Source organism: Salminus brasiliensis, chromosome 5, assembly GCF_030463535.1.
Source record: "Salminus brasiliensis chromosome 5, fSalBra1.hap2, whole genome shotgun sequence".
Taxonomy (NCBI): Eukaryota; Metazoa; Chordata; class Actinopteri; order Characiformes; family Bryconidae; genus Salminus; species Salminus brasiliensis.
The window spans coordinates 26348760-26420848 of record NC_132882.1 but is presented as its reverse complement, the minus strand read 5'-3'; the positions used below and the strand labels follow the sequence as shown (position 1 = coordinate 26420848).

Genomic DNA, 72089 nt, shown 5'->3' with positions numbered 1-72089 from the left:
TACTGTCTGAACCATTAAAATAGGTATGACCATTAGTACATACCTTTAATTGCCAAAATATAATCAACAACCATTAATAAATCGGTCGATAAATTGTTGGTCAGCATCATGAAGAATTATGTAAGAGAAACTGTGTCAATATTCTGAGGATAAATTCTAATAATAATACCATTAAACATTTTTGAGAATTTGAAAAATTACATTATAACCAATAAATACTGTATATCTCAGAACAATATAGACAACACTGTTGAAAATGAATTATGATGTTATTACAATTTCACAGATTATTCCTGAAGAAGGGGACATTCACAGTTTTCTCTCCAAAAACCAATAACCACAATCAAATAAATTCAACTTTAATTGGCTAATTTATTTGTTTTTGGTATCAGCCACTAAGTTACAAGCCAAACTTAGTTCTGATTAGTCCAGACAAAAGTCTGTTCTAGAAACAGCTGCTGGTTGGTAGAACAATACACATCTTCATGCCTCTTTCTCTAGAGGGATGGCCCTTTGACAGGCAGGCATCTGTTTTTCCCCAGACTGTGCAATAACAGCTTCGTTTGTTTACTTGTTTACAGTGAAATGCTGATCTAAAGGAGATATCTAACACAACAATGTGTGCATAAAAATGTTGCTTAATACCTTTTCTGTACACAGAAAACAGAACCGATGGATAGAAACTGTAATGTGTTACAAATCAAGTATGGATTTACACGCACATAAACACTCACACATACACACAATAAGCCTGTTTTGCTCACGGTTTCATTTTCATCCATTTTTCCTGCCAGATTTGCTGATTTAGTGACGATTGTGAACTGTGCACTTCTCAAATAGGGCCACAGATTCTCAATTGGAATGAGACTGAGACTTTGATATTGGTCTTTTTTTGGCCACTCACATTTTTGATGTTCAACCACTCGTGTGTTGCTAAGACCTTGTGCTTGGGATTATTGAACTGCTGAAAGTCTACTAAAGCAGGTTGTTTTGCAGTCTTTCCCTGTTTTTTGCATCATCCATCCATCCATCCACCCTTCGGTTTTAACAAGATGATGCTCAGTCCCTGCTGAAGCAAACATCTACACATGTGATGTTGATGTTGACACCCCTCCCACTTCACTGTTGGAATGGCGTTTGTTAAGGAATGGACAGATTTCAGGCTTGTGCCACACATCACATTTTGAAATTCTGGCCATAGCACTGCATATTTGTCTCATCTGACCACAAAACCTTCAGGCAAATTTCAAACATGCCATGATGTGGTTTGTTTTTCAATAATGCCTTCTTCTAGACATTTCATAGAGGACAGTTGTGTGCGGATTCTTGATGTAATCGACTGTTTGTGTTTTCACTCCAGTCTCAGTTTTTTAATATTAAAGGTCTTTCAGAGTGTCCGTTGGCCTCCCTGTGGTTTCCCTTACAATAGTGCAGGTATAGAAAGTTCTGCAACACCTTGGAAGGCACCTTAAAGTCCCTCAGGCATCTGAGGTGGTAGGGATGGGCCTTCTTGTTGATGTGGCAGGACCATGACATGCAAAATATGAACTCCAAGGTCCTTGAAATTGTCTACTCTGTCCATTACAGTCCCGTTAATCCCAATGAAAATCCCTTTCCTGCTTTTAACTGTATTCCATGATCAGCAGCTTTGTCTTGCTTGTTTTTTTTTCCTGGCACCAGTTCTCCAAATATTTAATCCTCCTCCTGTTAGGCCCTTTCAACATTGTGAAAGATCAGGCCCACTACAACAGTGTCATGAGCAAACTTGACAATGGTGGTAGAGCTGGAAGAGGCCATGCAGTCATATGTGTACAGTGAATACAGCAGGCGGCTTAGTACACAACACTGGGGGGGGGGGGGGGGCTACAGTACTGAGGGTGAGGTTGGGTGAGACATGTTTGCCTACCCATGCTGTTTGTGACCTGTCTGTCAGAGAGTTTGGGGTCCACTAACATAGGGAGTTCCAGATCGTCCAACTTGGTGGTGAATTTAGAGGGGTTCATAGTGTTAAACACTGAGTTGTAGTCAACAAACTGTGTTTTTTTGGGTTTTTTTTTGCAAGACACTGTAGATAAATAGATACAGGTACATACAATAGATAAATTATATTGACAAAAGTATTGGTTCACATCTCTTGAACACTGCAGTCCTATTTGCAACAGGTGTATAAAATCAAGCTGCTGGCCATGCAGTCACATTTCACATTAGTGAAAGAATGGGTGCTTCTAAAGAGCTCACTGAATTCCAGCTGGTACTTTAATAAGATGCCAGTTGGGGAACTTTCCACCATCAACTGTGAGAGGTATTGTTGAGAAGTGGAAGCATTTAGGAACCACAGCAACTCATAAAGCTACAGAGCGGGATCTTTGAGTGCAGAGTTCCAAACCTGCTGTTAGAGCCACAAAGGAGGAACCAACATATATAAATAGTGTATATCCTAGTATATAATAGCAAATACATTGTTACAAAATGCAGATACATCTAAAACTATCTACATTTTGTAACACTGACATCTGGATCACAAACACCCATCCAGTGCATCCTAAAAAGTATATGATGGAGCTCCAGCACTCCAAAAAACACAGTTTCACTGCCCCACAACCCAATGCTGGGTAGCTGTATAGCTCTCTAGCCAATGCCTGGAACTGGGATGGTGATCTTAGACTCATGTATGGCTTCTGTAGGAAAGCTGTAGAAAATTGGACACCTGTATCAGTAATGGGGGAACGTAGTTGATTTTAACATCTGTTAAGTTATAGACTATTACAAATTGCAGATATGCCAGAGAGAATCTGAACATATGGCACATGCTCGACTTGTTTCTCACTAATGAAACATTGCATAATATTGCAGAATCTGTAGTGTTCCACGATGCTAATCACTGAGCTACTCTTAACAGGACACATTACAAAACATTATTACATGTAACATATTATAAGCAAGCAACTAGTATAAAGCTTTTTAAAACCATCTCTATCCTTCAGAATAGCTTTAATCTTTCTTGGAATGCTGCTGTCCTGATTATTGTAAGAAATTGGACCACAAGAGGTAAAGCCACCAGTTGTTATAGCATGTGTAGATCCAGTGATATGCCATGTAAGGTTTTTTTTTAATTCATTCTCATGAAACCACCCCGTACAATGCGATTGGGGGTCTTATCATCTTGGAATATGAGAACATCTCAGAGCAGCAGTGTTTATACCACCGGGTGCACTTTGCCGTGTAATAAAGCTCCATATTTCTTGCCCGCTGTTTGACCACACACAGCAATCGTTAAACCTAATGATTCCCTTGAGATCAGGAGTTGGCAGCAGACATTGTGGATTGAGGGCATCCTTAGGTGTTCTTCAACCATGCACATGGTGTAGGAAAAGGGTGGAAAACAACATATTGGACCATAGTAACTTTTTCATTGCTTACATACTCAGGTTATACACTCATACACTCACATATATCAGGTTATATATCTTTGGCCTTTTTTCCACCGCAGGGCCAAATTTGTACCATTTCGCCCCGGTGTGTTTTCCATTTGAAGTGTTGCTACATCGTAATGTCTGTTCTTTAGTCTTACACTACAACTACAAGGCTAATGTAGCTACCTAACGCAAGCTAGCTCACTGAAGCCGTAATTCTTCTTTTAGCATTGTGTGCATGCATTATTCACACTCATCTCAAACCACACCAAGGTTTTATAGATGTAGTATGCCGAATACTGTTGGAATGCACTTAAACAAATATTTTTGAAACTAACCCAATTAGGCAAGCAGTTAGCACTACGCTAATTGATAACTATAGCTACAGTCCTGGCATGAATGCTATACAGTCACAAAATCATGAACATTAACACATCAACTTTTAATACAGAAACTCTGAAATTCAGTTTTATTTGTCTGCATTGCAATGGTAACACTAGTTTCCACTATGTGAGCTGGGCTATGCTAACATCACGCTAGCGATTATAGGCGAGCCAGGGGGCAGGGTTGTACCCTGATTTTAGTCCTCCTCATTGAACCCTCTGGTAAGCTATTTCATGGTTGAAGAGGGGCATTTTTATAAATTGGTAATGTGTTGTGTGGTGTTGCGTGTGGGCAGAAGATTGGAAGCATCAGGTTGGGCCATTAGAGAACAATGCAGCACATCGTCCCCTTAGGACACTGTCTGAAGAGGGTGCGAACCCATAAATCAGCTGGCCTGCATGGTATGGACGTGCTATCCCTACCTCCATCATCGTAGTTCTGAGATCCAGAGACTATTTTCAGGCCTACTCCACCTGTGCTGATGTCCAACCAATTCTTACCCCCATTTTCACAGATTTTAACTTGCGTGATGGCTTAGCTGAAGTGTTGTAGAATAAAGGACCCAAAAAAATACTCTACCCACAAATGCATTCTGTCAAAGCAACTACTGTGAGATGTAAATAACATGTGCAAATATCTTATTCAGGTCTACAATTTCTCACTATTAAAAGAGATTTCTGCCAACATTCTGTAAAGCCTGTCCAACAGTTGCTGGAAAAGAATGCATTCATTGAACAAGCATAGGTAAGCATTACATGCAGCCAGCAAGTACCAGTCCATCTTCCTTGTGAGAAAATTGACGAACAATGCTTTTCACTCTCTACTGCTTGACTTTTTGACCTGGCAACCTTGAACAGTTCTGCTCCAATGCAAACAACCAAATGCAGCAGCTGTTTTTTGGTTTCATCAACTTTCAACTTTTAGAAGTTCATTGAAAGCATATACCAATTAACTCCTATTTGCAGAACAAATGAGAAGCTTAGGTCGCTATGGAAGGAATGCTTTCAAAGGCCGATTCCTGATTGTGTTTGCTCATGATATTGACACAGGCCCAATGTCATGAATCAATACGAAGGTTGGTAGCATCTATACTACATGTTCAAATGTTTGTGGACATCCCTTTTAATGAATGCATTCAGCTACTTTGCTGGCACCGATGTGCAAATTCACACACATACAGCTTGTCTAGTCCCTATAGAGAAGTACTGCCAAAAGAATAGATAAACATGAACCAATTGGCACCATGCCTAATGCCAGGTGTGGGCTAGAGGAATATAAAGTCCCTCAGCTTTGAGCTGTGGAGCAGTGGAACTCTGGGTTATGGGAATATGGTGTGCCATCCAGTACTTCTAGGAAAAGTTGGGGAGCTGGGGATGAGGTGGGGTGGGGTGGTGATCATCCAACATCCTGACTTCAGTAACGCTCTTGTCACTGAATGCAACCAAAATCTAGTAGAATGCCTTCCTTGGACAGTATAGTCAGTTACTCTTTTAAACTCTTTTTCAATACCCTTGATGTTGGAAGAATGAATGTGCAGGTGTCCCAATACTTTTGTCCATAATATCTGCTGGGTTTGATCTGAAACATTATACGCAATATAATAATATGATGTTGTACTAAAGGCTGAATAAAATACAGTAGAATACACTGCACATGATGGTGAATGTCATGATTGTCATGAACAGCCACCAAACGCATTAATAAATATGAGATAAGTGCTATTAGACATATTCATTTTAATGTATAATATGTACCAAATGTCTAGACAGAGATTAAATTTAAACTTTAACTGTATTACTAAGCCCTGTGAATCTTCATTAGCATGTTTTCAGGACACGAGTTTTATTTTTTTAACATAATTCTCTAATAAAGGCTGGACTGACATGCCTGTCGCAGGTTTTCTGGCATACTGAGCATTAGATCAGCACAGCAGTCTCAGTCAGTGCACAGCAACATTTGTCATTCCTGCTGAGCTAAAGGCTTTACCTTTCTGTCACTTGATTACTATAGTGTGACCTCATAACATTATATAAGGATTACAATCTGTCTAATTTCTTTTTTAGTTGAAGACTGACAATAAATCAGAGAATTTTGGAGCCAGGCCTTCAGTTAGATGGATGTCAAAAGTAAAGAAAACCTGGGGCCTCCAGGGAACTAAGGTATTGCCCTTATGACAGAGACTGGCTGGTTCAAATCCTGGGTCATGCTGCTTGCCATGAAAAGCCGGAGCCTGAGAGAGCACAATTGGGTAGCTCTCTCTCTCTCTCTCTCCCTCTCTCTCTCTCTCTCTCTCTCTCTCTCTCTCTCTCTGCACATCACTTCAACATGATGCATCAGAGCTGGCTACCCGGTGCTTTCCTCCAAGCACAGCGGTGGCTGGTTGTGCATGTGTCGGAGGAGGCATGTGTCAGTCATTCCCCTACTGGTGATATAGTGTCTCACCAGTGTGAGACAAAAGGAGCTAACTAAATCAGTGCTGCCAAAGCATTTGCCCCTGTTATCAGTGGGAATTGGCCATGACTACACTGGGAGAAAAAATAGGTAACAAAAAAAAAGAATATTAAGGTTTAAGGTTGGTATTGGATAGTGGGTAACACCACAGCTCTCCAAGTAAAGTCTCTGGGCAAGATGTCTTACTCTTACAGTCATCTATTTCTGTAAATTGTAAGTATTTCTGAATCAGATCATCTGCCAAATGCTGTAAATGTAAATGAGGGTGAGTGTCACCGGGAGCACTGCATGTGAGGGGGAGAGTACTAACGAGTGGTTTGGGTAATTGGCTAAAATTAGGTAAAAAAAAAAAGAACCCTCCTCCATGTTAAGGCACTTTTTTTGACACTAGTACACTAGTACTAGTATTTTTTTGACACTTCAGGCACAGAGCTGCCACCACTGGTTTCCGTTTCAAACATATGACTAAAACCTGGTTACACTACAGCTCATGGTCACAGTAAGTGATGATTCAATTTATCCCTTTGACTTTGAGTTGTGAAGACTTTGCTAAATCACTTAGACCCTCAGATGAAAGAATCCTGATTGGACTTTTATTTGACGCTCGTATCCAGTGCAACTTACAAAATTACTCATATTACAGAGGTGGGCCAATGTAGTGTTAGAAGTCTTGCCAAGGCCTCTTATTGGTGTAGTGCAGCATAGGCAACCAGACCAGGAATCGAACCCTGGATTCCCATATGGTGAGGTAGCTCACTGGCAGATGAGGTGGCATCTGTTGTACCACACCAACCACAACCTAATTGCTAATGGAAATGTACAGGAAAAGGTGAAAGTATATGTACTGTATCACAAATGTGGCTCAATACAAAGTAGAAGTATAGAGAAAAATTATAATATAAATGAAAATTCTTTACATCACCTTTGAAGTATATCTGTAATGCAGTGGTGTCTGGTTTATTACCAGATCAGTGGTACTGGTCTGAGCTGTGGGCAGTTTTGTTTTACACAGACACTAAACTATTTAATTTGTTTTATTATTATTATTATTATTATTGTTATTATTAGAGACATATCTCTTGTATTTTGAGATTTGTAGTTAGAATCTGAAGGCAAAAGTAAGGAAAATCTGGGGCCTCCAGTGGACTAAGGCACTGCCACTATTGGCTGGTTCGAACCCTGGGTCATGCTGCCTGCCATCAGGTCTACAAAATAGGTTTAAATGTACATTTTGAATGTGTATTTTTTGAAAATGTAATTTCAAAGTAAAATATTCCACTTTAGAGCACTGCATATCAATAATACTCAAGTACAAATCTTACATAATACTACATACTATACTATACTATACCTACATAATACTTTTAAAAAGTTTTGAAAATAAATGAAAAAATTGAGCAGATAAGAAGGTCCCTTGGTTCTTCAGATCTAAAGCTGAAGCATAAAGGCAGCAGTCTGGCTCTTGGTCTCACTGTCTGTGCTTTGCCAGACATAATGTTTACATCAAACCCCAAAAGGATTTTCTGCACCACTTCAAAGGTGTCTTAAAGTCAGACGTGCACATCATATTTATGAACACTGCAGGACCCATGCACTGAGGGACAAGATTTCTTCCCAATAAAGGTGCCTTCTCTGCAACCTCAGTGACGTTGGACAAGACCTCCTTTTTGATAACGAATGAAGGGATTTTAATGTCTGAGTTACAAGTAACAGTGTAACAGTGCATGCTGATGCAATGACCTGAAGGTGGCCAATTAAACACAGTGATTTTGAAATTAGAATTATTTTTTTATGTACAGTATTATAAAGCAATCAGTCATAACATTACAATCACTGACAGGTGAAGTGAAGAACTATACAAGTAAGAAGGTTGTATAGGTTGTTTTTGATGACAGGGTTGTGGGTTTAATACCCAGGCTCAGCAAGCTGCCACTGTTCATTTTACAAGAAAGGTACTGCTGTATTCATTATGGTTTGACCAAATGCCCTTGCTGGCGTATACGACATGCAGCGCACATATGCGTTTAGATTTATTCCTCTAATGTTCCTACTTGTGGAGCTGACCCTGTCAGTTGTCCTTCATGGAGCACATTGTTGATTCATAAGCCTCTCTGTCCTCCACACTGAATCACGACATGGCCTGCAGCAGGCTGGAATCAATGCTCCGAGAAATATCCCACTTACGTGCCATTCACCCACAGTGTGCTCTCTGTGTGTGTGTGAGAGAGAGACAGAGAGAAAGAGAAAATGTGTGGGAGAGTGTCTTTTCTCAGTGGTTGTCTCCTGCGCTTTAAATCGTAAAGGCTCGCTCTTCATAATATATGAATACATTATGCTGCCTATCATAATGTCTTATCATACGTAGTCCTTTCCAAAAGTCAGAGATCAAGATCCTCTTCAGAGGACACTGCTGACTGACTTGCACTTAAAAGCAGCACAAGAACAGTGTATCATGCCATATAAGTCCTCCTCAGAAGTTCCTACTTACGAGTCCAGAGATCACAAGTGTGACATGATAAGTGCTCGAGTGCTTGGTTTTGGTCCAACACAACATGCACACCATGAGAAAATGCTTGTTTGCTTTACTTCAATAAAACAAAGAGAAGATGAATGCATTAGGTTATTAATATTTATATCCCGTTAGAAACACCACATAGCATATCAATGTCATCATGCAAAAACTTGGACCTTCTTTTTTTATTATTTTTTATATTTTTATTTTATTTCATTTTTGAATTCTCATAAAATGCTGCTTTGTCAGTAGAAGGAAAAAAACTCTTATTTATTTTTTTTATGATTTTTTTATTCAATTATAATCTGGCAGTTGTGTGTCAAAATTTCCTGAAATGAAATAGATATGCTCCAAATCAAACTCTCACAGTCTAATGCTTTTTTCGCCATTTATCAGTTGGTATTTGAAACCGATCCAAATTTCTAGACTGAATATGAAGGGTCCTTCACTTTGGAGCGGCCTTCTGTGACGCAGTGGCCGAGAAATGCAGCCTACATTTGGATCGATTTCAAGGACCCAACTGATGAATGGCAAAAAAAGCGTTAGACTGTTACAGTTTGATTCAGAGCATTTCTATTTCATTTCATGAAACTGACAGATTATAATTGAATCAAAAATGATATAAAATAATAACAACAACGTAAAAAGATTTTCCTTCTACTGAAGTAGCATTATGTGAGGACTGAAAAATGATATAAAATAAAAAATAAAAAAAAAGAAATAATATATATATATATATATATATATATATATATATATATATATATATATATATAAACCATAGTTTGTTTTTATATACTTATATAACTCATTTCCCTGAAGGAAAAGCACTCAACTTTCATGCTGCAATTGCAAGAGGCGACATCACTAAGCTGCCTGGTCAGACTGTTCCATCTGTGCGACCAATTGGCTACTAAAAAGGAGTCTTTATAGGACAGTCCTACTGAGGACCCGCTCTACCTCGGTAGCAGCCTAGGCTTTTTGGTCATTTTTGAGCGTTTCCATATCATTTCATGAAATTCTGAAACAACTGCCAGTTCATAATTCTATCAAAGTGATAAAAATAATTAACTCCTTATAATTATATAAGAAATAAGAAAAATTTAGATTTCTGCATGATAATACTGGTACGCTAGAAGTATAGAGAAAAATAATAAAATAAATAAAATGCTTCTAACAGGATAAAATATTAATTACCTAATGCAATCACTTGAAATGAACGTGGGCACATTTCTAGGCTTTGGAACACAGCTATTGACTTCCATTAAAGGTTTCCTACTAGAAGATTTTACCTTCCACTGTTAAAGCAGCGTTATGTAAGAACTCATATTTTTGCTCCAGGGCTCCCCCTACAGCTGGGTAGAGTACTTCACTTTTAAACCATATCAAAATGACATATCAATATATCAAGCAATGATAATAATAATTCCTTATGAACAGCTATAAACATAGCTGCATTTCTTGACAAGAGAGAGATGAAGAACTGGTATCAGTGAAAGACTGTGGACTGAGGCGGTAAAGTAATATTGCAGGCTTACACACAAATATGACTTATTTCTGCAGTTATGTGCAGCCCCACCAAAGTTATACAGTGCCATAGAATCCCTCCAGGCCCAGAGTGACAAGGACAATGAGGTCACTTTCCTTATTACAAGTCAGTGGAGCTTCAAATGCTATTTTAAAGTGCAGTTGCTTCATAATGTTGATTTGGAAATTAGAAATAAGGTTTTAGTTACAGTGTGCTCATATCAGTTTTTTTAATATGGTTGAGAAATTATTTTAGCCTGCAGTGCTCATGTATGACAGCTGCATAACTTAAGCTGCAAACATAAGCTACTGTTACAATACAGCTATATTTTCTGACATGCTTCCACTAGTAATTGTGATATTGTGGTGCCATTCATGTGTGCTCATCTCATAATTACAATATTTGTGACAGGACTTGAAGGCAGCAGTAGTTTATCATGACGACAAACCCGCTGTCAAATTGTCCACTCCTATTTTAAAAGATGCCAAAGAATGTATTTCCTGTTCTTTGTTATATAAATAATAAATATGTGACTTTGCTTATATAATAACCCTGTTATTTTGCCTCCAAATATCCTTTTATTGGGCGGTTTATGTCACCAAGATGGCCCACAATCACAAAGCAAGACAGGACAACCATAGTTACCGTTTGGATTCCACATATAACCCATCTGTGCAGTGAACACATACATACTAGTGAGCAAACACACACACACACACACACACAGTGACAGTAAACACTCATGCTCGGAGTGGTGGGCAGCCATCGCTGCAGAGCCTGGGGAGCAGGGAGGGTAAACGGCCTTGCTCAAGGGCTCAACAGTGGCAACTTACCGAACTCATCGCCCAGTACTCTAACCACTGAGCCACCACTGCCCACCTAGCATAGACAAGACTAGCATTAGCCTAGCAAATCTTGTCCTGCTGTCTTGGTGTCCAGTTGGCACGGTGTTTGGTAGACTAGCTCAAGAGAATGTAGCCGGTCAAGGCTACAAGGCTCCAAGGGCTTCCTCATACTGGATAACAGCATGAGCGTCTGCTTCATCAGCTAGAATTAGCTTTTAGTCACTTCAGAGGTGTGTCCTCTTGCCTGATGACAGCCTTGATGCCTGCTTGTTCAACCTATCGTTCGTTTGAAGTATTTTTGGCCTCATTTTAATATTCTCCAGAAGCAGCAGTTGCATTCAGACCTTAAAAGCTTTCTCTAGTGGCCTGGGTATGTGTAAATTTTGGGGGCGAATAAAATGGGGCAAATAAAATGAGTCGAGACAGTTACATGGTTGGCCTGTTTTACACATCTGTGTTTTGCTGTTGAAGACACAGCAGTGTTTAAGGTACCTGCTTTGTAACTTCAACTTACTGAACTCTCCTTATTCAGTGATGCCAAGCCCCGTTAAGATAGAACAGATGAAATATGAATACTTGATGCACCTGGGAATTGTAGTATATGAGTTCCTTGTGTGTAGGGGCAGATACAGCAGTAGGGTTTCAATACATCACGTTGATTACGCTCAACAGGCCACACCAAGCGTTCTCCCTGAGGTCAATGCAGAGTACATTGCTTCACTACTTAACTGACTGCAAAGGAATGTGTTTTTGTAGAAGAATACTACAGTAAATACTACATCCGGTGTGCTCCTACATCAGAACACATATAAAACATGTACTGTGTGTTGTTTGACCTACATTGACCTTGAACTTAACCTTAAATTAAACTTAACTGATCCTATTATCATCCCTAAATCCACTTCCACCTAGTTCTGATCTGAGATTAAGCCCAGTGATACTCAAGAAATCTGCTCATAACGTACAAAGATGATTCCAGGCAGTAATAAATGATAAATGAATGCCTTCTAGTCTTTGGAGGCTAAATCTGTTTGTTTAGTCACAAGACTCTTTTAACTGCAAGCGGGGTTGAATCACAACTGCAGTGAATGTGCCAAATACGAATATGGCAATGTGCGTTAATTGGGGAGCATATGTTGCGTTTTTGTTTTTTTTCCTTTTTTTGGTTTGGGGGGGTAACTTTCGGGCTGGGGTTACCATAGTAACTACGGCACCTGTTTTTGCATGCCTTTCAAGACATTTTTAGAGTCAGGATTCCATTAACTTGGGTGGCATCCAAGTCATTTCCCACTGCACGAGTTTTATTGCAGTGGAAAAAGAGGGAGAGAGAGAGAGGCTATGCGGGCCTGTTTCGATCGTGTCTGCAGCACAGGGGCAGGCGTTGGGGAAAGGTGTGTTATTTTTTATAAGGGGCACCGCAGAGCTAGTAGAGGTGGTATATTGCCTTCTTTGCTGTAGGATGGTGCTGGTCAGGGCTGAAGTAGACAATAACAAACATGGACTGTTGACTGTTTACTGGAAACATCAGCATCCCTTTCATGCCCTGGTAGGAAAGCAGGGTTGTCAATATTTCTTACTATTAAGATTATTAAGATTCCTCGATTCAACTTGAATACTCAATTTATTTATTTACCTCGCTGATGATCTGGCAGTGATTGAAATAATGTATATTTGGGTCTTTTAGTAAAATAATCAAGACAATTCATTGTTAGGTCCCTATTAAATAAAATAAATCATGGAAACATGGTGACACCACAGGTAGTCTGTGTCCAGGCACCTGGGTCTACATGGTAGCAGCATTGGCTGTGCTAAATTGCCCCTAGGTTTGACTAGTGTCTGACTAGCGTCGTGTCCATGGGGTATTCTTGCCTTGCGCCCAATAATTCTGGTTGGATCGACCACAACCCTGAGCAGGAAGAAACGACTAAATAAAAGATAAATGAATGAATTAAAATAATACATAATAAATAAACCAGCACATCCATTCATGCATTTTATTACATAGTTAATGATCTTTTTTTATATATAAAAAAAGGTTATTCATGGCTGGATATGTTCATTCTTATATGTTATTTATTTATTTAGTAGAACTGCAAATATTTTATTACATATATAAATAATCTGTAGATTACTCAATTATTATTATAACTAATGATAACAATGCAAGTTGGAATAATGCACAAGCTTCATTTCTGTCAGATTCAATATCAGATTATCTGACTCACAGGTCTAATAAAAAATACTTTCTGTAAAATATGAAATGTAAACATTCCTCTGTGGGTCCATTTTACACATTTTAAAACACACAAAAAATGATTTTTTTATTATTTTTTAAATAAACAAACCATTAAGAATTCAGATGGGATAGGTTTAAAAAGCTTTATTTTTGAGAAATCAAGAATGGAACCAGATGTCTGAATATTGGTTTCCTGATGGTTATTGCTTGAAGTGGTTATGAATACACTACCTGATGCCTGAAACATTATTTTTATAATAAAAAAATACAAATAGAAATATATAGAACCTCAAAAGGGACATTACTCAAGATTCAGTTAACACCATTCTTTTTAGATCCACCTTTCATTCCCAGCCATTGTCACAAAACACACCACTAAATCCCAGTATCATGCTACACACGTACACACGTACAGATGCTCTTGGTAAAGTGGTGGCGTTTGGCCAGAGCTGGCATCTTCTTCTACTTCTGTGTCTAAGGGGTGTGATGGCATTAGCATTTTACCCGGATATAAGATGAGATAAGATAGTCTTTTATTAGTCCCGCAGTGGAGAAATTCCCAAATGTGGAGCTTCTCAACAGTAAAATGAAAACCCTATAAGCACCAATAGCTGCTGTGAGAATAGTAGAGTGTGTTCACTGTCCAGTGTTTCTTGTAATAAGATCACATCACATCGGTCACTACTTGTGTTGGCTATTTAGCATCGTTAGTTGCAGTTGAGCAGTATCACAGTCATTTCTCTGAAGAAGGCTATACTTCACTCAGCTCTCTAAGTGATGATAATTTATCCACTCCATTCATTATTTGAACAGTTCAGCACGTTATACAGATTTACAGCGTTTACAGATCTTTCCAAGAGGAATGTTTCCCCCTTCACTTGTAACAGTTATCTCCATTTTCAATGTTAACTCCAGTTAGTCTCTTGATGCAAAATGTTTGGGCTGCACAGCATGGTTTTCACTGCGCTGTCTCTTCTTTTAATTAGTAGTAAAAAAGGTTTACCGTTATCTTACTAGTATCACCGTACATGAGAAAAAGCAGGAGGCATGTGTAGGTTCACTGGTAGTTCTGGACTGTAAAACATGGTGAGTTTATCTACAGTTCACAATTTTGGACCAAACCTGCCGGTATGACTTTGTTTCCATCTTAAAAAGATGAAAAAGATTCATTCCGAATTGTTTTTTCAGAATCTGTGGAATTCCCTTTAACAGCACAGTGTAGACTTTCATGGCCAAGATCATGGTGACCCATTTCTTCTGTCATTTGCCGAAACACATCGTATCTGAGCCCACTGTGACTTAATGACACAACAATGTATTGGAGGCAGCAGTGTGGATTGAAGCAGTGCTACAGCGGCATTGGGAAATGTACAGATGTGCATATGAAATCGGCCTGGTACATGCCCTGCTGTTCCTAATATCACAAGGCCTGCGTTACATGCTGTGCAGTAAAGTGCACACCATTTCACCTCTCGCTCCGCTCAGCCAAGTTGCAGATTTACGGGGGGAGGTGGGAGGTGGGGGAGATGGGGGGTGTTGTATAGTCTTCAATGATTACCAAATCTCCAGCCAGCGCTCAGCTCGGAGGACCTGCGATCAATGCTTCCACTTTTCTCTGTCTAAAACAGACTGAGACTGGAACTGAGGCCAAAATATATATCAGTCCGACTGTTAGCATTGTGTTGAATCATGGTGGCTATTTAATGACTCTACCCAGGTTGTCATATTTTTTATTTGGCTAAGTGCTCCTTGGCAGACCTACTTAACAGATTTTTTGGACCAGGCATGCAAGTCGCTCATTGCTCAGTCTTAGAGAGGCGGTGTTCGCTTTGAAAACCGGCTGCTCCCGGTTCCTCTAATGTTGCTGCTGTCACAGTGAGAAATAACCAGGCATGCTTGCTGCAGGCTCGGGCCTAGCCGGGCCCTGCCTGGGACGCACACAACTCGGAGATTGCACTAATGTAGATTTATTTGGCATAGCTCAGATGCTCTAATAAGAAACCCTCTCCATATGCCATTAAAGTAGTGAGCGTTTATACTCCCATAAACTCACCCGCTTGTTTTTCAGGCCTCTTCAGGCCAGCGGCTGACGAAAGGGAAGCTCTCGCTTTCAGACCTCGGCAGTGAAAATAACTGTGGAGTATTAGTTACACTGAAGCCATATGTTGGGGTTATACTTTAATAAATCTCTATGCAGAATCTGTAGCATCCGCAGAGATTAATGATACACTAAAACACATTTCTATGACTATTGTGTTTTTTTTGTTTGCAGTTACAAGCTCATGTGTCCTGTTTTATCACATGACTGTATAGTTTCCTACTTGCCTGAAGTGACTGATTCTTATGGCTTTTCATTTCACACTATAGACTGATAATATCGCTGCTACTCATGTTGATCACTCAGAATTGAACTACCTCCTTCTCTGCAATATTAACTGTTGCTCCCATGTAAATATTATGTAAAACAGATGTTTTCCGTGTCTCTCCATTTTTGTCCGTTATTAGTTTTCTCCATGGTTTGAACCCTGTAGCTGTTCTGTACACTGTGTAAACAATTCTGGATGAATGGAACAATTGAAACGCTCTAAATTACTCTGAATAAACTCCTATTTTACATTGACTTCCATTCAAAGTTAAGAGCATGTTTGCCTTCTCCTGTAAAGTCACCATTTTGAAGAGACTAAATAAACTCCCATATATACTATATTATATATAGCCGTACTTTCATGCACAGCATGGGTGTTAGTTTGCTTGTAGCATGGGTGAAGCAGTATTCATATTTTGCCCTTTTTCCTCATAGGAGTTTTAAATAAGGGCAAAAAGCTGTCTAAACATACTGCAGAATAAAGGGTGAGGTGCTGGAAGTTAACAGTCAACAGTGGATTACAGAACAATCAGAAAGTCCTGTCATTAATAACATGTGTACAGAATGTCATTTAGACAGCCAATCACCAGGCTAGAGTTGGGAATGTGTGGGGGATGGGTGACGTTTGAGATCAGAAAAAATGAAACAAATATTGTTTTTTCTTGTGTGTGTGTGTGTGTGTGTGTGTGTGTGTGTGTGTGTGTGTGTGTGTGTTTGTGCGTGTGTGTGTGTGGTGTAAAGCTACAGAGAAGACGGAGACAGAAGTTGGTAATGGATTAATTCATATATGCCTAAAATGTCTAAAGGTCTCCACAAGAGGGAGTGAACGGAGCTCGAGTAGGTGTTGTGTGTTACTGAAAGAGAGGAAACAGGCTCCGTTAATACAGGTGATAATTACTGAAGGAGTCACTATAAAGCTGCAGTACGCAAAGTTAAACCTACACTACTTCAATATCTTATAAGGTTCAAATGTTTATATTTAAAGCTGACATAAGAGTGGGATTAAACACGTGTGATGAATAAAAACACACCACAGAATGTGAAGTTTTAATATAATCATAATAAACATGCTATTGTTTTAATGTAATCTGATTACATTTCTGTGTGCATTGATTACATAATGCCACTACGTGTGTTCTCTGACTTGCCAATTGGACAGCCCTGTGCTTATCTCAGATATGGTAATTACTTGTAGAATGTGGAAAAACTACTACTACTACTACTACTGTAACTTCTACAACAAATAAAAATAATATATTATGGTGGCTGGTGTATTATGCTGTATGGTGTATTAGGTGCATGGTGTATTATAGTGTAAGATGTATTATGGTGTATGGCATATTACAGTGTATGGTGTATTATGGTGTATTATGATGCATAGTGTATTTTGGTATGTGGTGTATTATGGTGTATTATGGTGTGTGGTGTATTACGGTATGTGGTGTATTATGGTGTATTATGGTGTGTGGTGTATTATGGTGTGTGGTGAATTATGGTGCATGGTGTATTATGGTATGTGGTGTATTATGGTGTATTATGGTGTGTGGTGTATTACGGTATGTGGTGTATTATGGTGTATTATGGTGTGTGGTGTATTATGGTATGTGGTGTATTATGGTGTATTATGGTGTGTGGTGAATTATGGTGCATGGTGTATTATGCTGTATGGTGTATTAGGTGCATGGTGTATTATGGTGTGTGGTGTATGGTGTATTATGATGCATAATGTATTATGGTGCATGGTATATTACAGTGTATTGTGTATTATGATGCATGGTGTATTATAGTGTATGATAGTAAATGGTGTTTTATAGTGCAGGGTGTATTGTGGTGCATAGTGTATTTTGGTGTATTATGATGCATGGTGTATTATGGTGTATGGTGTATTGTGATGTATGGCATATTACAGTGTATGGTGTATTATGGTGTATTATGGTGTATAGCATATTACAGTGTATGGTGTATTATGATGTATTTGTGTATTATGATGCATGGTGTATTATGATTTATTTGTGTATTATGATGCATGGTGTATTATGTGTATAGTGTATTATGGTGTATTATAGTGCATGGTGTATTATGGTGCATGGTGTATTGTGATGTATTATGTATTGTGGTGCACGCTTTATAGTGCATCACAGTGTATGATGTATGATGATACATGATGTATTATGGTGTATGGTGTATTATAATGTATGGCGTATAATGGGGCATGCTGTATTATGCATTATGATGTATGGTGTATTGTCATGTATGGTATATTATTCTGTATTGTATTTAATCTATTATGGTGTAATATTGTGCTATTATGGGGTGTATTTTCTAGGCTGGTGTGTATGTATGTGAGTGTGTGTGTGTGTGTTTTTGTGTGTGCACGCGCTGCTCTCTCCCCCTGCCTCGCCTCTCCCCCTGCATTCCTCCCTTTGTAGTGCAACATCCGGGTCCTCCCCCCCCCCCTCCCCATCAGGAGCCATTTTGGACTGTCTTCAGTGTGTGTGCGCGAGTGTGTATGTGTGTGTGTGTATGTCAGTGTGGGACCGAGCGGAGCGGGGCCTCGCCAGAGCTTCACTCGCACACTCGCACGCACGCACACGCGCAGGCAGGCAGAGAGAGACGGTGGAGACCCAGAGACAGCGCTACTCTGCTCGCGGCGCAGGACTCGCTGGCTGGCAGGCTCGCGCTGGAGACGGACTGGTTTCCCTTCTTTTGCCTCTCTCGCTGGTTTTCCTGATGGATCCGCCCGCGCTCTGAACTCCTCAGCGCGCCTGGAGCTCCCGTGCACGGCAGAGGCCGTCGGCCAGTTTGCTCGGTGCATGTGTGTGTATTAGAGAAGGAGAACGAGAACGAGGACGAGAAAGAGAGAAAGAAAGAAAGAGAGAGAGAGAGAGAGAGAGACCTTGTGTGTGTGTATGTGTGTGAGCGCGCTCGCTCGCGCGCGTGCGTGTGTTGTTTTTTTTTTTCCTCTCTCTCTCCCCCGACCACTGTTTTAAATGTTCGCGAAGGAAGGGAGATTAAAAAGGGGGAAAATCCGGTGTGTTTGTTCTTAAACGGAGGAATATGTTCGCTCCCTGGCTGACTTTTGCACTTTGGGGAACTTTCTGTGCAGGTAAGCTCGTGTGTGTGTGTGTGTGTGTGTGTGTGTGTGTGTGTGTGTGTGTGTTTTCTCCTTCTCTTTCTCTGCTGGCTTTTCTTCATGCTGTTCCTCTACTACTACACTACTACACTGCCTACAGCTGCCGAGGCATAGAGGGGTTTCGTAACGGCGGCGCGTGTTAGGGGGCTACATTTTAACCTCACACGCTGTGAAATGATCTGGAAAGCGCGCTGATTAACCGGGCTGGGAGGTGGACACGGGAATGTCGTTATTTACTTTGTAATGAATTACTTTGTGGACATGTTTGCGCTGGTCTGGTCAGTGATATGGGCCGCTAGTGTTACTTCAGTCAACTGCTTTGACTGCGCTCGTGCATTCTTGGAAGGCATTGTATAGACACATGCATATATGTAGCTATACTGACACTGAGGTGTCTAGCTATACGAATATATGAGTGATCTGGTGCCCAGCAGAATGAATGCAGACTAGTTTGTGTGTGTGTGTGTGTTTTGTGTTTTATTGCTATGTGCACACACCGATCCAGCGTGTGTGTAAGTGTATGTGTGTGTGTGTGTGTGGGCTGGGTTCTGCTGTGAATGAATCCTTCCTCTGATTGTGTTTTACTATTCGTGGTCATGTGGCCTGGATTTTTTATTTATTATTTTTTTTTTGACTAAGGAAGCACAAAGCAGAATGTGCCCTTTTGGCTAGCTTTAAGTTTTCCTGGGAATTTCCTGGAGAACTGGGAATGCCACGTTTATTTTTGAAAGACTTCCCTCCGCCGTTTCCTCCATTATCCCCCACATTGCAGTGCAGGGATGAGTGGATTAGTGGACTGGCTCCTGGTGCACGGCTGCAGAGTGGGCTCGCTTTGTGGACGGGAGCGTGTGCGCGCATGCACGCCTCGTTTTCAGGCACAGTTGTGAACGTAGGCTAACGTACGTACGTACGCGCGTGCAGTGCATGCTTAGAGAGGAGGGCAAATGGGGGATTCTCCGTCTGCTTCCTTCGCTTTTCAGGGTCTCCGTCGTCTGCCATTAGCCTCCTTCTCTGCCGATGGGTTCTCACGACCAGTGGCAGCGATTTAACGCTCTGAAATTGTGGATTTGCGTTAAAACCTCCCCACTGCTTTTGTTGTGCAGTTTCCTCCCTGTTTGGGTGACTTTGGGGGGAGGGGTAGTCCAGGAGTCCCTGCTTTCTGTTGATTCTACACTGCTAGCAGAGCAGGGCTCCACATGGTGCTAAAGCAGGGTTCTTTGACTCGTAGTAACGGTGGAACCCCTTTTAGTGGATATCTAGAACCAGTGTTAAAAAAAAAAGAAGAAGAAAGAAAGCCACAGTAGGTTCTCCATAATAGAGAAGAGGCACTGACTCATTCAGATGGGTCTATGTGGTCACCGTTGTCTTTACTAAAGCACCCCTCAGCAATTCCTTTTCAAGAGTGTTCACATAACTGTATCTGACCTCAGCTCGTTTTTCACACCTCCAGACCAGATTGGCCTTCTTCATTAGCTTTCTCCCTACATTTACCTTAACCAACCTGGACTGACCGTCCTACTTGTTTCCTGACCGGCCTCTATGTTTTCCTTTTCTACTGTACTATATATAAAGTACAGTAAAAAAAGATGTGGCTTATGCTAGGCCCTGTGTTAGATTAGACACTGTAGCCTCAGACAGGGCATCTGATGCTGAGGTAAAGCCTCTTTCCCAGTCCCAGTTTTCACGTAGCTTTACCGATATTTGGGTCTGTTTGGGCATTTAGCCTTATTAATAATGTCTTCAAGCAGTCCGTGTAAGTGCACTGTTGTTGTGTTGTGTTCCTTGCGTCCTCTCTTTTGAACGAACACACTCATCTGTCCCCAGGCCACCTTGAAATACAGGCATCTACTGCTGTCTTAATTAGGCTTTATTTCAGAAAGCACTTAGTTACAATGTCATGCTTGTAATCCTGAGAGAACCCTGCCAGTGGGGATAGAAAATCACTTTATTACTAAACAACTATTTCGTCTCACCGTGATGGATCGTATTTTTGGGCAGCTGATCGTGAAGAGTGATTTGCGGCCTTTCCAGTAGGAGCTCAGTTTTTGTCCGTATGGGATATTTGGAGTATGTTCTCAGATGTAAAAATGTTCTGGAGAGTTGTGAGGTTGTTTGAAACTGGTAAAACATGAAGAAAAATGGGGAAACGCTGCTAATCCAGGTCATGTTGCAGGAAACGTTGAATAGGTCTTAAATCAGGTCGTTTGCAATACACCACTAGAACTCCTTAGATTACAGTTTCTACTCTTGATGGCTGAAATACCGCTTTAGGCTGCAGCAGCTGTCAAATCAAAGCACTGGGAAACAGGGCTTGCGTCTTTTGGGTTTTCGGTTTGAAAGTGGCGTCACCTTGTTAAAACGATCAGTGTCCCTTGCCAGCTGTGGCCTTTATTTGAATGAAAGTGCTCTAAGGATTACGATCATTTGCTTTTTTTTTATCATTTAAAAACAAGCATGAAAGATTTCAGACCAGGTGCTTATTTTGTGGTGCAATAGCAGTGTGGGAAATTGGGACATTACAGAAAATCTACCAATTCTGAGTGTTTCAAGTCAAGTCAAATAAATTGCATGCAGAAAGTTTAGTTTCGTAAGCCAGCAATGCCAGTGAAGACATTTGCATATATTAGCATAAATCATAAGTCAAGTCAGTGACCTGGCCATCGCAAAAATGCACAATATGCAAATGAGCCTGCAAAAACCACTGAATTTTATTTGTGTGTGTGTAGTGTGTTTCTGAGCAATCTGAGAGCAAGAGAGCGGGAGTCAGATAGCAAGGTTTATGGTAGTCACAGCTTGTGGTGTTTCGTCCATATTGTGATGCCCATTGTGTTTCGGGTTATGCTCTGCTCCAGATCCGGGTTCCTCACTTGTGGATTGTGACGAAGTCGCAGAACGATGAGTGCAAGCCTACTCTACTCTAAAGCAGGTCACTTGGAGCACAGTAGCAGGGAAAGTGTTGGGATGATGACAACAAATCCCATTGCTGTGTCCTCACTCATTCTCAGATCATTGAAGCTGGAATTGTAAATGGTTTTGCAATGCTGTGAGGGGCCCATAAAACTTGATGTTTTGGCTGCTGCCTGTATTGTGTAATGGGCTTTGCTGAATGCATTCCAAGGCAGCAGGAGGAGGGGTGAAGGGAGGGTGGTGGTGGGGGTGTTGGGGAGGGGGAGAAAGGCAAGGAGGGCTGTGTGCCTTTTAAACACGAGTCCATCCCTCGGAGGAAACAAAGGAGGCCTTTTTCGCTGGCCGTTCTCTCTGCCAGTGATTCTATCTTTGCTGCTGTTCAGTTATGTCAGTGTGCTGGTTTCCTGGTCTTCTTGTACACAAACGAGAGGCTCAGTTTGGCCCTAAATTTCTTGTGGTGGCAGAGATCTGGGTTGGGGTTGGGGCTGGTACTGCCCGGCCATCTTTATTTGAGTTGAAGGGTGTAATGATAGTGATCATTTATTTTTAATGTATTTTCTTTTCTCTTTAAATTAGCTAACTTCCCATTGAGTGGACTAAATACACTGTTAGCAGATTGCTATGACCTTTATTGGCTTTTTAATCAGCCATTAAATAAAAATGACTAATAATGTTAAAGTCAAAAATAAGATTTTGGCCGTTTTGCTTGTTAAGAACAAAAATGGTCAGGTTGTTTTGGCTGATTCCAGTTGTAAACACCTACAATGTATTATGTTGCTTCATGTGTATGTATTTATTTTTAACCTGGCAGTTAATATTGTCAAAATGTCACAATAAATGGACCAATAGAAATGCTCCAATATGATTTGGATTAAAAAAGAGACTGAAAGGTCTTCAATGGCATCTGCCAAGGGGTGGAATATATTAGGCAGCAAGTGAACAGCCAGGTCTTGGAGGTGATGTGTAATAAGCAGGAAAAATAAGCAAGAATCTGAGCCACTTCGACAGGGGTCAGGCTGTCCTGGCTAGACGGCTGGGTCAGCACATCACCTAAACATTAGGCAGGCCGTGTGGGTTATTTTCTGATATGCAGAATGCGAGCAATGGAGTCCCCGTCTCACAACTTGCAGTACTTAAAGGATCTGCTACTAACATCTTGGTGCCTGATGCAACAGGATGCCATCTAAGGTCTTGTGGAGTCCATGTCTCGAGTAGTCCGGTCTGTTATGGTGGTGCAAGGGGGACCTACTCATATTAGACAATGCTAATGTTATGGCTGATCGGTGTATATAAAATATATTGTTGCTGACCTTCAAGTCTTTCCATGAACAGACGAGACAGGGATTCCAACAAAAGCAGAATCCTACTTTATATTTTATATATTTGTTTACATAATTCCCTTAATATTTCTGTGTGTGTGTGTGTGTGTGTGTGTGTGTGTGTGTGTGTGTGTGTGTGTGTGTGGTCATTTATTTATTTATTTTTTTAAATTTCATCAATAATCTTGCTGCTAAAAGTGGTTTTGGTATTTATTACGTTGCATCTGACTCACATTGCATGTCATAGGACCAGCCCTCACAATGTGCGTATAGTGGCACCCCTAGTGTGTGAGAGCGAGACAGAGGTGGATGAAATGGGCAGAGGGTTGGCCTAGCTTGCCCACACATCCATGACTGTGTCCATATTAAATATAGCGTGGGTGTCCGCATGCTGCCTTGAATGTGTGCTTCGTCTTTGCAAAAGATGTCATGAACACAGTGCTTGATATGTCTGTGTTTGTGTACGCAGCACTTGGTTTATACCCCCCCACCCCACCCCCCCCAAAAAAAAAAAAAAAAAAAAGCTTGGCCACATGGTCGAGAGGAGGGGACGAAGAATGGCACTGAGGATGTAAAAAATTGCTCTGTGAGCTAAAACGACCACAGTTGAAGCCCAGTTCTGTTGCAGAGCAAAGCAGTAAGAGCACATCACCTCGCTGGCTAAATTTCAGCAATATGCCTTTTATTTGTTTGCGTTTTCTGTCATGGAGAGCTCCTGTGGTGTGGTGTAAGGTTAGATAGAGGGGGAGGGGATAGAGCGAGAGAGAGGAGTATGGGGGGTGGGGGACACTGAGGGAAATAGGGGGGATGGGTAGCCTCCAGCAAGAACAAGGATTTAAAGAGACAGTGCATGGATTTTTTTCTCCTGTTGTGCACCAAAGATGTCGAGCTGGAAACACCACAGGTGTAGCTTTTGAAATGGGTGATGCTTTTCATGTTGGCACAAATGAGTAGGTAAGAGCTTAGAGGTCCTGATGTATCTGGAACTGTGGCCGAGTTGAAGCCACGTGGCTTCTCTGGAAGCACAGCTGTAACATGAGTTGGGGTTCATATTTTAACAACAACTTGAGTAATGCACTCTTTGAGTGATGTAAGCATGACCGTCTGATTTGGTTTACTTTGCCGTCTGATGTGTAAGCACTCCGTTTATCAACCCAGTTCTGCTCTCAGTTGAAGAATTCAGATGAGAACATCTCAATCTCAGGGGAAATGTCAGTTCAACCAGAGTATAACAGCTTTGTAGTTTTGTGTGAGGTGCAGGAGCACGTTAATGGGCATCAGTATTGAGCTGGTCATATAATAAATTGAACAACATTTGTATCAGCAGAGTAGACATACAAGAACACGGTGGCCATGAAAGGCTGAAATTCAAATGTGGGCTGCTTCTTTCAGCTAGACTAGACAGGCTTGTTGCTGGACTATGAATGTAGCCTGTGGAGAGCACCCTCTGTCAGTACCTGAAACCTTTAACCCATGATGTTTGGTCCGTAAATGGTCCTGGTTCCACTTTCAGTAGGCTCAAAAAAGGCCCTTCCTTTGAATGGTAATGTAATGTGGTTTGGGGCTGTTTGACAAGGCTGTGGTGAAGGTTAGGGGTGTAAGAAATGATAGTATTGTGATAGTGTTTTTAGTTCATGTAATGTTGTTGTGTTTAAATTGATTGCATGAAGTATTTTTTTAACACTAACTATTAAAAAAATCTCAATCTATTGTCTTTTAAAAGTATCACAAAATGTTGAATCGTAACCCCTGGATCGTGACTCTTGTTGTATCGCCAGGTTCCTGCCAATACATAGTCCTGACTAGCCAGCTCTTCCAAATTAGAATAAATACAATCTGAAATATCAAATCTAAATGGTCAACTGCTGGTTGATTTATTTATTTATTTATTTTTTAATCTTTTGAGCAATAAGTTAATGAAGTCCTATGTTAGATGTGCCCCAGCTTAAAGCAGCACTACAGAAAATGTAGCATTTCACGCTCCAGGGCTCCCCTACAGTCAGAAAGTGTGATTCATGCTTTGAAAAGTGAAAATCATGCGGTAGAGTGTAATTACAGGATTTTACACAAATATGACTCAGGTTACACAGCGTTACGCAGTTCGTGTGAGTCGAGTGTTGTCCTGCACAGCACCACGCTGTGCTCGGAGTGGCAACAACAGTGACTCTCTTCTCAGGATTACAGGTCGGTGGAGCTTCAACATGTGTTGCTTGAAATAAACCCTTAGGCAATAATGAAAACATCTATGCAGCAGTAATAGTAACAATGCTAAAGCTCCACATGCAGTTTTACACAGGAATGCTAAGGTAATTAAATTGTAATGGAAGTATGAACACAAGCCCGAGTGGAAATCCCAGTAGGGTTTCTTGTGGCTTTTTACGGGCTGCCTGTGTGAAAGACGCTCAACCCGAAACGGACACGGCGCTTTAGGTCACCAAAAAAAACAAACCTTAATCTCAAATGAACAGTGATCACCTGATCAACGTGGAAGAGGTATCAGACAGTACCTATACCATGTGAATAACAGGACAAATGCTTGGAGCTTAGTTGCTTGTTGTTCCCAAAGTAGTGAAGCCCACTCTGTGATGTCCCTTAAAAGTCTTGCATGGTCTTCAGAAATCAATTGGCTATTAAGAGCAGACCGGAGCAGATTGATGTTTTGGACTGTGGCCTGGCGGTGTTGTGGTGTTCGGTTTACCTTCTTCTTCTTTAAAGATAAAACCTCTAAAGAATCCTCCCCCAGTTCTAACCACTGTGTGAAAATCCAGCATTCAGCTGGGCTGATGGCTGAAATTGGTTCGCAGAAGCACTTTGCATGGTTGTGTAAACCTCTCGCAGTACATGGAAAAGTCGTTATGCGTTTACATTGTTTGTTTTGACAGAATCTCAGCATGAAAAAAAAAAAAAAAAATTCAATGGCGTTCCCGGAAATGTTGGAAATATGTGCATGTATGTATATGACATTTTCCATGCATGTACCTGCTGATGCCATAAAATGCAGAGTGACTAAATGTCATATCCATCAAATTCAAACATCTGTCTGATGCCCATAATTAATATATATTGACAGCAGATACCGTTTTGACTTCATGCATCCTCAGTAAATATGCAGGTTCTGTCAAAATATTGCAGGTTAGTATTTTTCCTTGGGAAGCTGTAGGAAATGTGAGAAATGTGCTACTGCATAAGCCAGAAACGGTGTCCGCTTTACAGCTACAGATTGCAGCCTCCTTACCTGGGAAACATTTGACAAGTAGATTTACACATTTTCAAAACTATACCCTCACATTCTCCCAGTCCACAGGCCCACACAAACCCACAGCATGTCAGGTGATGTTTTTTTTTTTTTAAGTGGGATTTAACATGCTTGTTTTAGCATGTATAGAAAATATGATTTACGCTGAAAAGAAGGCCCTATATTTGTTCCGTTTTAGGACTGTCAGTCTAATGTGGAAGGAAATTGCATCTACAAAGAGGATCTGGTTTGAGAGTGGAAGCCCGCCTAACCACTCATGCGTCTCTGTTTTTACATTTCATGCTATGTAAGGTGTTTTAAGATGGAACATGAAATGTTGGGCAAACTCTGGGGTAACCTACAGTGCTCTGCTTTTAGATCAGTGAGTCCAGAAGCCTGGAATCCATTATTCGGGGCTTTTACTCCATGGCTCCCATTCTAATTTGGTACAGACCCTTCAAAACCCACTTGTCAAACATGGGCTAATTTGATAAGTGCCGATAACCGTTCGTCTGCATTCCAACAAAATGGCCCCAAGTCTTGCTCAGTACGACAGAAGCACTATTTATTTATTGATTTATTTTGCTCCTCAGTTGAGGTCCAGCATGAAGAAACCACTTATATAAAACATATACAACATGCGTGTTCTGCATAAGGAGCATGAGAAGATCTTCTCTATCCAAATGAGTTTTATATGACCACTGCTCCCTGAAAAGAAACTAGATGGTGGAAACCAAAGCTCGGAGATATTAACATACTTTCATTTAGGAAATGATCCAAATTGTAGCCAAGCAGGAAATCTCTAGATGTTCTGGCCGATAATGATAAGTTGCTTAAGCTGCTTAAACTATTGGTCTTTTTGCTGACATCATAGTTTATCTAATGATATAATAATGGCTTATATATATATAAATAAATGGTGGCCTCTCGCCAAGAACACTCTTACCAGTTTTCTCCCTTTCTATACTGAACCCTACTGGAACAAAAATCGTGGAATGATATTTTGGGAGTAATAACCTCAGGGTAGGATATTTATTAAAACAAACATGTAAAAAAAAATTGTCTTCAGAGCAAAGATGGAATTAACTTCTTGGCAGTGGACCTACAATTATATGTCAAGCATACGTAATATTTTTCATCTGGTCCTCAGCATACTCCACAGCCTCAACCTCCTTCAGCGAAAGTGGCTTCCTGTAAGAAGATTCAGAATTTAAGAAAGAGCCTATCATCTTTAAACTTGCACGAAATGCTGGATATAAAAAAAAAATGTAAATGTAGAAATGCGTACAAAAACGTATTGTGGTCAATCAGATATAACCATTCAGCAAATTATGGTAATCTATATACCGGTCATTGGATCTATCTTGATGTCAAGTATGGTATACTAGGCCCCTCTCTGCTTATAAAGTGGTCCTAACTGTAAATAACAAATACAGTAACCATAAAACGTATTAGAAGCAAACTGCTTACCTCCACATTAGTCACCAAGCTTCTCTATACTTAACACACCGTACTTTCCTTACCTTACTCATTATCCAGGCTTACCCAGCAGGCTCATTTCAGATCCAAAACCTGGACGCTCGAGAGGATGCATACATTTCTAGAGTAACATACACCCACACCGTTGCTCTGTGACCTAAGAGGCTAACTGTACTGACAGAAATTGAAACCGAATGCAGTGGAGTAATTTGGGGACAAGTCAGCTTCATGACAGACGACTGGAAAGAGGACTGTGGCAGAAACTGTAGGAGAAACGGGACAAACATGTAATCAAGTATATCACGCACGGCAGAAACGTATAGATGGACAAAACTTACTATAATTAAAGATGACTGCATGCTAGAAAACAGTATTCATTAAATGTGGGGAACCCATGACATCCCTCTAGTCATCCCTGTAGATAATTAGGGTGATGGACCCATAAACACGAGAAATGAATGTCACTCACGAGTAACAAGTATAGCACAGGTAAAACAAATAGCTTAGACTCAACTTGCTCAGTGTTGTCTCTCTGGCATAATGAGAGAACCTGCAAAACACAAACACTTACACGATCACTCACCGATATAACACTGGGCCGAACTGAAAAAGACCTGGGGGCAACTTGCTGTGAGTGAAGTGGACTGAATGTCAGTAAATCACTAAGTGTAAATAACCCACATGGCATGGTGTTGTCTCTTTCTGGCATGCTGAGAGACAACTGGAATGTGGCAGGAGGATCTGCAAAAACACAAAAACTTTGATAAATACCAGACATTCGCTCTAACTACAACTACGTGGCAGTGTTCATACACAAACTTGACGTTTTGTGTGTTTATGTACATCTTTATATTTATTTATTTATTTATTTTACTAAAGAAATACAACTTCATAAATGTACAGCAGTAAAACGTTAATAATTCCACTGTTAGCTTGGTGCTACAACATCATTAGAAAAACCCATTAAGGGAGTTCATAGCATTACAAAACCTAGCCTAATCACAACAGTATGAACTTAGAAATACTAATAAAGTGAATTCTGGAGAAGCAGTGAGGTAATCTCTTCACTTGCAGATTGGATGGTTTTAAATAAGTGGCTCATAAGTGGTTACAAAAACAACACAGTACAAATTTACGAGACTTCTCAATTTTTTTGTACTCTATTTTCAATTCCACCTTAAATAACGTAGTGGTTACACCCTAATACACTGGGGCCTGAATGTATCTGCTGTAGCATTTAAGGTGGAAATGTAAATCTAATAATAAGCCTACTTCAGCCTCATAACTGCATTTAGCCTTTGTGGTGTAATGGTCATTTACCAATAAAGTTCATTTATTGGTTTTTAAGTGATGTACAATTAATAAAACATGATTGATGAAAAATGATTCATTGTTAAAAGAAGAAACTACGGTTCATCCACCACCCAATCAAAAACAGTGTGTGTCCTCTGAAGCTGAATTGTAAGGATATTTGGATTGGCCCCTTAATAAAATTTGCCTGGGATCTTGGCAACAGGCATGTTAAAGTATTGCATTGTCTCCAGTAGTGTGAATAGCATGTAGCGTTGGATCAAGCTTTTGAGGTTTGAAATATTGTATTTTCATAATGTTGAATAACCAAAAAGTGTTCATTGAAGTCATGGTTTTGGTATCTACTTCTTTTGTAGATGCTATAAATGTAATGTAATTGAATTATGAATTTTATGAGTTCAGTTAAATTCAGTTAAAATTAATGACTAGACCTTTTCAAAATGGCTGTTTGCATGGTTTTGTTGCAAGGCTTTCAGAATTGACTATATCTTTCGCTGCACTGCATCATGTCACGCTGTTGTACTGTCATATCATACAATTTTAGTGAGAAAATTGTCGTGCAGTGTTGCCCTCTGTAACCGTACGCTAGTGCGTTATTGTCAGGGCAAGGCTTTACATTGCTAACAGCAACCCAGAACAGTTTGTGGCATCTGAAATGAAAGTATTACACCCTTATGCATGAACATGATTTCCCCGTTAAGTTATAGCTGGATCCCTGCCCAGATAGCAATGCTGTTAGATTTACATGCACAGACTATTTGTCACACTGTGTGTATGTTCTCAGAGGTGCTGTCTTCGGGGTACTGCTTCTCAATCAGATGGTCCCCTATAGGCTTCCATGTGCTGCTTTTTTTTTCTGCTACTTTCTTTCATCACACAGTTTGGAAATGTTTTATGATTGCAAATGAACCACATGCGTGCCAAGCCTTGGATAATTTCCCAGGTTTCATGCGTTTTCCCCAACTCCATTATTTTCTTAAACGAGACAGCAGTGTTTGAAGTGGAGAGCGCAAGAGTGTGAGAGATTGTGAGCGCTTCTCGCAGCGCAGTCGCGTGCTGCTGAGAAGGCACACTGTTCTCGCCCTCGCGTTTGTTTACCTTCGGCGATAGCGCTTATCTGGGGTTGAGCTGCATGGGTGGAATGCGGTACATTAACAATGATATTCTGCAGGCCTTATCTGGCGTAGGCCGCAATGTACATCACACACAGCTTTCAAAGTCCTCGCGAGCACGCTGAGGGACGGGATTAGCCCGCCGCTTGTTTAGCTCGAGTGGAACTCTGCTACGCTTTGTGAAATTATTGCATACGAGATGTTTACAGTTCTGCCACGGGAATTCTGGTTAGGTGCTAATTGCTTTCGGGTTTTTTTTCTTTTAGAAGAATATACAGCAGCACCTGAGGTCAGAGTTGACTCATTGTTAACCTTTGTGAACTCAAAGGCTTTTCTGTGCTCATCAGATTATTAATAAAATCCTCTACCTTCAGGAAAAGCAAAGCCAGAGCAAAGCTGAGCGGGCGTTGGGGGTGTTATTGTGGATCTCTCCATTTCACACTGACACTGAGCTGATTGCTTAATGGAGCGGTCCCTCCACCGCTCTGTTGTCTTGGACCTTGCTTGTCGCAGAAGTTTCTTTCTTGCCTGGAAAGAACGGCAAAGAAAAGGGAGGGGGGTTGGGTTGTGCCCAGGCCCTTTCACTGTGGCGCTCGTCGTGTGTGTGTGTGTGTGTGTGTGTGTGTGTGTGTGTGTGTGTGTGTGTGTGTGTGTGTGTGTGTGTGTCTCTCTCCTTTGGAAGCCATTTGTCTACAAGGCTGGGGCCCTGTCTGGTGGAGTAGGCCTAGCCCCTGTGGAGGCCCCCCTCTGCTTTTGTGTCACTCCGTCTGTGCTGAGATATGTCAGGCAGCAGAGGGGCTGATTGTTGAGCCTCGGCCCCATGCTGAGGCCTTTGGTGGGGGTGGGGCAGAGGCAGAGGGGCTGCTGGACACTTTACTCCCTGTTGACACCATCTCTACCTGGTCCACGTGTTTTCCTTTCTTGGAAATGAGAAATGTAACCAGACGGCCTCTGTGTGAGTTTGTGTATATGTACAGTATGTACCAAACACCTGGACTTGATTTGCAAGTGGTACGCCATGCGTAATCTTATGAGGATAAAGGTAATGAATTCAAGAAAAATATTATGATGAGAAATGGAAAAATAATATAAAGATATTTCCGGTGTTTTACTCAACTTGAGGAAACAAATGGTTGGAAAAATGCTCCTTTTGTAATAGTTTTGCTTTAATTAATTGAGCCATGTCTATCAGCTTTGCACAGCTAGATTGGGCCTCTTCTCCCCTGAAGAGTTGTTTGAGTTTATTCAGACTTTACTGAATACCGTGGCAGTGGACTGCTCTCCTCAAGTCCATTCACCGAAGTTCTGTTCTGTGGATTTAGGTCAGGGCTCTGACTCGGCCACTCGGGGGCATTCGCCTTCCTCATCATTAAGCTAGTGCATTGTTTTGTTGGGTGGTGTTGCTTAAGCTCACAGTAGGTATATGGCTTATTTTAGGTGGTGTGCTGTATTAGCTGCACCCCCCCCCCCCCCCCCCCCCAAAAAAAAAAAAAAAAAAAAAAACACAGCGTTTCGATGTTCAGTCCAAGTTCAAGCTCTGACTTTAAAACCTTTTTCACATGGCAGGAGAATATTTTAAGTAATTTTGACAAAACATAGTGTTGAATCTGGTTCTTGATTATATACCCAAGGGGCAGATTACATATCCAAACCAGGTATTTTACCAGTGAATTGATAAACCTTTTAAAAATGCAATATTTTAAACTTTTAAAAGATATGCAATCTTATATTATCATTATCATGACAGCTCTAATATATGTTCTGTCAGTCTGTTCTACTTGAGAAATAGCAAAGTAGAGGAAATAATTGGGGGCCAGAATGACTCGATTAACTATGCCATCTATAGCTGCCTAATGCGGAGTGTGTTGTGGACTTGAACACTGAGCAACTGCTTGTTTGATTAGAAATGGTGCTAGTTAGTTTTTTTGATCTGAGTTTTAATGCAGCTCAATGTGAGCTGTTTCGTTGAAGGGAAAAAAATGCTGGTGCGTTCTGTCAGAATTGTGTGTCAGGGCTGTGGAAATGCGCTTAACGTGACTGATGTTTTTGCCATATCATCTCACCCTGTTGTGCATCGAGAAAATGTAATCTTATGATGTTGCCCATTCCTGCTGTAAATGACTCTTTTAGGGGTCGGGTCATGTGCAGCGTTATCGACTAGCAAAAATGGCAGTCTTTGATGCATTACTATTTTTATGCTTTCCCCCCCATGTTTGGTTGTATCAGAGCCTATTGTAAGGGGGAGGGGGTTATCGTGAGCACATCACTGTTTACTGGCTTTGAACATAACACCATTTACATGCAAGCACCTCTAAGATCTGATTTTAATATAAAATTTCATTTTCTCCTGTCTCTTATCATATCATGCCCCAATACTGTCATTTGTATTGTGCCATCCAGCTAATACCCCTTTAATATCTTGTCATTCAAGAATATTTTGGCAGCAGTGTAGTCAGGCTTCATATCACACAATTCAGTTGACTGAAGATTCTTATGCATAACACCTTGGGTTTTTGTGTAGAAGCCTCACTGTGGATTTTCAAACCCAAAAACAAATGTTATTTTTTTTTAGATTTGTCTTTTTGTTTGTTTCGTTCTGTAGAAAGAGTCTTTGAGCGATACCTATTCAAAGCGAAAAATATCTGAAGTGTTTTGGACTCTTTGAGTAGTTGTTTTGGAGCGGCGTGGAAACCTGCAGTATATGTGGGCATATGCAGCATATGTGGGCACAAAAATCTATACCTTCCTCACGGAGAACCGGTTGGTAGGTCTTTTCAGAACCCGTAGTGATTGCTGTGAAATTTGTAAACCACGTTAATGCCGGAGAGAGGTCGATAAGATGACCGTGGAGCTCCATCGGCACTCTGTGAGCTCCTGTGAGAACAGGACCTTTTAGAAGAGGTTGCAGGCTGGGCTCGCCACTGTGTGAGGTCGCCTCATTATTCCGGCCGCCTCCCTTCTGCTTGAACTTGTGGGGGGTTTTGAGATGGAGATGTGGCAGATGCTTGTCCCGTTCCCCTTCCCTCCCAGCTCCAGATGGAGGTATGCGGTGTGTAATCTTGACTCCCAGGCTCCTTTGGTGACCCCTCCATCTTGTTCTCGATGTCCAGCTGTCGCAGGACATCATCTGCCCGAACATTTGGTTTCCTCTGGGGTATTTTCTTTCTCTAGAAACCATGAAAGGGTCAATTTAAACTCTCATAGATGGGATGTTTTATTTTAGATTTATGTATTTATAGCTCACATTGTTTAACAGTTATGTCCCACTTTTAGTGACCAAAATTCACCTGTCATTTTAGATTCTGGATTGTAAAACCTTTGCAGAACTATTGTAAACATCAGGCAGCATTGTAGACAAACTCTCTGGTTCCTTATTACCAAGATGACTCCAAATTTCACTGCAGAGTGGAGCATTTTGCATGAAACCACATTAACTCACTGTTTAGGTCTCATGTATTTCTATTTACTTATGTGGATTTTAAGAAAGATCTGTGGAGTTCCCATTTAAACCAACTCCGTTGGGATTCAGTGGAGTTCCCAGTCATTGTCCCAGCGGTGCTGTGTGTAGAGCGGCGGAAGGACACATGGTGTAGTAAGACTTTCCCTATCTGGATATGTGCAGTGACGGCGGGAGAATGGCCCAGAGGGCTCCCCTTTGTCATGGTAAACCAGGACTTGACCACCTGCTACGAAGAGAAACCAACAATGGCTGTCCACTGATACATGGGAAACTGAAGAGGAACTCTCTTACAGGCCCTGAGATGCATTGGGAATAGTGTGTGTTCTCGTGCAGCTTGAGCCTGTGGGTGAGCCTGCTGATGTAGCTGTCCTCAGGGGACCCAATCTGTTCTCAAATCCATGATGCTTTGTGGGAACTTGCAGAAAATATCCTTTTTTGCTTGTTTTAGTAATTGTCGGAGACAAACTGGAGACCTTTCTTTGACCTCACGTATGCAGTGTGCATTGTGTTTTAAGTGCATCTTTAATGAAGACTAGTCTGCTCACACACTGTGTAGTGGGTATTATATTGTGTGTTTTCCACATGAATCAAGACTATGGGAGATGACCAGTTCTGAAGACCTATACTAGGTCTTAGTTTTTAGTTTGTAGACGAGCTTTGCTCTCAATAGGTGCACTACAGAATAGGGCCTGACCTGATCTGAATTGAGCAGTTTTGGTCACTAATTTTGTGGAGCTAGAAACTTGACTGGTACTATTGCCCAATATAGCTTTAGATGTGTGAAAATTAAACACAGTGCTGAAGTGAATTACTATGATTGTGAATGGTCCGTGATTTCCAGTTCGCAACTGAGAAATGTCATTAACTCGTACAACCGAAACATAGGATGTGTCCCGATTGCATACGAAATAGCAGAAATAACTGACTAGTGGAGATGGACTGGTCAGTGTTTTGAGGCCCATAATTCCTGTGAAGAACTGCACTGTGGAGCTCAGCTCTGCTAGCTCTGCTGATGCTCACTGTACTGGCCTGAGTGATGGACTCTTGAGAAGGGTGTTAGGTTGGTGGTGTTAAATCTGTACTCTGCTTCCCCATGAGGAGCATTAGTTTCACAGTGTCCGCTATGGTTAAGAAAAAAAAACAAAAAATGCATACATTCATGGCAGCCAAGCGTGAGCTCTGTGGGTCAGCAATCTAGTGGTTGAATGAGGAACTGCATCGCTGGAGCAGCTTGCAAATTTCCTATGATTTTTAGCGTGTGAGTGATCAGCTAAAAACATCAACTACTGGTGAATATTGGTGTTAGAACCTGTTATTTAAGGCAGTCATCCTTGTTAGCTGAGGTTCGTTTGAGGAGAGGCTCAGCAAGCTGTATAAAGCGGTATAGGTTCACAGTATGTTCCAGTCAAAAGCGTGACCCACTTAAGAACTCGCTCACACGCACTGGAGAAGTCCCACTGTTTGGGTTGAAACAAGGCCTTCTTAAGATACAGAGCATGTTCACTTTTTGATGGGAAAGGAGATTTATTATTATATATAGGTATGTATGTGTGTATGTATGTGTATGTGTGTATGTATGTATGTGTATATATATATATATCTTTTTTTTTTTTTTTTTTTTTTTTTCTCTCTCCGGTTGGAGATTACTTTTACCTTCGGAAGCCCGGCCGACCTCAGAATCCCTCGTCTTCAGTGCATCCGCATCACTCCCACTGAATCACCAACGCTCTGCGATTAGACCTACTTCTCTACTCTCTCTCTCTCTTTCTCTATTTCTCTCTTTCGTGTGTGTGCGTGCTCGCCTTGTACCCTCCATCATTATTATTTGTAATATTATTATTATTATTTTATTTTTTCCCCTTGCACTGTGGTTATGCGGTTGAGTTGTGGTTGGTGTCTTGCCAGAGGCTATAAATAGATTTGTGTCAGAATGAGGGGGAGCGGCAGAAAAGGAAAAACCCTTTTTGGCATCCAGCTGGCTGCCTGCCAAACACTGGCTGAGTGGAGCTGAGGCACTGAGTGTTTTTGGAGGTGATCGAGTAAAGAGGAGTGAAGAGCTTGCTTTTTGTGCGTGTGTGTATGTGTTGTCTCTCGAAATAAAAGACCCCGTGAATGAGAAGAGTATTGGTGCGTTATCATCCGTCAGAGCCTCTCCAGCCCAGCTGAATAGGGCGACACTCCGATTGTTATCATGTCATTCATTCACTCTCAATTGTGAGCAAGCAGCTGGTTATTAAGAACTCACACTCACGATGGGATGGAAATTTGAGAGTTTCCCAATAAGAAGTCTCGACTCTTTCAGATTTGTAGTAGTAGTAGTATGGCTGGCAGATATGAAGAAAACATTGGATCTTGTCTAGATTGTAGGGTCATGTGACTGTGGTAAACCAGTGTTGTATGGTTAAAGATTGACCTGCATTATTTTGGTTTCCATGAACAGATCATAGATCAATAGATTCATCTGGATCATGATTGGTCAAGATGCTCATGACCTACAGTAAGCAATGTTGTGATTAGTTGAAGGATTTCAGTATTGTGATGGTGAGGCTGTTGAAGATGTTGTGATAACAATTACCAAACTATATAGAAAATGTGGGGATGGCCCAGTTTTTTGCCCGCTAATCCAGTCTGGCAAGTGAAAACACCTGGTCAATATAAGGATGTGTCCCAATTGCATACTAATTAGTAGAAATAACTCACTAGTGGAGATGGACTGGTCAGTGTTTTTGAGGCCCATGATACCTGCGAAGAACTGCACTGTGGAGCTCAGCTCTGCTAGCTCTGCTGATACTCACTGTACAGGCCTGAGTGATGGACTCTTGAGAGGGGTGTTTGGTCGGTGGTGTTAAGTCTATACTATGCTTCCCCCAAGAGGAGCATTAGTTTCACAGAGTCAGCTATGGTTAAGTAGGAACCCCCCCCCCCCACCCCAAAATGCATACATTCATGGCAGCCATGAGTGAGCTCTGTGGGTCAGCAATCTAGTGGTTGAACGAGGAACTAGAGTGTGCTATGACCTCGTGCATAGGTTACTGGCCAATATAATCGGGGTGCAAGAAAATGTCGCTATATGTCAAAGTATCACTGTTTTTTATCGATTCTTTAACACAGTATCGGTAAAAATGGATAAAAGGTGAACTTTGCTTTTACTCCGATTGTATGCAATGTAACAGTGGCAGATTCCTAAAAAATCACTCACAGTATGTTAAATCGTAACCCCTGTATCGTGATTCATATCGCATCACCAGGTTCCTGCCAGTACACAGCCCTACGAGACAATTGCAGGCAGGATTTCACCAGCATGTTTGTAATACATTTGAAAAACACACTGTAATTGCAGTCAATTCTGTTCCTTCCTTGTTCTACGCTATTCTTATTGTACCCTGAGTGGGAGAACGTGCTACCGTCGGCATGCGGGTTGTCTAAAATGTAGCTTGGAGTCTAGCATATGGTGGATTGGCCAGATGTATGTGTGTCTGGAACTCCGTATTATCATGCAAACTGCCCGTGTCCATATCATTACTAGCCTTTGTGGTCAGCAGACGTCGGGTCAGACGCACATGCATACAAATGTAAATGGTGGCGTGTGATCATTGGGATTTTTGTAATGCACGCTCTGCCATGGAAATGTGGGTTGTTGAAGTTTGATGTGGATTCTGAAAGCATGATTTGCTTTGAAGCTGCTTTGCGGCATGTTTGCGCAACTGATTTCGAGGCAGTGAAATGTGTAGAATTTCCATTTGCTTGTCAAACATTCCTGAGAATAGTGCATGTGAGAGTGGTTATTTTTACCATTTAAGTCCAGGCCTCGTGTCTAATGGTATTTCAGTAGGCTACAAGCATTCATATTTGCTGGGAAATATGTTTTATATATGCTTTAAGTCCTGGTAAAAAAAGCAGGTGAACAGCTCCATTCTTTCTCAGTCATGTACAAAAATGTATGCTTCCGCTTGCTAGTAGATTTCCAGCTGAAGTGTGGTGGGATTTCCGCTCCTGCTGTTCAATTACCGTTGCATTCCTGGGTAGAAGTGTGTTTGTGAGTGAGGGGCTAACGACTTGTTTTCACTTGCTGGCAAGTGCGGATGTATGATGAGCACTGAATGATGTCTTTTTTGGCACTATGGGCTAGCTAGAACACAAAAGGGTCTGGAAGTGTTCGTGCATAACAGGAAGTTGTTCAGATGTGATGGCTAGGGTTGGTGACTTAATGATCTAGCAGAAGCTGCAGTGAATAGTCAACAAAGTCATCGATGTCAAACAGGAAAAATTAAGTTAATTCAGTAAACTGAGGTTGAGATCTTCTATGTACCATCAGTGACCCTGTATCATGTAGTATTTCTCTGGGTAGATACAATTACAAGCAACATGTAGAGCATGTAATGGAAAAAATGTAGCTTGTAGCCGAAACGGCATGAACCTATGGAGTAAAGGCAGGGTGGGTTGATTTGATGCTCTTGGGCTCTGGGTGGTGTTGTATAACAGCCAAATGAGGACAGTATTCCAAAATTCTGAGCTTGAACTCCCTACGCTGTGCTGCTTGGCCGGCTAGCCGATGTATCTAAGCCTAGCTAGCCAGGTAGGAGTCCAAACACTGCAGAACCAGTTGCACTATGTTTTACGTCCTCCAATAAAAGTTGCTCAGCTTCACTCTTTCAGACACAAGGTTTTATCATTGATCGTTTTGTTATTGATCGTTTTGTTCAGACTAGTAACTGTTCAGCACTGTGTGATACTACATGGCTCTGTAGTCGAGCTTGTTAAACAAATATTAGCTGTGGGCTACAGATCCACCACCACTGGAAGATGTGCACTTAAGTGGGCCCTTAGTTGGCGACCCTGTAAGCTAACTGAATTTGTATTTGAGTGTTTTTTTTCACGGTTTAAAAGTTTTCGGGCCGCTGTAATACTGTATACTCCATTAATATTTGGAGACGATGTGCCGATATGAAATAAGTGCATGCTGCCCAAGCTCTTTTTGTTTCTTTCCTCCTGTGCCAATTCACAACTCTCTCATGAACGACCACAAACAGACTACTTGTGACAGAAACCACCAACGCTCACCATCGGCCCGACTGTGTCCACTGCTTGGGTTGTCGAGGCTTAAAGCCAGCCCATGTGCTTGAAAATATGTTTCAAGGAGCATAATCCCAGACACCGCGAGGCTCAGAGAGTGAGACTGCAGCCCAGCGGTTCAGTGCCTGTGCACAGAACTCCATATTAGACTTGAGAATTCCCAGACTGGAGCTGCTCCCTGTACAGTGTCAGTTTCGAGACAACTCTATGGCCTGGACAGATAGCAGCAGAGCAGAGGGATCATGGGGACGGGGGAATATGCTTCAAATACCAGTCAATAATTTTCTTTTCTTAAATCCTCCAGGCATCTGCTTGTGTGCACAGTGTTTTGCAAACTATATCACCTGTAAAACAGCATAACACCTGGTATGCATTTGGAAAAAAATATATAAATAATCTTTTCAAGTAACTTAATGTTCTAACGTTAATGTTCCGTTAGACAGTCCTGTCTAACAGTAGCCATGGGTGTAGGCGTTTGTTTTATTGCCTGCCAGCCTCTCGTTTTACAGACATGCTCTTCATTAGTAAATACAGTGCTTGCCTTTACAATAAAGCTCCTTACTGTCATCGCAGATCGTGCTTTGTGTTATGAAAGGCCTGTTTATTAATCCTAAGCGCTGGACAGTCTGAAGGACATGCGGTATAGACTGTGATTGTCATAAGAACATTGAGGTTCTTTTTTGGAGAAAATTCTTGACTTTTTATTTTTATTATTATTATTATTATTTTTTTTTTTTTCTCTGGCTTTGTCCACGCAACCATTTTCATTATAAGACACAGCACTTTTACTATTCTTATGCCTGCCGTCCATACTACGTTTTGGACGTATTTTTTTCTGAAGGAAAACGAGAGCAGTCGAGAATGCAACATGGGCAGTGAATTGTGAAGCCTACGAATGAATAACTGCGTAAAGGATCTTGTCAACTTTTACCAAAACCGCAACTGACTGCATCGTCCCCCCGCCCACCCCCATCTTACTCTCCAGACTACACCAACAGAGAGGGAAAATGTGAATGTGCAAGCACTGTTTCATAGACGTTGGTGGAAAATAGTCGGGTAGTATGGATGACTATCACGTATTTGCCACATTGCAAACTGATGGAGTGTTAATTCAGGTGTTTGACGGCATGATGTGCAGCCTTAAGGAGGACAATGAAAATACACCTGAAGGACCTTTCCGTCCTCCGTTTTTTTTTTTTTTGTGCATAACTGTCGGGAAGTTCAAAGATCCTGTAAACGACCAGCGCATCAACACTGCTCTTACTGTACGACTTATTCAGGACTCAGGCAAGGAACTAAAGGGAAATTAATGAGTAGTAAAACTGTATTTTAGCTGGCAGTTTGGCTCCGCTATGGAGTGTGTTATGATATTGTGGAGAACGGTTTGCACACTGACCGAGTGGATGTTATATTGGCTGTGTTTTGAAAGGCACAAAAGCAAAAAAAATGCAAATTGAAAAATTATGCTGAAACGCTTCCCTAATGGTTTTTGTTTTAAACTGTATTAGTGTGGACGTATCCTCAGGTATGACAGAAATGACTTAAGATAGGCTTCCTGTAAAAACAACCTGAAAACTGTCCAGAAATGAGAAAAATATCAATTATGTGTGGAAATTTCTCCAACGTGGGCAAATCATAACCTGTCACAATGACAAATGTTGGAGTCTCTGCCAGCTTTAAGAGGAAAAACATGGATGTAAATTTAGAAAGGAGGAGATATTCACAGATGTCCTGATTGCACTGCTGCTGTGTGAGATCACATGCTGTTGAAGGATTTAGACTGTAACACATGAAAGAGTGAGCTGAAAAGAGTGTCTGTTTGTGTATTATCAGACGTGCATATATTCAGTAAAAACATTTAAATACATATTTAAATGCAGTGGTTTTGATTGGGTGAAAATTATGGCATATTAAGGAATTTAAGCATGGACAGATGGAAGAAAGTCTACAGTAACTGATGACACAAAGGCTGAACCAGTGTACCAGCGGTTAACCTATTAACCAGTGTCTGAAAAGTTCCACTGTAAGAACCTTGGCGTTATTCAGTGTAAATAACATTTGAATTTGCTCCACAGTAGAAATGTGGAATTAACTTTCATTAACTTCACGTTTTAGCCACTAAGTCAAATTAATGTTCATAGTAAAACAGAAAACAGTGGCAGCAGTTAAACTGCAGCACGTGCATAACAGCTGTAACGGCGGCTGCTGCTTACTGTAGCACTACCTGAAACACATTGATTACCTGTGTCCTCAGTAGGGTTACATGCTGATTTAGTTCTAATACGACAAATTGTGCAGTACTATCAATTTATATTTCATTTATATTGCTTTTCTTTTCTTTTTTTTTTTTTTTTTTTTAACTAAACTTTACTTTAAAAATGGTTAGATATGCTAGCTAACCTTTATTTTATTTTGGAAATGGTGTTTTAACTGAACTTTGCTTTAGCAATGTAAGCAAATAGTGAAGTTTTAACTTTCATCTAACCTTTACTTTGATTGTTAGCCACACTATTTTCAAAGTAATGGTTAGTTATGTAGTTACTGTTTAAACTAACCTTTACTTTGAAAATACTGTTTGAACTAAACTTTACTTTGAAAATGTTTAGCCACACTTACTACATATCTAACCATTACTTTGAAAATACTGTTTAACCTTTACTGTTAGTATAGATCGTGTTAATAGTGTTTGAACTAAACTTTACTTTGAAAAATTTTAGAAATGCTAGCTATCTGTTAACCAAACTTTTTTTTTTTTAAATGTTAGCTATACTTAATTTCTAGCTAGTAATTAGCAAGTTAATATTAACAAATCAGTAACATGAGTTTTATTATGTATCTGATATGCATTTTGGTGCAAGCCGAGGGAGACCTTGAGACCTGAGTAGCAGAACGGACAATGAAAAGGCTAAAACTGTTTGTTCTCCATCTGTATCGCATGTTGCTTTGGGTTTAGTAAGTACTGTGTGTTGCTGCTTAATTCGTTGCCTAAGGTATTGACTTTATTTTGATGCAGAGGTACCAAGTATCGATCCAGCACTCCTAGCACATGTTTTATTGTGGTCTTGTGGTCTGGTATGTAGCCAAAGGATGTATAAGAAGCTGTATAAGCTGAAAAATCTTCCCTGTTTTTGTTTGCCTGGATTTCTCAGAGTGGTGAACTAATCCTTGACTTAAATGCATCATTCCACAGAGTGGCCTCGGATGCCCTCTCTCACATTATATATGTAATAGAGTGGTTTCAGTGGCAGGGTTCGATTTCCAGGTGATATTATAGCCTGCACTCAGCAGTGCACCAGTGCTCTGGCATTCAGAGCTCATGAGGGCTAAAATAATGACAGCTAAATTTAAGAAATATAAAATGGGCCAAAGTCCTTGTTCTTATCCAGGACGGATATTAAAACTTTGAGGCTGTGCTTTCTTGTGTAAAGCATATACAGCAGATGACTTTCTGATTTTTTTTTATCAGTTCTGCTTTTATATTTTGCTGGTTAAAGTATGCTGGTGCAGCTGTTGTTTCCTTTCCAGGTTTTTTTTAATCATATTTGTGATGGACATGTTTTGTTTTTGTTTTTTTTCTCTAATGTACTCTTGGACTTTTTGTTTCCTTCAGATATAAATAACCTGCTATAAATAAGTCCTGAGTGATGAGACGATGGAATATCGTGTCACTATGCTGTGGTAAATACTGATATTTAACAGACTCTACATCAGTCTGGCTGCTTGAACCCAGACAAAATGCCCTACAGGGTCATGGTTTACACTGATACAGGTGCTGTCCCTGTTTTAAGCCGACATTCTACTCTTCACTCACAGTGGCGGTGGCAGTTACTATTACAGTGTCACATTTTATCAAGGTTTCCTGGCATCCTCTCCTCGAGAGATGTTCCTGCATTCTAAAACAGGGGTCCTCAACCTTTGTCTTGTGCTGCTCCCAGGACACCTGACCCAACTTATTAACTCTTTACTGAGTCCTTACGGAGTTAGTGGGTTTGTCAAAGCAGAGGAAATGCAAAATCCAGCTCCACCTTATTTCTTTAGAAGTATTTCTAAGATGTTCATAGGATGCAGTTTTGTCATTTTGAGTTCTAGCTTGAGATTTACCCAACATAACTGAAGTGAATAGAAGGGATGCAGGTTGGTACTGCATTAGCACCCCTGGGAAATGTAGTTTTGTTTATTTGAAGCTGGTTATGAATATTTTGGTGCGGTAGCCTTGTGTGACCTGCTAACATTCTGCTCTTCTGGATTGCGATAAGTGAATCACCAAACATTGGTTTAAGGCATCGCTCAAATCTCAACATCTGTTTGTTGCTGCTGATTGTTGCCAAGCATCATTATGGAGAATTGGTATTTCGTGCTTCCCCTTAAAGTCAGCAAGGTGGACATGCTTGCATGCATTTCTGGACAAGCTGAGAGATACAGAACAGTCATTGTGTCATTGAAGTGATGGAAGCATGTACACTGAGGTGGTAGAGTACATTTGCAGGATTTTACACGAATATGACTCGTAGGGTAGTTCTCGCCAACATTTTCTTTCTTTTTTTTTTAATCTTTTTCACCAAAGTTACGCATCAGGAAGTCAGCAGCGCATTACAATTATTTTGAAGCTGTTATTTCAAGGTAAAAATTCTTCATAGTGTTCCTTTTTAGGAATGATCTGCCAATTCGCTACAATTCTGATGCCAACACACAGTCAGTACACACATCTTTTTTTTCTTCCTTTAAACTTTCTTCAAAATATCACAAGTGTTAAACCATGAACCCAGTACTGTGAATTGGTTTGATTTGAAGGCTGAGGGCAACGTTACACCCTCAGTGTTTAATCCATATTGTGCAGGCCTACAACATGCACACTATTAGCTGGCCCTGCAGCAGAGTATGGCAGGGTTAAAGTGTTTCTACAGTACTCGTTCTGTCAGGAGTTTGTCAGTGGTGCAGAATGAATGGTAGAATCCCTTTTCCGAGGCGGCCCTTTGTGCTGCGTCCTCTATGAATGCGTTAATGGACTCGGCACCAGAGTAACAATGCCAGTCCTTTTCTTCCGCACAGACAATGCAGGCCAGTGCGCACACATTTCTGTCTCTCTCTTTCTCTCCCTCCTTCCCCTGTTGGGCTTGTATTTATACTCTCCTGTTTCTCTGTACTCCATGTCCAAGAAGTGCTCAAAGGCAGCTGTTGATAATTAACTTCTCATGTGCTGCTGAATGTTGGACAGCTGTGGTGGGTGAAATTATTGTTTAGCGGTGATTAATAAGGATGAGTACTGTGCTTAAAAAGCTCAGAGCTGTGGAAATCTGAGAGTTCCTGAGTAGTTCTCTTATTGGCTTTTTTTGTATTAAATAAATAAATCAACTTTTCTCCCTCTGGCTTATGCCTTATTTGGAGTAACACTATACTCTTGAGGCTCCTCCCAGGAGGATATCATTTATTGATATTGCCGCCTGAAAGGTACACACCGTCTCGACCGGCACAGGCTCTTTCATGGTGATACCAGTTGATCATGATGTCTTAAGTACATTGCATAATTTCAGAGGAGGCGCCTCCCATAGGCAAAGCAGGCCTGGGATTAGAGTCAAGGAAAATGGGTTTCAGCGCATAAATGATGGAATATCCCTTCAAGTTCTCAACATGCCACACAGCGAGTGGAAGTGGAAAATGTGCCATCAAGGCACACAGCTATTGAGATCACCCATGTTGTTAGCAATTCATTAGACGCATCCAGTGGTAATAAGGTTCGAAAGCCAGTTAACACAGAAGAGTCCAACTGGGCAGACTCTTCAGCGCTCACTGCTGGTTAAATCCCCCAAAAGCCTCTGTCCTTGTGTGACCCTCTGGATGCTTAAGGCAGTGTAGCAGAAAGCCTGCTATGCTAATTGGGATATTTTTGTTCAGTTGTCAGCCTCGTTATGAGCACTAGCCTTCCTGCTTATCCGGCTCGTTCTGCCGAGCAGAGGAGCGGGAGGAAGGGAGAATAAACCGGAGTGCCGCAAGCACTCTGTTGCTTGGATTGCTCCGCTGGGGGTGGCTAGCTCACGGTCAAGTTCCGCTGCTCAGGTAAGCTGTCTGCCAAGAATAAGAGTGCAGCGCTCCAGTGCTGTGACAAGGCTGGGCCCAGAGAGGGCCCACGCCAACAGGGACAGAGGCTCTGGCAGGAAATCCATTGGAGGCCGTAAAAAAAAAAGAAAAAAGAAAAAAAAAGGCTGGTGATCTGGCACTGCTTGGAAGGGCAGGGCAGTTCTGGCATACTAGTGAAGTTTATTTACATCCTCTGGGAGGGAAAGGCAGGGCTGGGCACAGTACTGCACTTGCACTGTGCAAACTGCCTAGTAACTACTAGTACTCCTAATATGAGTGCTAAAATGGTACTTGGTGAAATGATGTTAGATGCTAAGTGACTTTTAGTGTTTGAGTAAAAGTGAATTAACATCAGTGGCTGTTGTGTTCTTGCATCTTGAGCAAAAATGTATTCATAACTATTTATATCCGTGCCGGCTACATCCCTAAGCTGGCCAACAGGCTTTCATGAGAAAGAATAGCACTGAAAGAGTGTGATAAATGTGGGATTCTGTTGAAGTGGAGTTGTTTTTCTAATATCAGCTGTCAAATATCAACTTTTTTTGACAGCTTATACCACTTCTGTCTCTGCACCCATGCTTTTGGTATAATTTTGTTTCTCTTCAAAAAGACGTTTGCACACATTGCCCATATTGACTGTCAATCTACGCTGAGTGTAGCCTTTTTCCCTGGTCAAATATGTTTGTCTTTGGTCAATAGGAAATTTACTACGATGGCTGCAAGCTCCTGTAATTGTATTCAGCCAGCAGTGAATCATGACCATGCTGGTGAACCACAAGCTTTTCATGCGGTCTGAGCATCTGTGCCAAACCCCAATCTTTGAGTGGAGGCGCTGACAGCTTGTTTATCCAGTGTAATCTCTCCAACTTGCGCCCGTTCCAAAGTAAAGATTACATATGCCTCTTGTAATTAGCCAGGGGGAAGCAATTAGACCAGCAGAGCAGAAAGTAATGACCTTAACTGTACTATGCAGAAGATTTCAGAGGTGCACCAAAGTCTAAGGAATGATGACTGCGTGTACACTGTAAATGGTGCATAGAAACACACCCTAGTGGATGCTCCTGAGGTCTGGAGTAATGGGTTATACGTGGGTTATACACAGATGAATCTAAAGTGGAGCTTTTTGGCTGACCAGGGTTCTGCTGTTCTGTGTGGTGAAAATCTAACACTGCTTTTCAATGTATAAATCTCATACTAGCTGTGAAGCATGGTGGTGGTGGTAGTGTGGTTCGGGAATGTTTTGCTGCATCAGGACCTGGATGCCTTGCTACCATTTGAGAGAACTAATAAATTCTGTTCGATTTCAGAGAATTCTTGAACAGAACATCAGGTCATCCCTCTGTGAGCTGAAGCTGCTCACCACAGTTGGCCTAGTCATTCCTAGTCTAGTCTTGATCTCAACCTAATTGAAATGTCGCGGCAGGACCTGACATGCATATTGTTCTCGAAAACCTACAGGTGTCAAGTGAGGCAGTTCTACGGTGAGAAATGGATCTGAATTCCTCCAGTGTTGTAAGATGCAAACAACTATAGAAAGCCTATAATTGCTGTAATTGCTGCTAAAGGGGGTGTAGCCAGTCTTTGGAATGAATGGGGCAACAAGTTTTTCTACATATTGGGTGTTCTTAGTAAGGTCATAAAATGTCCATCAGAAGTTTAGTAGCCAGTTTGGAATTTATTGTTTTTGTAATGGGCCTTTGTTCAGCCTACAGCCTATAGCCCACCAATCCACGCTAAAGTTATAAGGAGTGTCTTTTAGAATAAGGCACAGTACAGGGCACCATATAGGTCCTCTACATATCCGTCTTTTTTAGACAGTTACAGAAACGACCGGTTTCATTCTAAAAGGAAAGAGATTGGAAAATTGTCTTGGAAAATGACTTGAGTGTTGATGGTGCATAAAACGCACAAACACCAACATGACTTTAGTACATAAACCAATACAGACCTGAAGGGAGGGGGAAGGGGGGGTGCGCAATATATCGTTACCACAGTTACATCATCAATCTGTGCATGCGCAATAGTCACGTAGAAGATGTGCAATGTCACGTAAGACAAATGAAATCCACAAAATCCATGAAATTCTCACACTTCACGTTTTCCAGAGGCAGATTTCATTCACCCAATGATGGTAATTTTATTCTAATCTTTGATGCAGAGTGCATTATTAATGTCATGATGTGCTGAGTTATTGACATCGGATAGAAATACCTGTATTTTTTTATGTATTTTAATATGTATACCAGGAAAAATATATTAATTGCAATAATGTTGTTTTTTTTGTTCTAACAGGGAAGCAGTGAAATTGTGGTCAAGAAATGACCTCCGTAACAGCCTACCTGCCTTTTTATAGCTACTGGCTATGATCAAATGTGCATGATCTTATTGTTTGCACAATGTGCTTCAATTTGAGGGAATAGTTGTTGTTTTTTTCTTTGTTTCTTTGTTTTTGTTAGTTTTTTGTGCATTATTTTGGGACTTTCTTTATTTAACCATGTCATTTGAGTTCACAGACGCTCTAAACACATTAAATTTCTGTCTTTCCTTTAAGGAACTAACTTGCTAGTTAGGGTCTTGGCTGAAAAACTTCAATATGTCTGGTTTGATGAAGCGCCAACTGTTTTGTTTTGTGGTTTGCTGTCTCTGTTTCCAATTACAACGCAAGGTCTTGTCAGGAATGTCGCTGGCATTTGAGGTTTTTGTGTTGGTGTGTTTTCAAGGCCTGCATGCTCACACAGTGGTGTAGACTGACAGTCTTTATGGGCCAAAGAAAATGAGTTTCTCTCTCACTCTCTTGCTCTCTCCCTCGTTCGCTCCCTCTCTCTTACTCTTGTTTCCCGTGTGCTCTCGCACTCACTCACACTCGCAGAGAACGGCTGCTAGCATTTCTTTGATCCTAGGAATAATGTCTGAAGTTTGAAGCTTTTGAAGGTTTTTTTTTTTTATAGCAGTAAAATATTTTTAGTTGCAAACACTATTTTAGGATGGCTTTCTTCTTCCTCCGTGGCATTGTTTTAGTCAAGGAATGGGGAATAGGGAGATGTAGTCGATTGCCTGCAATGATTGACATGTAACCCAACGACAGTGCCTTTTTGTAGTGATGGTGAACGTGGTCATCGGAATTTGCAGCTTAGTGTTGCCCTTTTACATTTCTCCAGCAGTTGTTGTCAGTGAAAAATTCTGATCTTTTTCTGACAAGTTAACACGTTGGCACGTCGTTCACTGCGAAGAAGACATCTTGTGTGGAAGCTGGTTTCCTCATTCTTTGTTGTAGCGTTTAGCTCCCTCAGCTGTTTTTGAGACTTTGCATCTCATGGTTGGATGTACACAACACCCCAAACAGACCTCCAGACAGTTCCAGACCTCTGTAAAACATCACATCCTATCCTCCGTTCACGTATCGCTTGTCAGTCCAGTAGCTACTGCAAATGTCGTCCTGATCACTAAACAGTGTGTTTACAATGTAGCAGATATACTGGTATAACAGAGTTTTGTACTGGTAGGTGAGTAGTGTCATGTAAACATTTTTTTTTTTTACTTGGCAGTAATTACGTGTTTTAACGAGCCTATGTTGTTGAATATTTAAATCATCTATGTATCAGCAGAACAGACTGCTGGCACCTACAGATAAAATGAAAGGCACATAAGTTTTGACATCAGGTGCTTAATATCAGTATTGTGCTAAATCTATCATTGCAATAATGCAATAAAGTTATTTATACCATTACAGGCCTCTTTTTGTGTGTTTGACTAAAGAATTCCTTTCACTCTGGACAGAAAGCCTGAATAGCAGACTATCACCTTCAGTCACCAGTTAATATCATCCTTCAAGATATGCACAATACATTCCTTAACACAATGTTTAGCAGATCTTTCAAATTACTGCTCCCAGCGATGTTTTTATTTCTTGAACTATTTCTCTGTGCAACGCTTGTAACGTTGGTTAGAGCGCACATTGCGACTCAGCTGTTGTTAACATGGATGTTTGTGGCGCGTGTCTGCGGTTATTCTTCTCTGCTTTCTTGTCCGTGGCTGGATGCTTGCTGTTGGAGCGTGTGAGCGAGCCGTGCTGTGGTTGAAGCGAGATGTTTGAAGGAGGCCGTGTGGTTTGGAAGTGTGTAAGCTCCTGAGGAACAGCAGAAACAGATGTTGACTTTCTCTGCCGGTCCTGTCACTGCCAGTAACATAAAGCAGCTAGCACAGTAAGGTTCAGACGGTTAGGCACTTCTTTCTTTTTCTCTCTTTATTATGCTTCTCTTTGTTCTGCTTTTGTCACTTTTGCCACTTTTGCACAAAAACCTTGTATCTCTGAAACTGACATTCCAGGAGAAAAGACTTGATGGTTTAACTTTCAGTAGAAATAAAAAGCCATATGTAATTTTGGAGCATTTCTATTAGTCCATTTATTATAAAATAATACAAAAATTATAAAACAACTGCCAGATTCAGATTATCTCAAAAAGTGAAGAACGAGATACAAGGTGTTTGTATGACAGCGACTGTTTTATGTATTTATGGTTATAGTTACTGAAAGAGCAGAAAGTTATGGTTACAATGGGCTGCCCCCTTAAAAAAGGTGGTTCCTCAAGGGATTGGTAGTGAAGGCTGTGCTTGTGTGTGTGGAACATAACATGAACATGGTTAAGTGGTTCTTTATAAACAAGGGAAGCAATTTTGGGGAAAAGATCTTTTTAAAAATTGTTCCATATAGACCCAGAGTGCGTCAAATGCACTGCATTTTATTATTATACTGACATTTATTTGATTTATTGTACTACAATATTTGAAGCATTTTCACAATACACCTTGTGCCAGTGTTTTCTTTTTTTGATGTTTGCCATGTTTGGCTGGATAGAAAAAAAACCCTGTAAAAAATGCAAAAAAAAACACCGCTAAACTAATACTAAACTGATCACATTCTTTAAGTACAATTCACTTCATTCAACCATGCACTAAATTCATTTAAACAGCAAGATTTTTCGACTCTTGGAGGAACAAGCAGCTGATCAGTGTTCTTTTAAGTACTGGTAATATCCACAGTATGCTCAGGAAAGCACAATGTGGAGGGATTTGTCACAATAATAATAAAATATGATCATATTACCCACACATAGTGTATATCCCCCCCAAAAAAATAAATGCCATCTCTCCGTGAAATGAATGCAGATCTCAATTTCTACATGATATAGATGTTTATGTATCAGCATTGGCAGATATGTATGTGAAAAGTATCAGATATCAGCATCAGACCACAGTTTTGGTGGATCTCTAGTACATACAGGATTAAGAAAAACACAACACCACTAATTTTTAAATATTTGAAGTTCCAGCCATAGCAACAGAAGCTGGAGTAGCTTGTGAGCCTGCATAAGCGAACACTGTGCATGGAGTACTTTTGCTAGCCATTTTTTGCTGTGGAACCAGTGAACACTAATGACCCTGAGCACAGATAGTTGTTCTGTGTGCTTCATGTTCTGAGTAGACTGTGTTTTTGTTCTCGTCATGAACATGGACAGCTCTGTCCTAGCAGCCCAGTCTATTTACTCCACTGCGGACAGGCGTACTTTGGTTGCTTATTTATGGTTGCAGTTCTTTAATTGCTTATGGACTTGTGAACAGGCACACTGGCGCTCAGACCTGGGAATATACCCGGATCATATGTCTAAGCTGTCTTAGCTGTGACATGACTCTAGTTTTCTTGATGTGGTGCATATCCTTAAATCTTACTTTAAAGCCATTATAACTCGCGTATGGTCACAATACAAAACGGTGCAAAACCGATACGCGAACGAAATGGGGTCGATGTACAGCGGCGGCCGGTTTGTCCCAGTGTACTTAAACCAGAAATATGCATGACCTCTGTTATATACAGTATTGTCTAAATGTTTAGCACCTGTAAAAATGAGGACTTAAAGCTTCTTATCTGGGAAGTACGTGTTAATTAGCTCAGTAAAAGTAATACTAGAAATTAGAGCTGGACGGTATGATGATGAAATTTGATCATAATACATACACAATACTTTTCTGAGCATATTGAGGATTTTGTTAGTGCATAATGAACACTGATCAACTGCATGTTTCAGTACAAGCAGTGTAATGAAATGTTTAATTAGATGAAAAGTAGATAATCTGAAGCACGTTTTAAGAATCTGTCACTACTGATGTCGGGGTATTGTATTGTGTACCATAATGCCCATACAGCCTGATTAGAAATACAAATAACATTAATATTAAAAGCAATGATTAAAAGTAGTCCAATGTGTTCATTAAACAGCTCCAAAGCTCTCCTCATGGTAGTCTTATGGGAGTATTGTGTATAGTTATCATCCAACACCTGGTTCGCTAAATCCGTGCTTAATGATGTTAAATCAGGGGAGCTGGTGATTGAACTGAACAGTTTCATGTGCTGACTGGGCATCTGGGGAAACCTGGAATCAAGCTTTGCTCCTCAAAGGAGCTCACAAGATCTCAAGTACTTTAAATGGCTTTAAATAAATACTTTTCTTTTATTTATTTTTTTTTTATCGACCATCAAAGTAATTGGTGGGTTGCTCAATAATTACCATTCGATTGTGACAGTTCTGTATTAACGTATTTAGCTTGTCATTTTTGTGGTTGAGCTTGGAAGGGAATGTGTTCCATTGGGAGGGGGTGGGGGAACGAGGAACTAGTAAGGCGTTCTGCCAGCTGATCTGAATAGCTAGGAAGAAAAACGGCTGGTTACACTAAAATTATATTGCCCACATAATGTACAGGCAGACCAGTGGCAATAAGACTCATCTCAAAGGGTCCAGTTCCTCAAGTAATGTTTTTAGGACATGCTTCCCTTTGTGTTGCTGACATCTGCTATTGCCATTAGCCTCAGTGTCCCCATGGAAGCTCGTAAATTAAGGCCCTGAATGTTGAAGAGGGTCCATTTCTGAGGCAGCGGGGGTTTTTAGTATGCGCCCCTAGTAGTACAGCAACTCAAACAGCACATTGGCATTGCCTGTCCTCATTTACAACCCAGCCCAGCAGTGTTTGTGTATGGATGTGTGTGTGTGTGTGTGTGTGTGTGTGTGTGTGTGTGTGCGCGTGCGTGCGTGCGCGCGATTTACTGAAAAAGCCCTTTGTCTGGGGAGGGGTGACAGTGCTACTCCCACATTCGCCGTTACCTAGCAACCGCAACGCACAGATTGGCGAGAACATCTGCCGTCGCTGCCGCTGCCAAATTCACGTTATATAGTAAACACGGGCTCCACGCATACAGGTCCCCGCCAGGCAGGGGATGAACAGCTCACTGGCCTACTGTTCTATCTGCACTCTCTCTCACACTTCCCCGCAAACACACTCTGGAGTCTGGAGCACACCTTTCCTTATTCTTCTCCAGAGTCCGTCACAAGCTTGGACTTTTATATGGTAAAAACCTCAGTCAGGACAAGTTAAGACTGCTTTTTGTTTCTAAACTGTTTTGCTCAACAAAAACACCAAGTCTGTAATATATATATATTTATTTATTTATTTTTTAAATATATGTCTTGGATGTGTTTCCATCTCTAATTTCATGTCTTTCAAATTCTGTATCCTTTCTTCCTTGGTGTCACCTAACCTAGTGAGTGTGTGTGTGTGTATATATGTATATATATATATATATATATGTGTGTATGTATGTGTATATATGTATAATTACATAATGTAATATGTAATTTTTGTAATTTTGCTTTTTTTTATTTTTTTTTTGTATTTTAAGAGTGAACAGCATTTTATCTGCTAAAATTGAACGGATTTACTACTATTTACTACTTACTAATTTCTGTTTCCAGAGCCTGCACTGACACGTTTTAAAGCCCTTGTCCTAAGATCTGTTAGCAGGAAACACGGTTACTCCAGTAGGACCCATATCGGTAGCAGCACTATATATTGGTCTCTCTCTTATTTTGCTGGGTGTTTTGATGAATACTAAATTACAGTGATGATCTGGGGTATAGTATAGTGGGTAGCACTGCAGCCATTCATGCCAGCTGGCCAAGCATACCATCTATACAGCAGGAGTCCACTTTTAACATTACATAGTTCTTTTAGTCATGCCATAGAAGACCCGCTTGTGGTTCCAGAAGGATCCATGTCGGAGATGTGTGTGTGAGTGGACATTTGTTTTTTTTTGTTTTTTTTTTTTTTTTTAGATCTACAAAACCTTGAAATAAAGGTTCTTTACCAGATGAGAAAACAGTTTTTCACACTCATCTCTACAGACGTGCAACTTTATGGATCCAAAATAAGTTCTCAATACTTCTCATTGCTCATAGAACCTTTATTTTTAAGAGTGTTGGGCAAGACTGATGATTACTGTGCATATTGCTTCGTTAAGATTGTTAAGAGTGTTAGTAAATGCTACAGATGTAATATAGTATATTCATGTACACCAACAAAAGGCATTTGCTCTGGGCTAAAAAATGCAGTCTTTTACCCATAATTGTAGTGTGTACAAATTGTATCGCAGAACTAGGAATTTGTCCATATCATGCTCCCCTGCTGGCTTTGATCACAGGGTATTTAGTCTGAAGTACAGGTGTCGGTCAGGTGTGGGTTTCTTTCCTGAGGAGGCACATGCATACTACTAACGTTAGTTTCCCACATCTGTTGTTTTTATCTGAACAACCCTCTCCTGCAGATTGCTGATCTTGGATCAGTATGATAAGGCAGTTCCTCTTTGGATCTCTGGGTGCACCTGAGGTGTTATCATCCTCGCTCGCTCTGACCCCCACCTCCACCGGGCCTGCACAAGGTTACTCTGCCCTTGTCCGCCGGTTCTCTCCGCTCAGCCCAACCGATTGTAGACAACTCTACAGTACGTGGGGAATTACATGCGCTGACAGTTTTTATACTCTGTAATCATGCACTCCCAGCGCAGTTCATTACTTTATACTGAGCCGACCCCGTCAGAGGTGAGCCTCATTTTCCGACTGGAAAACAGCTTTAGAAATCGTACAGATTTCCTTCACTGCTTCTTCTGGACTGTGGCAATAGACAGCCTCTACAGTGAACAGCTATTCATTTGGATTGTCAGTTAACGGTGACTGCATCACAGACTTGAAATTTATAGTACTTGATGGTGCAAGGGCAACTTTGTGACACATTTCTGCGCAAGATAGGTTGAACAGCTGTCTTCTTATAATGAGGATGCGAAGGCTGTCTGTCTGATAAATGTGCTCTTGGATAGATATTTTGGAGCTTTCAGTAAAGATGGATCCTCCCCCTTGGCACCTACTGTGCCCTGGGCATCTTCGATGGCCTGATTGTGCTTCGGGGCGAAATAGGAACGTGCCCGAGTTGCTCCTAAAGGACGTCACCTCTAGCACACAGTCCTCCCAGTCGCCCTTGAGCTTTGCTTTCTGATAAACGCAGCCTCGCTCTTGAGGGTGATGCAACCCCCTGTCGTCGTGCTGGGACAGGCTCTGCAGTGTTGGCGTACATGATACCCTGGGTCATTCACTTCATTATAGATAGGCCACGCTGGCTTCCTATAGACTGCCTTCCTCTGAGATTTTAGCCTTGAGTGATGCTTTGAGGACACCCCAGTTCCCCGGATCACACCTCAGTGAGACAGACCTAGAGTCTGACAGAACCTCATCATAGGAGTGGGCGGCATGGCATAAATATAATATCATAATACATCAAGAAAATGCATATGTCACTATGCTTATCCTTTTTTTGATACCTGACAGGTTTACATAGGCTAAAAAAGAAGTGATAAGGGGTGTCACATTTAAAAAAAAAAAAAAAAAAAAAAAAAAAAAAAAAAGAGAGATTAAAAAATGATTATTAAATCATAGTCAATTACCCAGAATGCCCATCTTGTTTTTTATTAATTCTGAGGGAAAATCACTATTGTATGTAATGTGACATTCTGAAATTATTGTGAGAATGAAGCATTTCTATTTTTTGTATGTATAAAATATGTCTTAACGTTTTAGCTGATTGTATAAATTATATATAAATTATAAATATCTGGGCCATAAGTTTTTTTTTATTTTTTTTTTATTTATTTATTTTTATTTTAACTCAGTTAAACATGAAGAATAACTATAAAATAATGTTTATATAGAAAGTAGTAGTTTTACATCAATGTATTCATTAAAACACCCCTAATGTTCTCCTCATGGGAGTCTAGTATTATTTGTAGTTATCATCAACATTGATTTGCCAAACAAATCAGTAATTACTGATCTTAAATCGGGTGAGCTGGTGGACTTGATGGAATTATTATTATTATTATTATTATTATTATTATTATTCTTTATTTTCATTTATATTGCAATAGAAATTTTATATATAAAATAATATATATTGCACTGTCAGGTTTTTCCAATCTCGTGCCACCCTAGTTTTTAATGAAATATAAGTGTAAGCGCAGCGGGCTTAAGAGTAGCAGTACCCAGTCCATTTAATTATGGCTGGATCGATCCTCATCTGCTAGATCCAGTGGGGACATCCCTGTTCATAATGAAACATGTAGCTGTTCTAGAACTTCTGGCGATATCCGTGATATTCCCAGAAATGGATGTTGTGATGTGATTTATCAAAATAATGTTAAATATTGTCATATTGCCTAGCCCTACCTCACCATATGCTTTACTGGAGCGGAACAGAGTGAAAGCGCCAGCAGTTCTGTTTGTAGATAGCAGTGAGTGTTTGGAAAAGGAAAGAGCTTTTAAGAGGAGGGGTGCAGTTCTGGCACCGTTCCCAGCTCACGGTAGAAGTGGCCCTCTCACAGAATTTTAATTGAGCTGAGTGTAAGATTTACACACATTCAGAATTGTGAGATTAAGGTCAGCATGACCCAAACTTTCTTTTGCTTTGGCTTGCATTCAAAACTACTTTCAGACCTGTTTTCAAAGCCTAATCTAAGACTTGCTGCAAGACCATTGCTGGCAGTAACTTCTCATTTCTTTCAGCCTCTTCAGCTGCTGACTGCTATGTTTATAGTTTGTGAGGTTACTGCAGGTCTGTTCACAGGATCAGACATTTAACCCTCAAAAATGGTATCACTGTTCAGTCCATTTTTTTCTGAAATGCTGTTTTGACCAAACAGGAAACCAGAGTTGGCTCTCTGTCATGATTGGATGTTTTGCGTTGCTCATCTTTGACGCATTGCCAAATTCAGGCTGTGGCTTTAATTGGTTTTGGTGGAGAGCAAGCGCTGATTCTGAGGAGCGAACAGTCTGTGTGAAACTGAAATGGCCTGGAATTCCTAGTTTTTGGTTGTTGGCGTTTGTGTCGACCTTGTGACCATTCGCAACAGCTGAACAGTTGCCGCAGGTGAGCAGGAATAGCATCCAGTTGATGAATAGTTTGGCTGACAAATCTGTGGAACCTTGAAGGAGAATGTAGTCAGTGTAGGCCAAGATGCTTTTACAGTGGTAATGGGAACCAGAGATAGCAGTGTCTCCAACACTGTGCAAAACCACCAGAAAACCTACTTGTCTTATGTTATGTGCAATGGTGGTAACAGTAAAATATAGGGCATAAATACATGTAAATTACAGTTCATCAAATCAGTACACTTGATCACTGTTTGCGTTGCAAGATATTGTATTGATTCTTCAGAAAAGTGTCAACTTCAAATAGCTTGTAAACATGTAAAGATTTGGAGTTTATTTATTGTTGTGTTTAAACACTGCTAGATAGTAGCTAGTGTTAAACTTTTACACTCCAATATAAACACGTGTTTTTTTTATGCCATTAGTTTTCCTACAATTTCCTAAAAAATGCAATAGCTTGCCTTGCCTGTAGTATGGCAATATATATTGAATGGTAACCCCTGCACTGTGATCTGTATGCTATAGTCTGGTTCCATTCCTCACCACTATGAACAATTGTGAGTTGCCAGTTGGTCTCTAGAACGGACCACTTCCCACAAAACCACCCTACCCCGGAGTTATGCAGTTATGAATGTTGTCAATACTATGGAAGTCCTCTTTAATGGGTGGATTTTTAGCAGTGTAGCCCAAATCCTACTGAAAATCTGTAAGTGGCTTGTTTTACATAATGATAGACAATTAGATCTAATGTGACAAGCATCACTTTTTTTTTTTTAGGATTCGAATGGGTTAATGTGGTTACTGATTGATTTGCTAAACTGGCATGTAATACCTTCGCATTTAACATTAAACACTAAACTGGTTAACTGAAAACATCAGAAGTGCTAAGAATTCAGAGAAGCTTCAGCCCATGCATTATTTATGTCATTTTAAACTTATTACATTTCTGCAGTCAGAGTTTTAGAAATCAGAAAACTGTGGACTTACATTTTTGACATTTCACTGTTAACAGTCAGTCATATAGTGTTTAGTTTGACACTATGTATTGGCAATACAGGGGTTCCGATTCAATGAATTATGATGCTGTTGTGGGTGTTTAGGAAAACTGTTGTTATATAAAACCCCATCATCTGCATTAAATCTCAGTAAAAGTAAAGGTAACTTTTTCTGCAATCAGAACAGTCAGTGGGATCAGAAGAGGGGGTTTAAACACAACAGATAACGGTTTAAAAATCTCTGTATATAAACTGTTAATTCAAAATCTATGCTGTGTTTTTGAGAATCAATACAGTAATACAAAAAATGATTTTGCGATAGTTCAATATATCGATATTTTCTTGCATTTTAATTTATCTGGGTCATGTGTTTTTTGTTTTTCCGGTTGCCTTGATTCAACACAGTATTTATGTGGATTGTCAGTCTGGGTTTAAACACAACACAAAATGAACCACTGTCTCTTTATCTTTACATGTAAACTAAAAATGAGTACTGTGGTGTTTTTGAGAATCCGTGCAGTATAGCCAGTTATTAGCTATTACTTTACTTGGATGGTCTATGTATCGAGGCCTCGTAGATCATTCAACTGCTCTCAACATTCAACTGAATATGTATTAAATGCAACTGAACTGTAAGTTGACAGTCTATTGAATGTAACACTACACCTCCCCCTAACCCTTACCTTAACCTTACCCTTAAATCAACCCTAAATTTACCTCAAAGGGTAAGGTTAAGCTTAGGATCAGGTTTAGGGTTACTATCAATAGACAATCACTTACATTCAACTAAGAGTTCAGTTGCGTTTAATACATATTCAGTTGAATATTAGTTGAATGTTAAGTGAGGCTTCTACAGTGAACCATCCAAATAAAGGGATGCCAACTATTGTTGCGATTCTTCAATATATGAAGTTTATTACACCCCTAGGGTAACTAAAACTATGTATCTGTATGTTTTGATTCTGACTGTATACAATTGTACTAACTGATATTAGAATATTTAGCTCGTTAAGATAATGTTGACATTTTTATGTCGCACAGTATTTTCCATTCCTCATGACATTCCATCAAAAAAGCAAATTAATTCCAAGTATGAGCATCACTCACCTTCATTTGTTTATGTGTTTGTGTAGGACCCAGCCATGGAGAGGTGGAGACGCGCGAGTGTTTGTACTACAACATCAACTGGGAGATTGAGAAGACCAACCAGAGTGGTGTGGAGCGGTGCGAGGGCGAGAAGGACAAACGCTCACACTGCTACGCTTCCTGGCGCAACAACTCTGGCACCATCGAATTGGTGAAGAAGGGCTGCTGGCTGGATGACTTCAACTGCTATGACAGGTCAGCCATAGTCATGATATAGTACACCACACTGAAGAGCTGCTGAGATTATGTTGGTGAAAGTAAGAAGTCTCGTCTTTTCTCAGTGATATGTGGAATGTTTTCTTATGATGTGAGGAATTTTCTGTTAGAGCTTATCTGTTGGACTTCTGAACACTTCACTACAACTGGTGTCGAGAGGTCTGCATGAGCAGTGTCTTAAATCATGCTCTTCTAAAACAGCCCGGGCCCACAAGGCTTAATGAAGTTGTAATGTTTAAGAATGTCTTTTCAGTGGAGTTTATAGCAGAGCTAAAGCAGAGCTGCAGCAGAGCGTTCGGATTCAAGAGAGCCAAAGGATGTGTTCTATTGGTTCTTTTGTTAAATGTCCAGTTGGTGTTTAATATCACATCCTAAATGAATTTTAGCTCTGTGCTCACTGGTGACCTACTTTTGCATCTACCGGTTAGCTGTCATTAAAGGCATTTAGTAGACGTTCTTATCCAGTGAACCATCCAAATAAAGGGATGCCAAATATTGTTGCAATTCTTCAATAAATGAAGTTTATTACATTATTACTGATATTAGAATATTTTGCTCGTTAAGATAATGTTGACATATTTCTATGTTGCGTAGTATTTCCCATTCCTCATGACATTCCAACAAATACAATTTCAAAAACAAACTTTACAAAAGATGGAAAAAATAGTCCTAGCTTCCAGTGGAAGACTATGTATATTGGTCCATTGGCAAAAATAGAGATGCAAGATTTTGCATGGAAGCAACGAAAAGTATTAATAAATTACATTTACATTTAAAGCCTTTAGTAGACGTTCTTATCCAGAGCGACTTAAAGTGCTTAAATGTTTCCTAAAAAGAACCTTTAGCTAGTTTGCATAAACTTGAATTCAAAAGATGCCTCTAAGCTTAGATACTACTACTAAATACAATAGTCCAATAGACCACAATACTCTGCACTACACTTCGCCCAAGTACTCTTGGAAGAGGAGGATCTTAATTCTGCGTTTGAAGACAGCGAGCGGCCTTTAGTAGACGTTCTTATCCAAAGCGACTTAAAAAAGTGCTTAAATGTTTCCTAAAGAGAACCTTAAGCTAGTTTGCATAAACTTGGACTATGCTGCGCTATGCTGCAATACACCAGTAGTCCTTGGGCAAGACTCCTAACACTACATTGCCCCACCTCTGTAATACGAGTAACCCTGGCAGTCGCTCTGGATAAGAGCGTCAGCTAAATGCCATAAATGTAAATGTAAGCTTAAATACTACTTCTAAATACAATAGTCAGTATGGAGACCACAATACTCGGCACTACACTTCACCCAAGTATTCTTGGAAGAGGAGGATCTTCAGTCTGCGTTTGAAGACAGCGAGCGACTCTGCTGTTCAAACACCCAGGGGAAGTTCATCTACCACTTCTGTGCCAGGACAGAAAAAAGCCTGGATGCTTGTCTTCCATAAATCTTAAGAGATGGTGCGTCAAACCGAGCCGTACTTGGTACAGATCGGCTTTTGACCATTGCAATCAAGTACGAAGGGGCGGGTCCATTCTTGGCTTTGTAGGACAGCATCAGGGTTTTGAATCTGATGCGGGCAGCAGATACAAGAAGCCAGTGTAGAACACGCAGCAGAGGAGTGACAGAACTTAGAACTTAGAAACATTGGGAACAACCCATGCATCTGCATTCTGGATTAATTGCAAAAGGAGACCAGCCAGAAGGGAGTTTGCAGTAATCAAGTCTTGAAGTGAGAAGACTGAACGAGCACCTGGGTGGCCTCTCTAGAGAGAAGGGGTTAAATAACTTACCTTATTCTTACCTTTACACAAAAGTTGTTTGAAAATTTGATTGGTAAAATAATCAGTAGTGACATCCCTACATTGTTTTTACAAGGTCTTATAAAAAAAACCTCTGCATTGCTGTGAAAGAACTAATGGAGCTACAGTGCTACAGTATACAGACAGGTAAAATGCACTGTTGAATGAATCAGCTGGGAGTTGAAAGGATCCGGATTGTCTCAGTGCACATTTATGTGCGTGTTATTTATTATTGTACTCTGCTGCAACCAAATGAAAGAGTTCTAGTTTATGTTCTGAAATTGGTCATATAAACAGGAATTATTTCATCATAACTCCAAATGCTCAGCTTTGTACAGCTCCTCACTGTGGGAGTATTGGCGAAACAATTTCCCTGCTATTGTAATACTGTGAAAGTGGGCCAGTCACCAAAACTGCTGCTTAAAAAAGATTACTCCAGCAATCCCAGGTTGCCTAATCTTTGGGGCATCACTCTGTGTTGGATTATGCCGCTCACACAGAGGTTTGTGCTGTGAGAAACCAGTGCTGTCCACCGTGGGGTGGGATGCCCAGGGATAAGCACACACCTCCAGGGTATTAAAGCATGCTGATGGAGTGAAGGTGGAGTCTAGTTGCACAGTATTTTACTTGTCTGGCCCCATCTTTATCCCTTCAGGTTAGAACTGGATTTATGTTCATTCATCATCGCCCATCCATTCATATGGATGTAGAATTGACGTCAGTTCCTGTAGTGCAAGGGATGCAGGGGAGTTAATGTACCATGACAGATAGCCAGCTTAATTCGTAAATATTGAGCAGAAATCACTATTTCCAGACTATTGAATTGCATGTTGTTAGAGAACCAGTCTTGAACAATTGACCAAATTTCTTGTAATTGACCCTTGTGACTCTTTACACACTTGTACATGTACATAAATCTGCTGCAGGTTAGCTTACATATGCCTTTCAGCATGAACTAATTCAACAGAAATCACGTAAGAAATAATATATTATTGGATATCTCAGGATAGCTCATTTTGAGAGGAGTAAGTTCATGGCTGTTTAGTCTCTTTTAACCATGCGCACAAAAGTACCTTTTATGCAGACAACATCATCTCTAGAACCTACAGGGGTTCTAGAGATGATGTATGAAGAGATGTATGAAGAGATGAAGTATTATTATACTATCAGGGCCATCAACAATTGTCCTTACATGGTGTCGCTCTCTGGGGAACTCCCTGCAGAGAACATACTTTACCTTAGGCAATCAACGTATTAAAGCCCTGCAATAATATATTGTTTTATCAGTAAAAGACAATAAAATATCAGATTATTCCTAAAGTAAAATTAGTCTTCATCTGTTGTTTTTATCACCATCTCCCTATCTTTCAATCCTAATTATTTAGTAGATATTGCTATGAATTTAAACAAGCTGTTCAGAACATCCTGTAAAAGTGAAGAGGAAACTAGAAGTAGTAGTATTAGATAAATTGTGTTCTTTTCACATGTAAAAGATATGGGGCTATTATGCAGGGATAATAGTAAACCCACTGTATTAGGAGAGCCCTATTTCTGAGGTTTTAATATTGCTAAATAAACGTCTGAAGTTTCTCTCATCGCTAGCTGCTGTAACACGGCTGAAGTAGCTCACTGTAATAACCTAGTAACCCTTTTGTGTGGGTCGTTGCAACATCAACATCAGTTCTCAACATTTGAGGCAAAGCTTCCTCCCTGCCAGTGTTGGTGTTTCTGCTGGTGAGAGTGAGTAGCACTGTCTTGTGCCTGAGCCACTGGGTCAGCACTCTGAAGGGTGAACGTTCTCCTTCAGGCCACCGAGGTCACCTCTTGTGGCCCTGCAATGGGAGCGAAGGCCTGTGCCCGGTCCCGGCCTTACAAATAGACAACAGCGCTGAATAACGGGCCATGTGCTATAGAACGCTGACTGAGCGTTAGTCAGGGTGTGCCCCATCAGCAGAATCATCACACTAGTGCTAGATCTCTCCCTCTTGTCCCCACTGCTGAGGTCAGTCAGGCGCTCCCGTCATGCCTGGTCAGCGGCCATTCCTCTGTTTGGTAGGCTGGGCATGAGCGTGTTGCGCTGCGATATGCACAATGCTACAGTGGTTTTCAACATAATCTCAGTCTGCTGCCTCACCTGTAGCCTACAGTCGACTACTGAGTACAAATTTGATGTGTTTGTGCTTGGAACGCTCAGTGACTGGAAACACAATTAGAAGCCATATGGCAGTTGTTGAATTATCGGTGAACGTTATGTGTGACTGAGATGTTTTCGAATATTTTTGTCAAAATATTCTTAAATGAAGCTGTTATAATTAGTGCCTCCTGGTATGATGGAATCATTTGTAATCGTGATAAATTGGATATCATCAGTGCTTAAAAAGCACTGACCAACTGCGTGTTTCATTACACAGAGAGCATAATTAGTCCTGGTTAATTGGATTTGGTGTAGTGCAGCATGTAAAATGCTAAGTCATTGTACACAGTGATTCATTTTGATGAAAATTAAAACGTGCCACCACTGCTTCTTTTTTGTCCTCTCCAACTCATCAGACATCAGACAAAATAAATATTGGTACATTGTATTCTGATTCTATATTAATGTCTCCCAGTCTAATGTATAATTTATTATGTCTGAGATGAAATGAGAGAAACAAGAGTTTTCCAGAGGGAAGAATTTGTGTTCGTTTGTTACCAGCACAGTGGTTTGGGTGGAGTTTTTGCCGCTTCCTGGCTGATGCATGGTTACCAGAAAACCTCTACTGTTGCTCCAGTGGTCAGAACCTGTACTAAACTTCACGTAGTGCTGGTTTTGCTGTACGTGATCACCGATTTTAAAGCTTCTCTGACTCAACTTCCCAGGGGCTTCTATTGTAAGTGAGTTTCTTACCAGAACGTTTTCCGTTCTTTTCTAAAGGCAAGGAAATGCATCAGTTAGGCTCACTGGTTCTTGATAACGTAACCCAGGCATGGCAGACCGATTATGCTGGAGTATGTCTTTTAAGGTAGAGGACCTCACACTGTGATCAGGGGTAGTTGGTAAATCTACGAGGCCCTGAATGAGTTGCTATAGTACGAATCTGGGGTTGTCCTCTGTAGAGCTGACATTTTCTAAGCTCTCCAGTTTTACAGTTCAGATTTACAAGAGGGATCCTTCCTTCTTTGGGGGGAAAACACTAAAAGAATTACTGATAAATGGTGAAAAGGCACCGTAACACCACATTAATCTGTTGTTATGCACGGGGGTACTGATCTAATCGTAAATATTCTGAGCAATAGTGATAGTAGGTATAATGAAGCTAATGAATAATAAGTTAGTTTAAATTTTGGTCTCGTCGGTAATGGAAGGTGGGCAACTAGTCTGAGGAAGGTAGCAGGAGACCCCAGCAGTCTTTTATCCATGACAGGCCGAACAGGTGGCCAGTTATTTTTCTTGCTGAAACATCCAGTTAACTGAATGCTGAACTGGACTGTGCCATTACTCAAATTGGAGCACTTTGTTACCCATGTATAAATTATCCCTGGTCTGAGAAATGGTCATAGAAGGATGGAGTCCAGCATAGTTTGGTAATATTTATTTATTTTTATTTATATATATATATATATATATATATATATATATATATATATATATATATATATATATATTATTATTATTTTTTTTTTTTTTTTTTTTTTTTTTTTTTTTTTTTTTTTTTTTTTTTTGCTTGAACACACCTGATTGAACTGCTCATTTAAGTATTAGGAGCTCATAGAACTAGCTAGTGCCCAGAAACCATTACTCAAAGCATGTCTGAAGTTTCCAAAAAGAATCAAAGTGACCCAGCAGAAATTTGGCATAAGGTTTGTGGTCAGTTTGAAGATTTTAGGCCTCCATGTGTGGTACAAACCTAAGACTACCATCCCTCAACGAATGCTATCCCAGCAGTTAAGCATCATGTGTAGATGTTCTCCTCCTGGGAATTTGGTGTCTTGTTGAAACTGAAGAATGGCTGGATGGTGCAAATTGTCAGCCTCTCCCTATGAAAACTATATGATCATAAGGTTGTTGAATAGAAAAATGACTATCTGCAATGACCAAGTCAAAGATCTGAACCCAACTATGAATTAGTGGCACTAATTGAAAAATGTGGTCCATAAGAATCATCCAAGCAACCTGAACCACCTAGATCAGATCTACCTGGAAAAATTTAGCAGTGAGCAAAGCTGGTGGAAAAAAAAGCTCACCCAACAGAAACGAGCTGTTATGCAGCAAACAGTAGTCCTTTCAAGTGCTTTTTTTTAATACAAGCTCAATGTGAAGACCTGCTGATAAATATTTGAATGATTACCATGAACATTTACTTTGAGTGCATTACAATGCAGAAGAATCTGTTGACTTGAAGGGGGTTCAGTTCCACCCTGCAAGTGTGTGTGTGGTGGTGGTGGTGCTTTTTCAGTTCACGTACCCAAAATTCTGCATATCAACAGTTTTGTCAAAGAGAGGGAAAAAAAGTGGTCTCACAGGTCTTTACTTCTTGTCCCAAACTCTAGGCAAGAGTGTGTGGCCACCGAGGAGAACCCACAAGTGTTCTTCTGCTGCTGCGAGGGCAGCTTCTGTAACGAGAGGTTCACACACTTACCCGATGTCAGCGGACCAGGTGAGTGAACAGTTTCATTGCATATTTATGATCTTTGTATTAATTGTTTGTTTATTTATGACCAGTATATTGTTTGGCCAAAACATCAGCCAATATTGCCAACATATAGGTGTTTCTGTATTGAAAGTTCCATTAGGGAATTTAGCTGTGCCAATAGGGGGCCCATTGTGCTTTAATTCCGAGTAAACCACCTAGCTAACCACCTATTTTCTGTCTTCACTTTCACTTTAGTGACCATGTAGCAACAGGCTAGCAAATCTCTGGAAGTGGGATGCATTTAAGCTGCACAACTGTTTGTTGTTTGACTTTTCTACTAGAAATGAGAAAATCTGAACCTAAAACCTCACTTGTCTAGTTTTTGACTAGCAGCCACTTAGTAACACCCTAGCAACCACATAGCAAATCCAAAGCAACCTCATAGGATACCATTGCAATCACCACGCAAGAACAATTATACTGTAGCAACAACTTAGCAACTGCCTGGAAAAGGGAAGCGTTTGAGCTGCACAACTATTGAGCTTTTTGTTGAGGAGATTCACTTTTCTAGTTTCTGATACTAGACTGAGTTTCTGTTGTTTACTTTGTTAGTATTATTATTATTATTCTTTTTATTATCATCAGTAGTAGTAGTAGTAGCAATATTATTAGTATTATTTTAAAATAGTTGACATTAGAATTGTTATTGATTGAGTTGAGGTGTGACAAAGGAAGAATGATACTTCTGCTAGTCAGTGAAGCACAGTTTATTTATTATTTTTAATACATTTTATCCCATTTATCCAAATTTCTTCCCAATTTGCACCACCAATTACCCGTACATATTCTCTCTCCTCATCGATTGTGCTCTCTTGTGACCTTGGCAGCATGACCAGGATTTGAACCAGCAATCCTCTGATCATAGTGACTGTGCCTTAGTCCGCTTGACCACCCGGCGCTCCAAGCACTCTACAGTATATCTGTTGGTCAGGCCTCTAATTAGCTAATCAGTTAGTTAATTACTCATTCATTAGTTACTCATTCATGGTATTCCTCGTCACACCGTGTAAAAGACCCAGTTATGTTTTTCTCTGTTAACCTGAATCACAGATTCTGTCAGGAAACTCTTTCAACAGGTGTATGCTTTACAGAACTCACAACATGACGAAGTTTCACCATTGATTTTTTGCCTGTGACATGCTGTGGTGAACCTCGTTCAATATAAAACCTTATAAATGTTAGATGTTCCTCAGCTTTAAAAGCGCTACATCGTTTAAGGCCCACATTGCCAGTTCATGGTCACAGCTGAATGTCGTCAGATTGAAAACCCAGTGAATGGGGTTACGCACTGTTACGCGCACGAGTTGGCTTCTTCTCCTTCTATTTACAGACTTTCAGGTGAATTCTTTGGGTTAATATGTGGTATTATGCTTTCACGATAATTGTATAAATATTCTGTAGCTTACTTTGAACCGCCCTGTGGCTGCCATACTGCCGCCTCTCTGGGCTCTCAGCAGCCATCAATGTCCTTGCCAGTTTAACGAGGGGAGGTTTTATGTGTATTTATCAGCCCCTGTACTACCACCACATGCTCTCTGTGTGGGTTAATCCATAGCATTAGCTCTCATCAGTGCTCTCTCTCTCTCTCTCTCTTTCTCACACATGGTGTCTTCTCAGTTATCGAGCCCCCTCCCGCCGCGCTCTCTGTGTTGAACGTGATGGTCTACTCCCTGCTGCCCATTACCATGCTCTCCATGGCGCTGCTGCTGGCATTCTGGATGTATCGCCACCGCAAGCCTCCCTACGGCCACGTGGACATCAATGAGGTTACACCACTATTTATATAACCCTTTCTGATTTGTTTTCCTCTGGCCTTCTTGTCATTATTTACTGTCCTCTCACGCTCACTGTGTATTGCCTGGCCTAATTTAGAGGCTCTTTCCTAGTGCACTAGTCTCCATCTAGTGGTCGCTACTCAAATGGTACTCCAATTAACTCGTACAGCTGTAGATCTGTGCTGAATCACTCAATAGAATAGCATGATGATGTTGTTCTGGGCTGTTTGAAATACTGGTATTTAAGATAGGATAAGATAAGATAGTCCTTTATTAGTCCCGCAGTGGGGAAATTTAGGAAAACAGGTTGCAGTTTCTACCAGAGATATCTATAGTGGATCTAGGGTAGCTCTGGTTTCACAAACTCCCACCATGCAGTCACCTTGAGATGCCAGCTTTCTTTAGTGTGGTATTTGTCTGAGCACCTTAACCTTAGCTTGCATTTAGTGTGCTGTCTAAAGCAGCAAGGGTTCTACTCTCTGGCCTGACAAAAAATTAAAAAAAAGCCATGCCTTTGGTGCCCATTAAGATATATAAAATGGCAACTGTGCCCCCATGGTTTTACCCCATTTATCCTCAAAATTGCATTTTAGTGGTTTGTCTAAACTGGTTTTCTCTTTAATCAGGATCCAGGTCCAGCTCCACCATCTCCACTGGTAGGACTAAAACCCTTACAGTTGCTGGAGATCAAAGCTAGGGGACGCTTTGGCTGTGTGTGGAAGGCCCAGATGATGAATGAATATGTAGCTGTGAAGATCTTCCCCATTCAGGTTTGTGACTGTGCTTTTACCCATCATAAAATAAGTGTTCCACAAGTTCTAGAATTCCACTCGTACACAGTTGGAGCCTTTGCTTACAAGGCACTTTTTTTCCCTTCGTGTTTCAGGACAAGCAGTCGTGGCAGAATGAGCGTGATATCTTCTCCACGCCAGGGATGAAGCACGACAACTTGCTGCGGTACATCGCTGCTGAGAAACGAGGGGCCAGCCTGGAAATGGAGCTCTGGCTCATTACGGAGTTCCATGAGAAGGTCAGCAGGCGAAGAATTGTTCGATGCTGCCGTTCACACCAGCACACGTACACACATGCTTACTCCCATTCACACTCCATATTCTGTTTAACGAGTCTTTATTTTCACATCCATAAATACATAACCTGGTTCTTGGCTTCATAGTAGGTACGTGAACTGAATAATACATGAAAAATAATTAATCTTAAAGTTATTAACAGTAATTTAAAAGTAGGCGAATGTTCTCACTTATTTAAGCTGATGAAACCTATTCATTATACTGTAAATCCACTGTCCCTGACTTACTGCAAGGTCCAGTAATGCTAGAGTACATGTAGACTGTATGTAAGCCCGCACATCAGTTATTATACTCTTATAACTACATTATTGTCATAATTAGCAGTTTCATTGGCCCTAAAATAGAACTCTGTGGGACTTTACAAGATATACTAAAGCCAAATACTAAGTAATCTTTCAAAAGGTTAACAGAAATGAGAAATGTGTGCTATGCTGGAGGCCTTTATATTATGTTCCAACAGGTCATTTGTAATATAATGTATTGAAGTATATTAGATTTGGTACATGTAGATGTCATTATTCCACAGGGCCAGCGTATGAATCACTTACTTAAACATATATCTGACAATTCAATCATTTTTAAATTATTAAAAACATTGATTACAGACTTTTGAATGCTGATCCAGTTTCAAAATACTGTCTTGGCCCCATGCAGATTTTTCAGCTGTGTTGTCTCTCTGATCTACAGGGTTCACTGACTGATTATCTAAAGGGTAATGTGGTAAGCTGGAATGACTTGTGCCACATTGCTGAAACTATGGCTTGTGGACTGGCCTACCTCCACGAAGATGTACCACGGTACAAAGGAGAAGGACCCAAACCTGCTATTGCTCACAGGTGCTGTGAACAGTGTATTACTCTGTGTAATCCAAAGACCCATTCAGGACTGTAACTCGTAATAAATTTGCAAGTAGGATGTGTTGGCTGCTGCATATAGTGTTGGTTACCTGGAAAAGAATGACTCTCATTTTAACGATTTGCTTTGCTAACCTCCAGGGACTTCAAGAGTAAAAATGTGATGCTGAAGAATGATCTGACTGCTGTCGTTGGTGACTTTGGGTTGGCGGTGAGGTTTGAGCCTGGGAAACCACCAGGAGACACACATGGCCAGGTAAGAATATGAATGAGGAGAGTTGTTCACAGGTATATTTTTGAGCAAATCTTGGCAGTGGACTGATGAGGACTTGTAGTCTCAATATCAGTAATTGGTTAATAATAATAATTATTATTATTATTGATGCATTTTTTTTTTAACCAGAACATTTTTTTAAGAATGTTAAAAGAATTCATTTAATAATAATGTAAAATGAAAATTCATACTGAACAGCAAGTGTTACTTTTTGATTCTTCTGTCAGGTTGGCACACGGAGGTACATGGCGCCTGAGGTGCTAGAGGGAGCCATCAACTTCCAGAGAGATGCATTCCTGAGAATAGACATGTATGCCATGGGGCTTGTGCTGTGGGAGCTGGTGTCTCGCTGTACAGCTGCTGATGGTGAGTTTTCAAGCCTTCTTATAACACGATCAGGTTTTTATAAGGTTGCAAGATGGCAGGGAAACAAAGAGATGGGATAAAGTAAGTTGCCTGTAGACCTGTAAGATTACTCTTTGGATTAAAAAATATCTATATAAAAAAAACCTTAAGAGCAACACTGTTTCTGTTGTATTTATTCCTTATTGGACAGAGTTTAAAAGTACAACAAATTTTGCTCAACAGTGTCACTAAGAGAACATATGTGTCGAAGGTAAAGGACTGTTTTAGTAGTACACATGCCCAACAGAGGTCTGGACTAATGTTAACCAGTACAATTGATTAGAGTTGGCTTGTGAAAATGGCTATAAGTTCACACTTGTTGTAGGATTCCTGTATATATTTAATTGCACAAATGTGACAAGCTGTGGTAATAAGTTAATTAAGTGTCTGCATGAGTTGAATTATATGTTTTGCACTGCAAAAGCCCAGATTATGAACATTTTCTAGCAATACAGGCCTCAAACAAACCTCTACGACAATATGCAAAAAACGTCACAAGTAAAGTGTTAGGTTTTTATATAATTGGTTAGAATGTCAAATAAATGTTCCAATTGTACATAATTAGAGTTTTCTGGCAATGTTTTGATTATTCAGGTTTTACAGGGTTAAACAGGGTGGCAACAGTGGTCCATGCTTTGAGCCCAACTGGCATGTCATGGCATTTTACATTGTTAAAAATTGGTATACACAGTCAGGTTTCTTATGAGCAGAAAATGAATGTAGACATGAATAGAAATTAAAACTTTAATTTCCTACAGTTTAGTTTTTAAAATTAGCTTGTGTCATTATTGGAAGTAAGGATAGTGCGACTAGAAGTGAAATAAATCATAATGAACAGATTCTGTATATCAGGCCTTAGCAGACTTTGGGTTGACATAAAGGCTGTGCTGATCTGAGCTGATCAGCTACAGTACCTTCAACTGGGAGAACTAGATAGCCTAAATATCCACTTACAGTAAATCAGCATTTGAGTAAAGTGGTTCTAGGAGTTGTCTGTGCTTGTACTTCCAGGTCCTGTGGATGAGTATATGTTGCCCTTTGAAGAGGAAATTGGGCAGCACCCGTCCCTGGAGGACCTGCAAGACGTGGTAGTCCACAAAAAGCTGCGGCCGGTGTTGAAGGACTGCTGGCTGAAGCATGTTGTAAGTATTTAAGATAAAGTGTATTATATTAAATTATTCTTCGCTACTACGAAATGAGAGTGCTACTACCCTGATGCAATAACGCTTTGTAAGAACCTGTGATTAAGACTTGAGAGGTAAAGTGGCTGTTGCTCCGTCTACTTCAGCTGGTTTTGGCTAAGACTACGAACAACGGGCCCCATTGACCAGTATCTTCCTAATCATTTTCTTAAATTTGTTCTTGAGAAAAGTCCTATTAAAAAAGTCTTAAGCGGAATTGTTCACAGCTCTGCTCTTATGATGGATCTCATTGTCCTCATCAATCCCAAGTACGAAAACAATGGTAAATATCAGGATCTCTGTGAAGATATACGCTGCATGGACAAAAGTATTGTACCTTCTCATTCGTTGTTTCTTCCAAAATCAAGGGCATTAAAAAAAAAGAGCTTTTTCTGCTAAAATATAAAAGAAATTAGAAATAGAAATTGAGCGCAACACTGTTTCCACTGCTCCACAGTTAAGTGCGGTGGACTTTCTGCTGCTCTAGCCCATGCCTGGCAATAGGCATGGTGCCAATAATTTAATGTCTATCTGCTCCAGAGCGTCCTATTCTATTGGCAGTACGTCTCTACAAGGACTAGTCAAGCTTGTGTGTGCATTTGCACATCTGTGTCAGCTATAGGTGCTACTTACAGTAGGTGACCCATTCATTAGAAGGGGTCTCCACAAAAATTTTGTTTGTTCCAACAGTCAGATTGGGATGGCTAGACGACTGGGTCAGAGCATCTCTAAAGCAACAGGCTGGTCTTGTGATCAAAAAAGCTCCAGGCAAGGACAACTGTTAAGTATGTGACAGAGACTCATCCACTCTAGTCCATCTAGTCTGATAGCCAGCGTTCATTTTTTCAGCAGTTTGTGCTACAGTAGCTATGTCTTGTGCGGTCCATGTCTCAACTGGTCTGACCCCTTTTTTCCGCACCATATTATGCCGGTGGTTTTAATGTTATGGCTGATCTGCGTCGGAGTGTGTGAGTATGCGAGTGTAAACACTGTATCTGATCCTGCTTGACTGTGCGTGTGCATACAGGGTCTGGAGCAGATGTGTGAGACGATAGAGGAGTGCTGGGACCACGACGCGGAGGCGCGACTGTCAGCAGGCTGCGTAGAGGAGCGCATATCGCAGATCCGCCGCCTCACCAGCGCCCCTACCTCGGACTGCCTCGTATCCATGGTGACCTCGGTCACCAATGTGGACTTGCCACCCAAAGAGTCCAGTATCTGAGTCCCACTGCAGTGCTCACAGTGAAGAAAAACTCAAAATGCATACAAGCAAATGAAACAACCCTCGTCTTTCCAGACTCAGCGGATCTCAGACAACAACATGAATGCAGCTGCTATTTTATCCTGACATTTTTAAAATTAATTATCATTATTATAATTATTGTTATTATTATGGTTATTATTATTATTATTATTACTACAATTATTATTATTATTATTATTGTGATCGGATCAATTCTACCAGCACACTTCTCTACTGTATTTTTATCAAGAGAGGAAAACACGTAAAAAAAAGGTGAAAAAAAAATCAAAACAGCGAAGGACATCTCAA

At 40.6% G+C, this 72089-nt stretch overlaps 1 protein-coding gene across 1 annotated transcript; it reads left to right on the top strand.

Moving 5' to 3' along the window:
* The first annotated feature begins 18791 nt into the window (after window positions 1–18791).
* Window positions 18792–71759, top strand: acvr2ba (activin A receptor type 2Ba). The gene is made up of 11 exons (XM_072678888.1): window positions 18792–18840; window positions 58267–58474; window positions 64818–64924; window positions 66578–66726; window positions 67362–67505; window positions 67622–67765; window positions 68511–68659; window positions 68819–68933; window positions 69179–69317; window positions 70368–70498; window positions 71565–71759. The coding sequence occupies exons 1-11, from the start codon at window positions 18792–18794 to the stop codon at window positions 71757–71759; spliced, it is 1530 nt and encodes a 509-aa protein (XP_072534989.1).
* Window positions 71760–72089: the final 330 nt, after the last annotated feature.

Excerpts from the sequence above, each read along its gene's own strand:
- acvr2ba (XM_072678888.1), top strand. The coding sequence starts at position 18,792 with ATGTTCGCTCCCTGGCTGACTTTTGCACTTTGGGGAACTTTCTGTGCA. Across the intron at positions 18,841-58,266 it reads TTGGGGAACTTTCTGTGCAG|GACCCAGCCATGGAGAGGTG; the intron begins GTAAGCTCGTGT and ends GTGTTTGTGTAG. Across the intron at positions 68,934-69,178 it reads CAGGAGACACACATGGCCAG|GTTGGCACACGGAGGTACAT; the intron begins GTAAGAATATGA and ends TTCTTCTGTCAG.